This window comes from Phaseolus vulgaris, chromosome 6 (assembly GCF_000499845.2).
Source record: "Phaseolus vulgaris cultivar G19833 chromosome 6, P. vulgaris v2.0, whole genome shotgun sequence".
NCBI classification, from domain to species: Eukaryota; Viridiplantae; Streptophyta; class Magnoliopsida; order Fabales; family Fabaceae; genus Phaseolus; species Phaseolus vulgaris.
The window spans coordinates 62146-134234 of record NC_023754.2 but is presented as its reverse complement, the minus strand read 5'-3'; the positions used below and the strand labels follow the sequence as shown (position 1 = coordinate 134234).

The 72089-nt window shown below is 35.9% G+C and overlaps 2 protein-coding genes across 5 annotated transcripts; both read right to left on the bottom strand.

The window, feature by feature from the left end:
* Positions 1-41976: 41976 nt before the first annotated feature.
* Positions 41977-42936, bottom strand: LOC137830898 (early nodulin-like protein 8). Its single transcript, XM_068638296.1, has 2 exons — positions 42591-42936; positions 41977-42522 (listed from the first exon to the last, which is right to left on the bottom strand). Exons 1-2 carry the CDS (start codon positions 42793-42795, stop codon positions 42134-42136), a joined length of 594 nt encoding a protein of 197 aa, XP_068494397.1. The 5' UTR covers positions 42796-42936; the 3' UTR covers positions 41977-42133.
* An 894-nt stretch (positions 42937-43830) lies between these two features.
* LOC137830897 (serine/threonine-protein kinase BLUS1-like) lies at positions 43831-69340 on the bottom strand. Of its 4 annotated transcripts, XM_068638292.1 has the most exons (20): positions 68931-69305; positions 68478-68857; positions 68353-68397; positions 67389-67470; positions 67210-67278; positions 66860-67030; positions 66712-66777; positions 63317-63385; positions 63163-63234; positions 62709-63064; positions 50808-50843; positions 46521-46657; positions 46316-46410; positions 46071-46130; positions 45748-45849; positions 45617-45668; positions 45472-45527; positions 45219-45283; positions 45076-45127; positions 43831-44241 (listed from the first exon to the last, which is right to left on the bottom strand). In XM_068638292.1, the coding sequence occupies exons 1-20, from the start codon at positions 69102-69104 to the stop codon at positions 44167-44169; spliced, it is 2214 nt and encodes a 737-aa protein (XP_068494393.1). In that variant the 5' UTR covers positions 69105-69305; the 3' UTR covers positions 43831-44166. The 4 variants fall into 4 exon arrangements, with proteins under 4 accessions (XP_068494393.1, XP_068494394.1, XP_068494395.1 ...); XM_068638293.1 differs by lacking the exon at positions 50808-50843 and having other exon boundaries at positions 68931-69340; XM_068638294.1 differs by lacking the exon at positions 46071-46130.
* Between the last annotated feature and the right edge of the window lie 2749 nt (positions 69341-72089).

Genomic DNA, 72089 nt, shown 5'->3' with positions numbered 1-72089 from the left:
TTATTATATATAAATTTGTATTATATAATTTGTATTTTCTTAAATTTATATTATATATATATATTTAGTTAGTTGTTAATTACATTTTAATAAAAGTTTTATGTTATGTTAGTTATTGTTACTTTTAGAATAGAATTATCGTGTTTGGATTGAGTCCGGGGTGTTCGACCCTCAGCAAATGTGTGAGATAGAATAGAATACTAATTATTAGAAAATCCTAACTATTCCAGAATATATAATGGATCGAGGTTGGATTAATGCTTTTCGTATAAGTGAAGAGTACGAAAGGGGAGTAGAGGAATTTATACAATTTGCGCAGCGTAACGCGATTATTAGTGGTCATGATGGAGCAAAGATCAGGTGTCCGTGCGTTAACTGTTTGAATGGAAGGATACTGGATGTGAATATCATGAGGGAACACCTGCTATGTGATGGGTTTCTTCGATCTTATACAACTTGGACATGGCATGGTGAATTATTAAATTTACCATGTGTTTCCGTAACTGAAGAATATGTGGGTTCTACCATGGATGAAGCAGTACACAATGATGGAGATGATGATCGATTGGAGGACATGATTCGTGATGTGGGAGCTGAGTGTTTTGCAAAAGCGCATGGATATGAAAGTATGTCAAAAGATGCAGAGACTCCTTTGTATCCTGGATCAACTAACTTCACACGGTTGTCGGCGGTGTTAAGATTGATGAATTTGAAGGCAATAAACGGATGGACTGATAAAAGCTTCACAGAATTGCTCCAGCTATTGAAGGATATGCTTCCAGATGGAAATAGTCTACCTAATCGTAATTACGAGGCCAAAAAGATTCTTTGTCCAATGGGTATGGAGTACAAAAAGATACATGCATGTCCTAATGATTGTATATTATACCGGAAAGATTTTGAATTGTTGAAAAGTTGTCCGAGGTGTGGGTTATCACGTTATAAGTTGAAACAAAAAGATGATGATTCTATTGATGACATGGAAAAGCATGGACCCCCAATGAAGGTTATGTGGTATCTTCCCATCATTCCAAGGATGAAGCGTTTGTTTGCAAACCCAGACGATGCTAAGAATCTTAGATGGCATGCAGATGAGAGGAAATGCGATGGCATGTACCGACATCCAGCTGATTCTATTCAATGGAAGAAATTTGATGATGACTTTCCAGAATTTGGTAAAGAATAAAGAAATATCCTACTTGGTTTAGCTACAGACGGAATGAATCCGTTTGGTAATATGAGTACAAATCACAGTTCATGGCCTGTATTACTAGTTATTTACAACTTACATCCTGGATTGTGCATGAAGCAAAAATACATGATGTTGTCTATGATGATATCCGGTCCGAAACAACCAGGGAATGATATTGATGTTTATCTAAGTCCCCTAATTGAAGATTTGAAGTTAATGTGGCACCAGGGTGTCGAAGTATTTGACGGATTTGCTAATGAAACTTTCAAGCTTCATGCCATGTTATTTTGCACCATCAATGACTTTCCGGCATATGGTAACTTATTAGGTTATAGTGTTAAGGGTCACAAAGCGTGTCCAATATGCGAAGAAGACACTGCTTCTCAACAATTGAAACATGGAAGGAAAACAGTATATCTTCGGCATCGGAGGTTTCTTAGAAGTCATCATCCTTACCGGAGGTTGAAAAAAGCCTTTAATGGACACCAAGAGGGTAGTGGTCCACCAACTCCATTAACTGGTGTTGAGGTTTACGAAAAGGTAAATAACATAGACCACACCTTCGGTAAGTAAAAAAAAAAGTCATCTGTGACAAATATTTGGAAGAAGAAATCAATCTTCTTTGATCTTCCGTACTAGTCGAGGTTAGAAGTCAGACATTGTATAGATGTAATGCATGTTGAGAAGAATGTGTGTGATAGCTTAATTGGTACACTTCTTAACATTAACGGGAAGACGAAGGATGGTCTAAATGCTCGTTTAAATTTGATTGAGATGAACATACGCGACGAGTTGGCACCCATAGAAATGGGTAAGCGTACATATTTGCCCCCATCCTGTTACACAATGTCAAAAGATGAAAAAAATTAGTTTTTGTCAATGTCTAAAAGGTGTGAAAGTGCCACAAGGACATTCCTCAAATGTGAAGAGCCTAGTGTCAATGCAAGATTTGAAGTTAATTGGGTTGAAGTCTAATGATTGTCACATCTTGATGCAACAGTTGTTGCCGGTAGCTATCCGTGAGATCTTACCAAAAAATGTTAGACATACCATAACCCGTTTGTGCTCATTCTTCTCTTCCATCTGTTGTAAAGTCATTGATCCCTCAAAACTAGATGAACTTCAAAATGAAATTGTTGTTATCTTGTGTGAATTGGAGATGTTTTTTCCTCTGTCTTTTTTTGACATCATGGTTCATCTAGTTGTGCATCTGGTAAGAGAGGTTAGATTGTGTGGACTAGTGTACTTAAGATGGATGTATCCTGTTGAGCGGTATATGAAAATTTTGAAAGGTTATGTGAAAAATCATTATCGTCCAGAGGCTTCAATGAAAGGTACATAGCTGAAGAAAGTATTGAATTTTGTTCAGAGTACATGACAAAAGCAAATCCAATAGGTGTTCCAGCTAATTCATGGCACCACAGGCGTTCTACAAGTAAATGTTTACGTGGTGTGAATATTGTAAGCAAATCTCGATTAGAAGTCTTGCAAGCACATTTGTACATATTGAATAACACAGATGAAGTTGTACCATACATAGAAGCTCATAAAGCCATTGTGAAGGCAAATAACCCAAGACAAGCAGAGAAATGGTTCTTGATGGAACATAATAGAACTTTCATGCCTTGGTTTAAAGACGAGGTGTTCAAGGATTCAACGGCATCAGAGACCTTGACCTGGTTGGCTGCTGGATTGAAGTTTGATGTCATCTCATGTACAGCGTACGAAGTGAATAATTGTATATTTTACACGAAGTCCATGGATGAAAAGAGTACAGTTCAAAATTCTGGTGTTACTCTTGAAGCCGAGTCAATGCAGTTTTCGACTTCGAAAGATACAAATCCAGTACTTGGATCAATGGCATACTATGGGTTTATAGAAGAGATATGGGAGATTGACTAACTAAGTTTTCCGTTCCAGTTTTCAAGTGTAAATGGGTTGACAATAAAAGTGGGGTTAAAATTGATGATTCAGGATTCACACTAGTGGACTTTCGAAAGATAAGGTATCGAGATGAACCATTTATAATGGTTCAACAAGCATCTCAAGTTTTCTACGTGAAAGATCCTACGTCAGAACATTGGTATGTCGTTTTACACGGCAAAAAACAAGGGGAGACCATAGATGATATTGAAAATGGTGACCCCTGTTCATTCACACCAAAGATAATTAATAAAGATGACGATGTAGTTGATGATGTACATGCAACCCGTAAAGACCACAGTGAAGGAATTTACATATGAACTTTCAACCTCCATGCAACCTGTAAATAAGCATTTTTTATTTACATTTTTATGTATTATTTTTATAAGATTTTAATTCGATGCAGATTAACTAATGTTTGTTACCTAATTTTTTTAACAAAGACATGGATGACGACCAGACCCCAAACAAACCTCGATCCGGACGAGGCAGTAGAGGACCTACTAGATTGAAGCGTCTCGCATTGAGACGTGCTGCTGGTGAGAAGACACGTGTTGACATTGACGTCAACACTGGAGTGGCTTTTGGTCCTAAGGCAGATGAGTTTATGAGCTATCTTGGAGTTGTTTCTCGTGAGAGGCTCTCCATTCTGATTAATTCATGGGATGAGGTGTCAGAGGCCGACCGGAACATGATCTGGGAGGATGTTCTGGTAAGCTTTACATTTTGATATAATGCCTTTTAATATTCATTGATTAATTTTAATTTGCTGATGTTATTTTCCAGGCAAACTTTGAAATTCCTGATGTGGAACCGCTTTGATCAAAGATTATATCCAATATCAGACTCAAATTTCGTACCTTTAAGTCAAGACTGACTTCGAGATACATTTTTAGCGACCTTAAAGACAAAAATCCACGTTTAAAGTACCAACATATTGATGAAGAGACATGGCGTCTTTTTAGAGAAAGCCGTGAAAATGAGGCTTGGATGGTAAGTGAAGTAACTTTTTTGTTTATATAACATTAATAAGTTTATCTTATTTACTTCAGTTTGTTTATTTCAATTATGACAGGATCGTCGGAAGAAAGCTCAAGAGATAGCTTTGAAGAATCTTACCCCGCACGTTATGTCTCGTTCGGGGTATCGAAAACTTGAGCAAACACTGATGGTGGAAAAGGAGAAATCTCAACAGGGGACGTTGTCTGAGAATGTGGAAACAGGGGTCACTTCTCCTCCATCACCACCTTTTCGCCATGTAAAATGGAAGAGGGCCCGAATTAAAAAAGTCGGGTGCACCAAGTTCTGAGCAATCCGGGGTTATAATCGAAAAAATTGTAAGTTATTTTTGTTATTTTCATTTTTTTAAAGCATTAATTATATTAATGATTGAAAATATGATTTTTGTGTACTCTTGCAGGATTCCTTGGAATCCGACGGTAAATTTGTTGCTGAAGGTCGTCACGATATCCTGGTTGAAGCAATTGGACGACCTGAACACTCTGGTCGTGTTCGTGCAGCTGGACAAGGGGTCGGAATTAAACTTTATTTTGGAGTTTCAGAACGACAGCCATCCTCCTCCTCCAAGAACGAAAATCAACTGAAGACTAAGTTACTTGAAGAAATAATGGAGGAGATGAGAAAGGAGACTGATTTGATGTGGCTGGAGATGAAAAAGGAGAATGATCGAATGCGACAAGAGTTTCTATCGCAACAAGTTTGTGCTGAGCCGATTGAACCCCTTGTTAGTCCCACTCCCAAGAGCACAAAGGGGAGTTGTGCGGCTCCTCCAACATCAGGGGATGATATCAATGGGCAGACAGAGGATTGTAAGCTACTGGTAGTGGGCGGCAAACTTCCTCGGGTGGTGGCACTTGGAAAAGTCTATAAAAACCCCACCACCGTACATAACGTTCCTCTCTCCCCTGATGTGGCGAAGGTAACAGTTGAAAAAGTACGATTTCCTGATGCTCGTGTTCCACTACCTTCAGATGAGGTAACCACTGTGGCCGATGCATTTCAGACATTCGTTGCCTGGCCCAGAGAGCTCATTCGATCTATGCCCGAACCTCATGTAATAATTTCGTTTCATTAAATTATTTTTTATTTATATTTATATATTACACATAATTTAATACAAATATGTTGTTTATCTTGTAGAAACCTTTTCAGCCACCAAGTCCGGAAAAGAAGCGTGAGGTTCCAGTTGACGATCCTATAGCTTCCCTACGTCTCATTGCTAGTCAGATTGGCAATGATCCTTTTCCAGTTCCGTGGGATAATACATTTTTTCAAATAAACACTGAACTGCCACTGATGATTTACAACACAGATTTATCAGAATTTATATATGGGAAACAGGAGCTCAATATAAGTATAATTCAATTTTTTATGATGTAAGTATCTTTACCTATTATTCAATTTACTTTATGTTAAATTATTATTGGTTATGCTTTAACTAAAAACTTGTAGGTTTTTGCATAGAGTCTGTATCACTGAGGGGAAGGAAAATATGTATGGATTCTTAGATCCTGCATATACTAATCCCGTTGGACCAAACTCAACTGAGACTCAAGCATACATCACTAACACCCTGGAAAAAGAGGGAAAACAAATTTATTTATGCCCTTATATTAATGAGTAAGTTTAATTATATGTGATCAACTATTATTATTTCATGTTTTAAATATTTACTAACTCTTTTCATTGATCATATAGGCATCATTGGCAGTTACTTGTCTTATCAATGGTTGATAAGACTGCTGTGTGGTTCTGTTCCCTACACAAGAAGATTCCCACAAAATTTAAGGATATCATTGATACGTAAGTATAGTATAAACTTAACTTTGTATGTTACTAATTAACCATCTACTAACGAGGTTTTTTGTATTAACCAGTTCATGGGGTGGATATAACATCCTAAAAGGTCGATCCAGTTCAAATAATTTGAACTACATAAGAGTAAAGGTTTGTAATTTTTTTCTTTCTCTATTATCATTGTTTATCAATATACTAACATATTACTTTTTATTGAATTATAGTGTAATAAACAACCAGGAAGCTATGAGTGTGGCTATTACATTATGCAATGGATGATTACCATTATAAGACTAGGTATTAAAACTGGTTGGAAAGATGTACTATATATGTTAAATCATTTTTATAATTCTTGAACATATATATATCTAAAAACTAATTTATGTCAACTTTGCAATGCAGTTATTCACAGAAGAAACACCAATGAATGAGGAAGGCATTTCATATGTTAGAGATTCTTGGTCCACATATTTAATTAATTTTTATAACTCTAGCATAGGTAAACAATAGTGGTTTTATTATATGTAATTTGATCACTTGTAAATGTACATTTTGATGATTTCAATTGATTACTATATTTCTGTATTTGTCTGGCTGGGTTTGATCATTATGCAGGTTATTAAAATATATGGTTTCTGCACAAAACAAACTGCACTTTAAAAAAAAAACACTATTTACAAATGCGGTCATTTACCAAGACCGCATTTGTAAATAGTGATTTATGAATGCGGTTTTTACCAAGACCGCATTCATAAATCCTAAACCCAAACCCACATCCCTCATTCAGAATAATATACAAATGCGGTTACTTAAAATAACCGCATTTGTAAATGTGATTTATGAATGCGGTCCTATGACCGCATTTGTAAATGCCAGATTTACGAATGCGTGTTGATCAAATGCGGTTCTATGACCGCATTTGTAAATTTAAAATAGCCGCATTTGTTTTACATTTCTGCACTATCTCTTTCTTTTATCAACATCAGTCATCATTCTTGCAGTTTTCAAGAAAAGTCTTCCAAGGATCAAAGAGACTTCTCTACTTTCTTCAATCCATGATCACAAAATCAGTTGGAAATATAAATTTATCAATTCTTACCAACACATCTTCAATTATACCATATTGCTATTCTTGGTTGGTTTCATGTTCACTTTATCTATCTTTTTTAACAAGGAAAAGAGAATAAGGTTTATATTGACCCTTAAATCTAATAATGCATTATGTACAAAAAGGTTTCCATTAGATACTGGAATTGTGAAACTTCAAGATCCTTTGACTTTCTCAGTACAGGTTGATGTATTCTCTCATTGCATTAACTGCTTATTCTTCCATTTTCTTGCATAACAATATTTTTTCTTCATTCTTTATTTTTCAAAAACCATTTTTTTTCTCTTCCTTGTTTACATTTTTTTCTTTTTTCCTCTCTTCCTTTTTTTTTTTCAACTTCTTCTACATTTTCATCTTCCTTAAATTTCTCTATATTTTCTATACATTTTTTTTTTCATTTTTTATACCCATCCTTTATAAAATCAAATTGCTATAATTTTGAAATTCAATCTCCATACATTTTGGTGCTAGGACATTGCAATCCTTTAGGTTGTTTTGAGTGTTTGTTGTAAACCTTCCTTCTTATTGGTCTTCCAATTACTTAGCCAAGTGCCCCACTTGTGTTTCTAATTTTTTTATTGTAGCTTCAATGTTCTTCTGATTTTTCAAGGAGGTATACAAAAATTTATCCATAGTATCCTCCAATTTTGATGTTCTTTCATATAATGAAGGATAATGATGTTGTTTTTTTTGGTAGGGTTGTTGTTTATTGGATGAAATATTGTCTTGTTTCCATCCAAAATGATGTTTGTATTGCTTCTTCAGCCTTCTCTTCCTTGATTGTTCATTGACTGGACTTCTTTTGCAATCAAGGGGTCATAGGAACATTGACCACTAGAATTATTCTCTCCACAAGCTTCACATGTCCTTGGTTGATTTTATAATTGAAGAGAATTTATGGCATGTATAGTTGACCAAACAATTTGGACATTTGCTTTGTTAAGGCTTCAATTCGCTAACTTAGGATTTTGTTCCGAGCTAGGAGTGCTTTGGTGTTAAGTTATAGAACTCCTTTCTTTTGACCAACTTTGTTTGTCATGTTGTACTTGATAATACGTTGAAACCAAAGCATCAATGGATCTGGTTGCTTGTTCTGCATCTACTGTCATCATAATTCCTCCAACTGCTACATCTATATCATTTTAGTGTCAGGCTTAGAACATTGTGGAATATACTTAGTTATCTTCAAATCCGTGATTTGGACATAAAGTGCTCCTAGGCTTCACGTAAGGGTACATCTGGTACTTGCCTGAATGTAGAAATATTAGATTTAGCTTTTATAAAGCGAGAGAGTGGGAAAAACTTATTTAAGAATTTTTCTTCTACTTCTTTCTAGTTGTTCAAGTTGTGGTTGGGGTAAGATTTAAGCCACTCATTTGATTTTCCAGAAAGTAAAAAAAGGGAATAAATGTAAATAAACTAATTCCATATCTCTCTCTTTAAATCCCATGGTACAACTAAGTCATAAAAAATAGATAGATGAGTGTAGGGATCCTCATCATCCAAACTTGTGAATTGATGGTTGCTAATAGTTAAAAAATGTTGTTTTCATTTTCCAAGGATTTGGTTGCAACTAACATTATGCCATGCTTAAAAAATATATTGGTTCTTGTTGCATAACATAGTCTTCTAATGTTCTTCTTTGAGGATTTATAGTTTTTCCTCCTTCATTGTTTTTGTTTCCCAACTGATCAACTATGTTACCAGGTTGAGGTGTTTAAGATTGTGACTTGGATGAGTTTGGATTTGGTCTTTCCTCCTGATCTCCTTGGTTTTGTTTGAACCTTTTTTTCTCTCAAAAGTTTCTCAATATCCTACTTAAACAACAAATTTTCTATAGAGGCTTTATCTCTTGTTAGCATAAAAATAAAATAATATTAAGGAAAAAAAAATAAAACAAAACAAACTCAAATAGTAAAGAAAAAAAGAGGTTAGACTATTCTCTATAAAACTAAATCTCTAGTTAGAAACTTAGTTGTACACAAAGATTACAATATGTATTTCTTCAAAACGAAAGATATGACTATTGGTATATTAATTAGTCATCGACAACAATGTCAAAAACTTGATAGTGGAATTATTTAAATTTATTCCGACAAGTGGACCGAGTCAATTGTAGTATAGTTGATAAATGGGTTGTGGTATCCACAGGACTAAAGAATACCAAAATAGTAATTTCTTTCAAAATGAAGTAAAAACACAATAAAAGTCGAGTGCATATGTGGTATAGAATAGATATGAAAATTTAAAAATAACTAGTATATTTAGTGAGATTGAAACTTGATTTAACAAAGTAGAAGATTGACAATTTAGAATAAGTGTTGGGATTGAAGTTACTTTGTAACTCTCTTTTTGCTATTGTTATCTATAAAAGCATGTTATTCAAGTTGGTTCCTTATGGTTAAACCAAGTCAATCCCCCTTGATCATGGTTATCTAGAACAACAAACTATCATAATCAATTAATTTTGTTCCTAGACATTGATGTACTTGGTTGATTTGAAAGAGTTCAGAACATAAACATGTCTCCCAACATCATTCAAGTTCCAAAGGAATGAATGGTGATTCCTCACATATCAAGCATTAAGAATTCAATCAAATAAAAAGAAATTGAATTTTTAATACAATCATTCATAAATAGCAACAACTTATGAAATATTACATTGCTTCTCCAATCCCAACAAGATAGATTTAACTACTTGTCCTGATCAGTTCCCGAGGCTAACCTCAAACATTGCACACCGGTGCCTAATAGTGGAAGTGGGCCACGTAAAGGGCCCCCCAGACGCATCTATAAGGAGATTGGTCAGTCTTTAGACATCAGTACCATAGACCCCGATGTTAGAGATCGACATCGGACCTCGCCAACAGAGGGAGAGATCGAACATCGACAGTCTGAACGTCGTAGTGGTCCACGTAAGGTGGACCACAAAATTATACTAAGATTAACAGTTAAGACATCAAATATGTGGGAAGCCTAAGTAACGAAGGATCCATGCACGTGGTATGTATAACACATACAGGCGCGACACGAGTAAATAACACTGGGAGGCGCTAAGGCCCATTACGGTTAGGGCTTCCAGGAAAAGCTGCATGCATGACACATGAATACTTTGGGCACCCACAAAGTAGATGGCGCCAGAGACTAGGTGCTCAAGTTGGTACCCAGGCGACCACTCTGTTATTCGTTACACTCCAGTTAAGGGAAGTTCCATGTGCCAGATACACTAAGATTATGTAAATAGCGGCACAAGGACGCTCCCCAAGGAACCCTAGACAAGGGTAACAACACAAAGGTAAACCCTAGTTTCAACCTATATAAAGGATGCCAAGAACCCTAGCAAGGTACACAATTTCTAAGACTAAAACTACTTTATACACTTTATGTTTCTTTGCCCTTATACTGACTTGAGCGTCGGAGTGCAAACGGTCGTCAAGGCGCCCCTTTGTCTTTGCAGGTGAGAGATTTCTTGATCAAGGAAGTACGATTCTCAGGCGGAGATAGAAGGGCCAAAGGCTGCCGTTAGAGTCAACCGGCGAAGCAGTCAACCGGCAGGAACACTACTCATGATAAATCTTACAAAGAAATTCAAAGATGAGTGGCTAACAATAACAAACACGGATCCCTGAATGTTGTAGGCCAGTTGAGGTTGTTGTTCTTTTGCCTTTGAGTTCCTCTCATTTTAACATCCCTTGGAAGTACCAAGACCTATCTGTTTATTGATAAGTGTCAAATTTCATTAATATTTCATATTAAAATATAGACACTTATGAGTATTAATTGATAAAATAAACATAAAATAACTCCTAATTTGTGAATTTATACCTTTTTACATATTTTATAATTTTATTTTGAATAAGAACGATTTATTCCCAAATTTGTGTTAATATCAAGATTCTAGGCAATAATGGAGATGGTTGGGAAAAAGGATAATATACAAAGCTAAAAAGGGAAATCTAGAACACACCAAGCATTCACCAAAGCTCACCCAAACTCGCCTAAGCTAGACGCCATCAGAGAATCTCGCTCAACCTCGCCCAAGCGAGATTACTTCAGTGACGTTGGGCCTTTTGACGTGAACTCGCCCAGGCGAGCCCATTAATGCCCAAGCGAGAAGTCACTTAAGCCCAAGCAAATTAGGTTAAATATGAGGCTTGAGGCACAACCCTAACAGTCAGTGATTGAGAGGAAAACATCATTTACTGAATTGTAATCCAATTGGAAGAATATAAGGTGTTAGAAAACCCTAGAGGAGGTAGCCTTCAAGAAGAAACATCCAAAATCTTATTTTCTTGTTCTCCCTGCTTGTAACAACCATCATGTGTGGCTAATTCTATCCTTTGGGATTGGAATTAATCTTTTCAAACTCTTATGTATTGAGGTGATATCTAAACATAATATTCTGTTCTTGATTGATGATTGGTATTATTGTTTTGTTTGTAATACTTGGTTTTCCATGATCTCAAAACTTAAAATTTGATTGGAATGTACTTCTAAGGTTCTGACCCAAACAATAATGCTTAACATATTTGAATGCTAGGAATAGATTTGAAATGTTAATTGCTATCAACGTCTAATCTTAATGATAAGTTGTTTTTATAAATATGCGAGGAATCAATATTTAGGAAGCATGTTAATAATTTTATATGCGAAAAATTGATACAAATGATTTTTATACGGGCATCAATATCAATCAAAGGACACAATATTTTCATGCTAATCAAAATACAAAAGAGTGAGAAAGATGAACCCCGATCCCTATTTTTCCAATTGAAGCAACAAACTCTTTGACTTGTTTTCTTATTAATCATTGTCATCATAACAACTCTCAACAAACTTTTATTATTTTTGTTTTATATTTAGTGAATCTTTTACTTGATTATTCAATTATTCCTTGTGGGTTCAATATTCGTCTTAGGGACAAATAATTACTTCTGAAAACGTGGTGCACTTGTTGTAGAAAAGTCATCATTTATACAGTTTAGTGAGGAGCTCCATCGAATTTTCCAATCACTTCGTGTAGAGCCAATCCATTCAGAAGATTGGCTTTCTTCACCATGAAGGAATCCTTTTTCTTAAAGCCTTTCTTAAGCTTCAACTAAATTTGAGGTTTTTGGCTTGGCAGAGATTTGCTTCAAGCTTGACCAAGCGAAGTCGTTTCTTAAACATGAAGCAATTGATGACTTTTTACGGCAAGTGCACCGCGTTTGTCAGAAGTAATAATTGTCCCTAAGGACGGATATCGATCCCACAAGGAACAGTAAATTATCAAGTACAATATTCGCTAAATATAACAACATAACAATAAAAAGAGTTTAGAAGTGATTGTGTTGGCATTGATCAACAAGAAAACAAACAAAGAATTAGTTGCTTCAATTGGAGAAATAGGGATTAGGTTTCATCTCTTTCACTCTCATGTATTTTGATTAGCATGTTAATATTAAGTTCTTTGATTGAAATTGATGCCCGTAGAAAATTCATTTATATCGATCTCTCGCATATAAAAATCTTAAGAATGTTTCCTAAATATCGATCTCTTGCATACTTATAAAAACAACTTAGAAATCACACTCAGACGTTAATGGCAATTAACATTTCAAGTCTATCTCTAGCACTCAAATATGTTAAGTATTGATGTTTAGGTCTGAACCCTAAAAATACCTCTCGGTCAGATTTAAGATTCTCAATTTGTCACGGAAATTTAAAAGTAAAACAACAATACCAATAATCAATCAAGAACCGAATATTAATATATAAAATATCACCTCAATACATAAGAGTTTGAGTAGATTACTTCCAATCCCAAAGGGTAGAATTAGCCACGCATACTTCTAGCACCTTCCATTCTCCCAATTGGGTTACAATTCACTCTATGGTGTTTTCCTCTCAATCTGGCACACTAGAGGTTGAGCCTCTCTAGCTCTCTATTTATCCCTAGTTTTATAGGGTTAGGTAGCTTCTTGTGTCGCGCTAATGGGCTAAATGATAAAACATAAAAAAAAGCCCAATCTTTCTTTGAATCTTTTTCCAGTCTGGGACCTTCCATATTTATCTTTTTAGCTCAACTCATTCATCATTCATCTTTAATCCAAATCTCCAATCTTCCTTAGAAATCTGCAATTAACACCAAATTTGGGAATAAAATACTCTTATTCAAATAAAGATCATAAAAAATATAAAAAAGTATAAATTCATAAATTAGGGATTATTTTATATGTAAATTAGCAATAAATCATCATAAGTGCCTATATTTTAATATGAAATATTACTGAAATTAGACATTTATCACTCTCCCCAACTTAGAATCTTGCTTTCCTCAAGCAAAGTAAATGAATATATTTTGAATTTAAATATCAAACAGCTTAATTCAGTAAACAACATATCAAATTATAAACTTATGATGCTTCTAAATTCAAATATAGAAAAATGTAAACACAATCAACTTCCAGGATCAAATCAAAACAAATAAATGACAATTCATCAAGGAATATCTTCTCATATGCCTCACAGGTAAGTGTTTCTCTCTATTTTCACTGAATCATAACAAATCACGGTTTTTTCATTTCATCTTCAAATCACAAACATATTAGAAACATGAATCTTGAGGTCTTTTCTAGGGTTGTAATGAGGCTAGGCTTTCAAAAAATATTGGTTTTTCTTAGATAACAAAATGCACATCTTAAAGAAGAAGAACATACCTACAATTCATTGATAGAGAATATATATGTTATCTAATTACCACTTTCTTTCGATGCACCTTTTTCCTCACTTTCTTTCTGTCTTTTCATGATTTTCATGATTTTTTTTCTTTCTTTTCTATTTATTTTTCTTCTTTTGTTTCTCTTTCTTCTTCTTTTTTTCTTTTTTTTCAATAATAGGAAAAATTCTTCCTATTTTCAACTTTTTGAACTTTCATAATAAGAACCAACCATTCCCTTTTTTATATGTATTGCATCTATGTTCTCCTTCCTTAGACATGCTAAAGGATAGCAAATTATATCAATAAAGGTTAAGGTGCAATATTAACAAAAAAATTCTTGGCCCAAAGGGGGTATATATATATATATATATATATATATATATATATATATATATATATATATATAAATGGAATTCTAACAATATATAGGTTGGCTATTTTGCCTTGCCTCCTAATTAACACAAACAAATGCCTCAATCATCTTCATGCTCTTTTATGTTGTAAAAAAAATAAAAATTAAACAACCACAATTGTCAATTCATCAGTAAAATTCTCAAAACTGTTTAAGGTTCACACACTTACTTGGTTTAATTGGCCTCATTCCTTTTTGTCTTGTCATTATCTGTCCTAATCAATCATCCTGATAAATTTTCATGTATCATAATTTTAACTACATTTGAATAGGGATTCAATCATATTTTCTTTTCTAACCCGTGTCTAATTCATCTCACTATTTAATATTTAAACACAAATTCTTTTTTCCACAATTCAAAATTAATATTCTAGTTCTTTTTTATTTGAAAAAAAATAAACAAGAAAACAAACAAATTAAAAATGAAATTTATTCAAGAAAGATAATTCAAGACTTAAAACTAACAAACTAACAAAACATGAAATTTATTCAAAATAAGCAATAAAAACAAACTAAACAAATAAGCAAATAAACAGAAAAGAAAATAACCAAAAAATTAAATAAAAGAAATAAGACAAAATTCAAATAACTGAAAAGAAAAGAGAATTCTCAATCCTCTCTTCTTAAGAAGTCATCCAGCTTTTTGTTAAAATCTTTATCTACAATCTTGCTTCATTTGCTAGATTTGCCCCCTGAATAATAGAACCTGTCCCCAGGTCAAAAATACATAACCTGCAAAATGATTAGGAGGCATATAGAATTTTTTTTATATCATTTACTTTTTTATTTTTTATTTTAAATAAAATCAGCAAAGGTAATAAAACAACATAAAACTAAAATGTGGACTGGGTTGCCTCCCAGTAAGCGCTCGTTTAACGTCATCTAGCTTGACGCCCATTTATTTCAAGATGGACAACTCTCTTTGTTGCATCATGTTGTATGCATTCTTCCTCGTTACAAGAACATCTTCAACCACACCAAAAGGATCTTTGATGGATCTGTCTACCAACTGCATCTTGGTGGGTTGAACCTCCAAATCACCTAAATACAGTGCAACCTTGTCCACAAATAAAGCACCTATAGACACGGGAAGATTAAAACCTCTTAAGTTCTTGGAATTTTGAAACAAGTCCTTTTGAGTCATGACACTGCATCTAGCCTCCAGCTCTTTATTTCTCTCTTCAATATAGCTCCTATTCTTCAGAAATCTCTCAAATGTTGAATCTTGCTTCAGATTTCCTGCAAAATAATTCCTAGGGAGCAATTTATCAAAGAATTTTCTTTCCTTCTCTTTTTTTGAAGGAGGATGAGAATATGATAAATCTTTTTCAAGAACACTTCTCTCCTTATTTTTAATTTTTTCTTTCTCACTTTTCATTTCTCTCTCTAATTCCCCAGTCTCATCTTCTTTTTCAGCTATTACATTATTGCAATGCTCTTTTGGGTTGGTTTGGTTGTCGATTGAAAACTGACCACTTTGTATTTCTTTAAATTGTTTGGCCACTTTTCCCATTTGGATCTCTATATTCTTGATCGTTGTCATGCTATTTTCTTCCATTATCACAAGCTTTGTTAGGGCTTCTTCAACTTTACTCATTCTTTCAAGCATGGATGGATCCTCAACTTCAGGTGAATTGTTCAGATAAGAATAGTGACCATTAGGATGATCACCTCCACAAAAATCACACATGATTGATTGACTCTGGCATTGAGATGAATGCACAACATATAACTGTTGGGGTAATTTAGCCATTTGTGCGGTTAGTTGCCCAATCTGCTGTGTCAGAATTTTATTTTGAGCCAAGAGTGCATCTTCTAACGACCCTTTCTTCTGAGTATTTTGTCTATCATGTTGGGCTTGATAATCAGTTGACACCAATGCAACAATAATCCTTGTTGCTTGTTCTACATCAAGAGCCATCATTGTGCCGCCAGCTGCAGCATCTAGGAGCATCTTGTGACAGATCTGACACCGGTGAGAAATATGCTCAGTTGAGCAATATCTTCAAACCCATGATTTGGACATTTTCTAAGCATCATTTTAAATCTTTCCCATGTCTCACAGAATGATTCATCTGCTCCTTATCTGAACACAAAAATTTCAGACTTTGCTTTGATGTAGCGAGAAATTGGAAAAAATCTTTGCAAAATTTTTTTTCCTCTACATCCTTCCAACTAGTGAGACTCTGATTTGGAAGTGATCTGAGCCAATCCTTAGCCTTTCCTGCTAATGACAAAGAAAACAAGCGCATATAAACATTTTCAAGATCACTTGATTGAAGGCCCATTGTTCCCACCAATTCATAGAATGTAGACAAATGTGAACATGGATCCTCATGATCCATTGCTTTGAATTGATGGGTAATGATGAGAGTGAGAAAATTGAGATTTATTTTCAAGGCCTTAACAGTAGCAGGTATTGCGATACTAGAATAATGCATTGGTCCTTGGTACATGACATAATCTCCAAGTGTCCTCCTAGGAGGTGGTGCTTGTTCTTGTGCCATGTTGCTTTCTTCCTAAAACATATTAGTGGAGAAAAAAAAAACAGAGTACTTTTTTTTCTTTAAAAATAACAAAATAAAATAAATTTGAAGATAAAAATAAAAACAAAATATGCAAAATAAAATAAAAATAAAACAAAACAAAAATAAAAACACTAAAATGACATTAAGAGAAAAATAACAAAAATATAAATAAAATAAAAAACTAAAAACAGAATAAAAGAAAACACTAAAACCAAGAAATAACGTAATTAAATATAATAAATAAATACTAAGAATAAAATAAAGCTAAAACAAAATAAAACAAAAAATTATAATTATAATCGTAAAAAAGTAACCAACTTACTTAAAATACTACCTAATGTAAAAATAAAAACTAAAACTAGTAATGATAAATAAATAAAACAACTAAATAAAAACTACCTAAACCTAAATAAAACTACGTAACTAAACCTAAAAAGAACTAAAATAAAATATAATAAAATCAAAACAAAATCAAAAGAAATATCAAAATAAATCTGAAAATAAATAGAAACAAATAAAATCAAAATAAGAATTAAAATAATAGCAACAAATCAGCAAATTAAAATAAAATAAAATAAAAATAAATCTGTTTAAAATAAAATAAAAAGAGTAAATAATATAAACACAAAATTAAAACAAACCAAAACAATTAAAATATTCACAATATTTAGGAAAATATACTCAACAAATCAAACTTGTTTTTCGGCAACGACGTCAAAAACTTGATGACTTTTTACGGCAAGTGCACCGCGTTTGTCAGAAGTAATAATTGTCCCTAAGGACGGATATCAATCCCACAAGGAACAACAAATTATCAAGTACAATATTCGCTAAATATAGCATCATAACAATAAAAAGAGTTTAGAAGTGATTGTGTTTGTTAGAATGGATAACTTTAAACTAGAGGAGCTCAGTCAAAGATAAAATAGTTTTTCTGCTATGGTCCCAAAACAAATAATCGGTTGTTTCTTCGAATCAATCGGTTGTTTTGGTTCTTAACAGTTCAACCATTTTAAAAACAATTTTCAATCTTTTTCTCAAAACATCTAAGTACAAACAATCGGTTGTTTCGACAAAAGAATTGGTTGTTTTAACTTAGTTTGAAAACATTTTACTTTCACAAAGATTGAGATGCTTATGCTTTAGATTCGATCAAGGGGTGGATTACAATACTCAAACTACCCTAGAACTATACTAAACCAGCACAGCAACACCAAGCACAGCCAAGGCTTCAACATCCTTAAAAGGGTTTGGATTCTTCAAAGCTTGAACACCACTTGGTTCAACAATGTCTCCCTATTTGATGAAGACAAATCCCTGATGCTTGTGTTGTACCTGATTGAATATGAAGCAGTTCCTGCAAGATACAGTTCTTCAACAAAGCATAGAACTTATGATATTTGGTTAGTACAGATAAACAATAATAAACTTCAGAGCTAAATAAATATCAGAAAAATATTACTCATCCAAACTGTTTTAACAACTAAAAAAAAATAGAAACTTAAACACAACATATATCTCCCCCTATTTGTCTTCACAAATAGACAAAGAAAAGAGATCAAACAAGATATTGTTTTGATTACATCAGAATTAAAACAACAACAACAGAAAGAAAGAAAATTTTAAAAACCAGATATAAGCACAAAAAACAATCGATTGTTTCGATACACCAATCGGTTGTTTTTCCTTCATTCTTCATCATCAACAAACTGAAGATCAAACATTTGGTTCTGGATAGCTTCAATTTGTTCATCTAGAGTCATGAATCTTGCATCCATGTTGTCAAACCTGGTGTCAATCCTCTGGAAATTACTAACACAGAGATCATGAAGGCTCCTTTGATTTTCAGCGAAGCTATCAAGCCTATTCATCATTAATCTTTCAAAAGGAGACATGGTTTGCATCCTTTCTTCTTGATTTCCAGCACCAGCACTTGGTCCAGCATCTTGATAATCTTCAGGTGGATCTTCATGTTGAACATCCATATCAGCAGGTTCATCTTGTTCAAGATCAGCAACACCTCTAGATGAGGCACCAAGGTCACCATCCTTACTTATCCATTTTCCACCTACTTTGGTAAAACCCATCTTGCTGAGTGATCCATTGTTCAACTCTTGAGTTGACTTGACCAACTCAGAAGTTTCATCTTCAAGGTTCACTTCAAAATAGAGTAGAAATTTAGATACTAAAACAGCATATGGATAGTGATAGTCACTTAACCTCATGGCTTTTTGCATGTGCTCTTTGATGATGTGAATCCAATTGATTTTGATCTTCTTCAGTAAGAACAGAATGATTACTCCCCCTTGGAGTTATAATCCAACTCACAATGAGAGCAAGCAATCTTTCATCAAGCTTTAGACCTCCAACCGAGCATGTTCTTACTTAAGCATGTTGATTCTTCAAGCAACTCTTGTAGTATTGGATTTTGTTAAAATCCTCCACTACTCCAAGATTTCCTTTGTTGATTCTAAGGCCAGAGAACTTTAGACCAGCAACAACAGTCCATACTTCATGAGTTATTTCCATTTCTACACCTTTCACATGAGAAACTAGATTGTTTCCCTCAAACTTTTGGTTTGTGTAGAATACCCTCACTAAATCTGGATATATGTTTCCCTTCATCTCCAGGAACTTTCTAAGAGATTGATCCTTGAGCAGCCTTCTCACATTATCAAGCTTTTGACTTTTCAGCCAATCAAAGCATACAACCTTGGGGTTGTTTATCTTCTTGATACTTGTTTCATACCTATACTTCTCAATAAGATCATTGTCTCCAGAAAACCAGCCTTCTAGCCTTCCTCCAGACCTTATAGCTCTGGTTTTGACTCTCTTTGAGGTGGGAGGAGTTGATTCCATGATGGCAGAGAATAAAACAGAGAAGAGCTCTCTTCACAAATTTTTGCAAGAGATGTTGCAATTGGTTGTTCTTGTGGAAGAGATCAGCTGCACCAGATTTTATAGCAGAAAAAGAATCAATTAGCATTCAATTTTATTTAGTGGGTACCTGATTTTCAGAGAGAGAGGACTTGACTTTGCTGTGCACAGAAAATGTCAGAAAAAGCTGAGAATCACATGGTCTTCACATGTGATCTTTGACTAGTCATTAAGGCTCTTGAATTTCCAAGATTTTGGAATATTTTCCTTTATGACAGTTGTAACTCCTTTCTGAACGTGATCAGCTTTCAACACAGATTCTTTGACCAAGATTCTCTCTTTGAATTGATCTACAACTGATAGAAATTCAAAATAGCAATTAAAACAATTTCTTCATAGTGTTGTCAGACCCAAAACAATCGATTGTTTCGAATAAACAATTGGTTGTTTTTCTGCAGCAGTTAAAATTGTTTTTGAATTTTAACCATGAGCAGAAAGAGTTCAAAGCAGATGATACTAAGCGTATTAAAAAGATTTTGAACCATGTGAGAGGACTTTTACAACACAAATTAAGAACAAATAAAGGAAAGTCTTATCCTTATGTTAATTCTTCCATGAGCCATGTGCTTTATGATCAAGAAGCCTCTTTTCACTAATGAGGTCTTTTGCATATCATTGATTTAGCTCCAATGACTGTCTTTTTCTTCAAGAACTTGATCAGATGACTCAGTCCCTCCTTTTTCTTTAGTTTTCCTGCATGAAAAGATTTCAAACAACAAGATTTGGTCCCCTTACAAATTTGGGTCCTTTTGGCTTTTCTTTGCAGTTAGAAACTTCACATCCTTTAGGAATCCACTTCATAAAACCTCTTGGAACTGAATATTTCCTTATTTTGCAGAACCTAACAGAGTGGCCTTTCTTCATGCAGTAAAAGCATGTAACAACCGGTTGTTTCGTCTTAACAATCGGTTGTTTTTCTGGCTTTCTTGAAAAACTTTTTGAAAACTTATCTTGTTTGTTTTGTGGATTAAAGCCTAAACCAGCCCTTCCAAAAACACAGTTTTGAGATGCCAAGACATTCTCAAAGTTGGATTTTCCTTTCGAAAGCTTATCCACAGTACTTACAAGATAATGCACTTTCTTTTCAAGGTTTTCACAATTTTCACAAATAAGAGTATCACACTTGCAAGAAGAGTTTTTGAAATGTATTTCTAATTTTTCAAAATCACTTTTTGCTTTTTCCAGATCTTCTTCAAGTGATTTAACTCTCTTTTCAAGCCAATTGTTAAGATATTTCAATCGGTTGTTTGAAAGAACCAATCTATTAGCTTCATCATGTGTTTCTTGAAAAGATTCAAGTAATTCACTTTAATTTTGTTCATTTAAGGAAGCACATGAACTTACCTCACTTGAGCTGCAAGATTCATCATCATTTTCAGCAACCAAGCAGATGTTTGCTTTCTCATCTTCACTTGATGAAGAACTTGATGATGATATCTCATTTTCATCCCAAGCTATGTAAGCCCTTTTTGTCTTGCCTTTCTTTTCCTTATAACTGGGCTTTTTCTCCTTGCTTTTGTTTGGACAATATGCCTTTATATGACCTTGCTCACCACAACCAAAACAAGTATAGTTATTGGAATTAAAATCATTGGATTTCTTGTTTCCATACCTATCTTTGTTGTTGTCTTTGTTGCGGTTTCTCTTTAGCAATTTGCTGAACTTTCTTGACAGCAAGCTAAGGTTTTCCTCATCACTTTCATCATTGGAATCTTGTTTCCCTTTGTGCTTGGATGCTTTTCAGGCTAGGCTCCTTATGTGCTTATCTTCACTCTCTTGAACATTGAGTCTATTCATCTCTAACTCATGTTCCCTAAGCTTTCCAAACAAAGAAGCAACACTTAATGATGTTAGATCTTTAGATTCAGAAATAGCAGTTACCTTTGGTTGCCATGCTCTATCAAGACATTTCAAGATCTTGATGTTCAGCTCTTCTTTATCAAAGGTCTTGTCAAGGCTCATAAGGTGATTGATGATGTGCGTGAATCTTTTCTGCACCTCAGCAATTGTTTCTCCTTTAAGCATTCTAAACATCTCATACTTTTGGATTAGAGCATGCTTTCTAGCTCTTTTCACCTCATTTGTTCCTTCATGAGTGACTTCCAAGGTGTCCCACATTTCTTTTGATGATTTGCATTGCGAGACCCTGAAAAACTCATCAGAATTTAAAGCATAGGTTATAATATTTTTGGCAATGCAATTGAATTTGGCCTTTTTGCTTTCTGCATCAGTCCATTGAGACCATGGTTTCTCAATGACAGATCCATCTTTTTCAAACTTTGGGACAAAAGGACCATTTTCAATTGCACCCCAAATTCCTTTGTCAAGAGATTCCATAAATATTTTCATTCTTACTTTCCAAAATTGGTAGTTCAAACCACAAAACAAAGGTGGTCTGTTAATTGAAGCACCTTCCCCAAAAAGTAGTCTATCAGCCATTAAAAAAGGTTTTTAGGATCAACTTGAATAACTTTCAAGAACCAAGCTCTTGATTCCAATTGTTAGAATGGATGACTTTAAACTAGAGGGGGGTGAATTGTTTAAAGAGGATTTTCGCAAACTTTTAAAACAAGAATGAATTTATCTCAGGAAACAATTGATAAGAAATTCAGTTTACCAAAAACAACAAACAAAACAGCACAACCAGAAAAACAATCGGTTGTTTCACAGAAACAATCGGTTGTTTCACATAAACAATTGGTTGTTTATACCAGCAAACAACAAATAAAATTGAATTTAAAGAGTTAAGGATAGAGAGATTGCACACAGATGTTTATACTGGTTCACTCCAAACCCAGAGCTACATCCAGTCTTCTCAGAAACCCTGAGGAAATCCACTAAGCAATCATAACTTGATCACTTACACAATAACCAAGAGAATGACCTTGAACACCTCAAGACACATACTTTTCTTGGCCAACACACCAACACCAAGATTGCTGATCTTTATCCCCTCAAGAACACACAGCCAATCTCAGCAAACTCAAAAACGAAACTTGTTTCAAAAGGTACAAGGATTAAACTTGTTACAGAAGATACTCTGAATTCAATACAAGCAGAATCCTATTCCACAAACTTTGATCAATCACAAACTTTCAGCAATCTCAGCTCTTTGAAAAACTCAAAAACTCTTAAAAACTTGTCAAAGATTGATTCTCAAATCTGTTTTTCTGAATTTATTCAAAGATGTAGTTTATTATCAAATCTTAACAAACTCTTAAATTGCATTAAAAGATTGGTCAAAGCATTTAATGACTGGAGCGTAAACAGTTAAATCATTTAAAGCTCAGTCAAAGATAAAATAGTTTTTCTGTTATGGTCCCAAAACAAACAATCGGTTGTTTCTTTGAATCAATCGGTTGTTTTGGTTCTTAAAAGTTCAACCATTTTAAAAACAGTTTTCAATCTTTTTCTCAAAACATCTAAGTACAAACAATCGGTTGTTTCGACAAAAGAATCGGTTGTTTTAACTTAGTTTGAAAACATTTTACTTTCACAAAGATTGAGATGCTTATGCTTTAGATTCGATCAAGGGGTGCATTACAATACTCAAACTACCCTAGAACTATACTAAACCAGCACAACAACACCAAGCACAGCCAAGGCTTCAACATCCTTAAAAGGGTTTGGATTCTTCAAAGCTTGAACACCACTTGGTTCAACAGTGTTGGCATTGATCAATAAGAAAACGAACAAAGAATTAGTTGCTTCAATTGGAAAAATAGGGATTAGGTTTCATCTCTTACACTCTCATGTATTTTGATTAGTATGTTAATATTAAGTTCTTTGATTGAAATTGATGCCCGTAGAAAATTCATTTATATCGATCTCTCGCATATAAAATTCTTAAGAATGTTTCATAAATATCGATCTCTCGCATACTTATAAAAACAACTTAGAAATCACACTCAGACGTTAATGGCAATTAACATTTCAAGTCTATCTCTAGCACTCAAATATGTTAAGTATTGATGTTTAGGTCTGAACCCTAAAAATACCTCTCGGTCTGATTTAAGATTCTCAATTTGTCACGGAAAGTTAAAAGTAAAACAACAATACCAATAATCAATCAAGAACCGAATATTAATATATAAAATATCACCTCAATACATAAGAGTTTGAGTATATTACTTCCAATCCCAAAGGGTAGAATTAGTCACGCATACTTCTAGCACCTTCCATTCTCCCAATTGGGTTACAATTCACTCTATGGTGTTTTCCTCTCAATCGGGCACACTAGGGTTGAGCCTCTCTAGCCCTCTATTTATCCCTAGTTTTCTAGGGTTAGGTAGCTTCCTGTGTTGCGCTAATGGGCTAAATGATAAAACATAAAAAAAGCTCAATCTTTCTTTGAATCTTTTTCCAGTCTGGGACCTTCCATTTTTATCTTTTTAGCTCAAATCATTCATCTTTAATCCAAATCTCCAATCTTCCTTAGAAATCTGCAATTAACACCAAATTTGAGAATAAAATACTCTTATTCAAATAAAGATCATAAAAAATATAAAAAAGTATAAATTCATAAATTAGGGATTATTTTATATGTAAATTAGTAATAAATCCTCATAAGTGCCTATATTTTAATATGAAATATTACTGAAATTAGACACTTATCAACAATCTTGGGTTTTGGATTCGCTCTAAGCCAAGCTTAGGCAAATGAGCTTTTCCTTTTCCTTGAAGAAACCTTTTGGTTTTAGTTAGCTCCAAGCCTCTCTCGAACGAATTTGGATTCTTTTTCTTCATGAAGGACTTTTTTTTCTCAACGTCTCACAAATTCATTAAGCCTTCTAAAATCTATAAATATGATTCATCTTTGGCCTTAGTCCTTTCATCACATGTTTTTGTTATCAATGTTCTTGAGCTATTCGTTTTTTTGCTCTTTGATGCTAATCTGCATAGCTTAGGATACATGTGTTGAGAAAATTGGTCAATTGTCTGATCCTTTGTTTTGTTTATTGTTTTCATCCTTTTTCTACAAGTTTACTTCAATTTTCGCTTATCTTCATATTCTTTTGGGTCAAGCACATTCTTTTTGTGATATTTTCATGTAAAACATTTATTATGCATGCCATATTTGATATGAAATTTAGGAACATTTGACACTTATCAACCATCCAACCCAACTAGATTTGTGGTTAAACAACTACAAACCAATATGATTAAAACAAAACAAGTAAAGGCCAATAAAGAGGCATGGCTTCATTTCTCAAGATTTAGTCTAATCACGACCTTATCACCCTTAGGCCGAAGTGAGAAAAACCAAGAAATGGATTTTACGGGATTTCTAGAAATTTATTATGTTACCAAAAGTATGAAGAGTTGAAGATTCTTGTCATTACTGTTGAAGAAGAGCTTTGATGACTCCAAATCTCCATGGATTGCTTGAAGGTTGATTGTAGCTTAGTTGGGTGTGTTCTGGGGTAGTTTGAATTTGTTAATTCACTCTTAGTTTGAATCCAAAAGCTGGTTTAATTCAAATCTTTTTAAAATAGTGTTTTATGAAGAAGCAGAAAAACAACCATCTATTTTACGTTTCAATCGGTTGTTTCATACTTAAGGTTTTTGAAACTGGTTTTGGCATATTTGAATTTGGTTGACTTTGTTGTCAAACCAATTCAATCGGTTGTTTCGACAAAACAACCGACTGTTTTTTTAACTGCCTTAACAAAATTCTATTAAGTTTGTCTTTAAATGTTTTCAAACTGATTTGTCTTTAATAATAAATGCTTTTAACTGCTAATTGGAGTATAAATGTTCTGTTATACGCTCATAGCAAAAAGGTTACAAGATCAGTTTTTGAAATCAAGTTTTCTCCAAGATTGCTTAAGGCTTTGGATATTTTCTCTAAGAGTGAAGTAGGACTTGCTGTGTACTTTGATTTGATTTGTACCTGGTGTGATCAATCCTATTTCTTCCTTCAATTGTATTTCTGCAAGAACTTGTGTTCACAGAGTCAGAGGGTGTTCTGATCTATGGTGTGATTGTGTGTGCCAAAGGAAGTGTGTATTCTTGAGGGGATCAAGATCACTTCTTTGGTGGTTGTGTGTTTGTAATCTGGTTTTTGATTACTTAGCAGATACCCAGAGGTTTTTGGAACTGGATGTAGCTCTTGGTATAAGAGTGAATCAGTATAAAATTGCCTATGTGATTCTTTCTCTCCCTTAACTCTTGTATATATGTTTTTAGTTGTTTTTATACACTGTTGATAAAAACAACCAGTTGAATCGCAAAAACAACCGGTTGAACCGCAAAAACAACCGGTTGAATTTCTGAAATTCAACTAAAATTGTTTTCTATCTTGCATTCTTTGATTCCTTTAGCTGTGATTCTTCTTTGACTCTCTTCATACCTTCAAAACTAAAACATTTGAATACAAAATTCACCCCCCTCTTGTTTAAGGCCTACAATGTTGGGTTCAATAGTGTCAAAGTTCAAGAGGGGGGTGAATTGACCTTTTAAAAGTTTCGCGCAGAATCAGATTTTATCACGGTACACAGAAAATAAATCGATTTATTTGGCAATGAACAGATTTATTTTGACACTGTTTATGTTTAAAAAACATTTATATCAGCCAAGTAATTCTTGAGGTTATGCAGATTAATTTGCAAACCACACACACACTGATTTTAAAGAGAAAATTGTGAACAACTAAAAATAGTGACCTTCAATTTTTAAGCAAGTGATAAATGTTCAATTATTAGCTTGTCAATCAATTGGGTAACCTATCACAGTTTATTTTTTATGCAGTAAGGGTGTTTTTGCAAAACATGTGAAAAACAGTTTCAAAAAATTTGTGCTTGCTCTTATCACATGGTCAGGGGTTAAGAGGTGAGTTATCCAGCAAAAAGCCTACTCTTAAACAACCTCTAAACTATACCTAAGACATTCTTAAAGCAAATGTGCATACACATGAAATTTACAAAAAAGGCTTCATCAAACACATGTCTTGAAGAGGCAGCAACCATCTTCAACAATCTCCCCCTGTTTGATGGAGACAAATCCCTATAGCTCTGTTGCTTTAAGAACCTGTACTGCACCAAATACCAAACCAGAAAATTGAAACATTGCATAACATGTGAATCAGTTTCAAGGTGCAAAATGTAACTTCCTGTTTTACCTAGCTTCACTTAGCATGGTGAGCTATTTTTCTCCCCTTTTGGATTCATCAAACATCATTTAAGCATAGAGAAAGATAAAACAGAAGCACAACCATAACAGTCCAGAAAACAAAGACAAATTGTTCAACAATACAGAATTAAAAACTGATAAAAGAAAGCATGGAAAGCAAGATACTTCTAATCTTTGTAATATAACTCTACAAGCTGCAACTGAACTCCTTCAATTTGATCATCAAGGTGTTGAAACCTTGCTTGAGTTGTCTCAAAATATGCTCTTTGTTCTGCTGTCATGGCATCAAGGCGATACATAACTTGCCTTTCAAACATAGATAATGGTTCACCTCTGTACTCTGGGGTTTGATAGGCAACAATAGCATTCTAATGAGTTGCAACAACTTCTTCATGCACTGATTGGGGAGCAGGTGAATCTCCTCTGATTTCTACAGATGCAGCTTGAACCGTGTCATCTTCCATGGGAACAACCTCATCTCCATCTTCATTGTTGAGGTTTGAGGCTCCATGTTCTTCTTGAGGATTCTTACCTTTGAGAATCATCCCGTTGTCCTCCACTTTATGAAACCCCATTTTTGTGAGAGTTGAGTTATCAATCTCACTCACAGATTTGATGGTTTCATTTCGCTCATTGGAAGTGTCAATGCCAAAGTAGTTAATCAATTTTGAAACAAGTATAGCATAAGGAAAGCGATAATCAGCTAATCTTTTGGATTTCAACATATGCTCATTGATGATATACACCCAGTTAACCTTGATCAGATTCATGATGCAGTATAAAAGGATTAAATCCTCTTCATGTAAAACATCATGATTTGTACATCTAGGGATGAGCTACCATGTTATGATGTAGGCAACAAGTCGTGGTGTTTGGTTCAGATTACCTGCATGGAATCTGCTTATGCTCTAGGCAGGGTTCCTCATACAATTTCTGTAATGCTGAAGTTTGTTGAACTCTTGAATCCCACTTGTGTTCCCTTTTCCAACTTTTAGACCAGAATATTTGATTCCAGCCACTGAATTCCAGACTTCACTAGTGACCTTCATTTTGATTCCTTTCACATAGGATACAATGTTCTTTCCATCCAAGGTTAGATTTGTGTAAAGCACTTTAACTAAATCAGGGTACACATTACCAGTTAATTCCAGCAGCTTTTTCAGTTTCTGGTGCTTCAGTGCAGACCTTGTTTCAACCAATTTCTCAGATTTCAGCCAGTTGAAATCCAACACCTTGGGTATGTTAATCTGTTTTCTGCTCATCTCGTGAATGTAGGTATTGATACCCTCTTCATCTCCAGCGAACCAACCTTCTAGCACCCCTTGAAATGTGTTTTGCCTGTGCTAGTTTTTCTTTTTCTGTCTTGAAGAGGAAGCCATGGTTGAACCAGAATTTTCTTGTGTTTCAAATGGTGAGAGCCGAAAATGGGCAACCAATGTGGGTAGCAGATTTTTACACAGATTTATATTGTAAAATGAATGAGATGATGAAGCAGTTATGAATGGATATGCACGAAGATTTTATGCTCTGAAATTGTGCAGAGAATCTTTGAAAAATGCAGCAAATATTTGGGGTCACGATGCACACATATCACACCTTCATTGAGCAGCCAATGCATCAAATCGGTTACATAACCATGACCAGAACCGTCAAAGGTACAATGGTTAATGCCCACTAAGTCAGTCAATCAGTCAAAGATCAAAATTTCTCTTTCCTAGTCATCAAAGCATATCAGCACAAAAAATAAACACATTTAATTGCGAATAAACAGATTTATTTTTTCACTGCGAGGTACAATTGACATTTATAATTCCCAATTCATTAAGCAGAAAATTAAACCTATCTTTAGCCAATGGTTTTGTGAACAAAACTACAAGCTGTAAATCTGTACCAATGAACTTAATCTCACATGTTCCATTTGATATGTGTTCCCTTAGGAAGTGATGCCTAATTTCAATGTGTTTGGTTCTTGAATGCATGACAGGATTTTTGGTTAAGTTGATTGCACTTGTGTTATCACACAACAGAGGTATATGGTTAAGTAAGATACCAAAGTCATTCAATTGTTGTCTTAGCCTTATGGTTTGAGCACAACAACTCCCTGCTGCAATGTACTCTGCTTCAGCAGTGGAGAGAGCAACACATGCCTGGATACCACAAGCCAACTTCTTTAGTTCCTTGCAAATATTTCAGAATCCGTTTGGCACCATTGAAGTGTGATTCTTTAGGATCAGATTGAAACTAAGCACACATGCATACTGCAAACATTATGTCAGGCCTGTTGGCAGTGAGATACAATAGAGATCCTATGAGTCCTCTGTATTTGGTTTCATCAACAGGAATTTCAGCTTCATCATGATCCAAGTGACAGCTAGTTGAGAAGGGTGTGCTGATTGGTTTGCACTTGTCCATTTCAAATTTTCTCAGCAGATCCTTGCAATACTTGGCTTGATTCAAGAAAATGCCATCCTTGAGTTGTTTGACCTGCAAGCCTACAAAATAGTTTAACTCACCCATCATTGACATTTCAAACTCACTCTTCATATTTTCACAAAAGTTTCACACAATTCTCCATTGTTTGATCCAAAAATGATGTCATCCACATATACTTGTACTAGAATTGTGTCATGCCCTTTCTTCTTGATGAACAAGGTCTTATCTGATTTGCCTCTGTCATAGCCTTGTGAGGTAAGGAAACTTAGCCTCTCATACCATTGCCTAGGAGCTTGCTTGAGCCCATAGAGAGCCTTTTTAAGTTTGAACATGTGTCCTAGATGCTGATGGTCTTCAAAACCTGGTGGCTGTGAAACAAATACCTCTTCATTTATATAATCATTCAAGAAGGCACTCTTCACATCCATTTGGATTAGCTTGAACCCTTTGATGCAGGAGAAGGCAAGTAGCAATCTAACAGCTTCTAGCCGAGCCACTGGTGCATATGTCTCATCATAGTCTATTCCTTCTTCTTGATTATACCCTTTAGCCACTAGCCTAGCCTTATTTCTGGTAATCACCCCATGCTCATCCATCTTGTTTCTGAATACCCATTTTGTTCCAATGATATTCATCTCAGGTATTCTAGGAACAAGAGTTCAGACCTCATTCAGAGCAAATTGATTAAGTTCCTCTTGCATGGCCAGAATCTAGTTATTGTCCTTGAGGGCTTCATTCAGATTTTTGGATTCTACTTGAGATACAAAGGCCATTGTTTCACAGAAGTTATTCAAGGATTTCCTAGTTGATACTCCCTTCTCAATGTTCCCAATGACATTATCAAGGGTTAGGTCTCTTGGAGTTTTCCATTCTTTTGGCAAACTTGCAGACACAGTAGGTTCTTCCATAGCATGTGAGTCAGCAGTATAAATATGAATCGATTCATTTTGATTTAAAACAAATTTAAATTCATCACAGTCAAGGTCATCAGCAGCAGTTTTAGATATGCTATGATCCGCTTCATCAAATACAACATGCATTGATTCTTCTACTATGAGCAATCTTTTATTGAAGACTCTATATGCATGACCATTCAAAGCATAACCAATGTGCACACCTTCATCAGATTTAGCATCAAACTTACCTAAATTCTCTTTGCCATTATTCAATATAAAGCATTTACACCCAAATACTCTAAGGTAACTCACACTAGGTTTTCCTGCCCTTATACAATTCATATGGAGTTTTCTTAAGAATGGGTCTAATTAAGGTTCTGTTTAACACATAAGCTGCAGTATAACATCTGCCCAAAAATACTTAGGAAGCTTAGATTCATTTAACATGGTTCTAGCTAGTTCCTCTAATGATCTGTTTTTCCTTTCAACTACACCATTTTGTTGGGAAGTCCTAGGGGCTGAAAAGGTATGTGATATCCCATGTTTCTCACAAAACCTCTCAAATCTAGCATTCTGAAACTCTACCCCTTGATCACTTCGAATTGATTTTATACAACAACCATTTTCATTCTGCAAAACCTTTGCTAATTTCTTAAAGGCATTGTAAGCATCATTTTTATGTGCAAGAAACAAAGTCCATGTAAAGCTAGAGTAGTCATCCACAACAACTAAAGCATACAAATTTCCAGCCAAGCTAGCAACTCTAGAGGGTCCAAACAAGACCATATGCAATACATCCAATGGATTTTTTTGTAGAAACAATGTCTTTTGAATTGAAAGTGGATCTGATTTCTTTACCTTTCACACAAGCATCACATAGCCTGTTATCCTGAAATTTAATGTTAGGTAAACCAGAAACAAGATCTTTAGATTTCAATTTATTTAAGTGATTAGTGTGTATGTGAGCTAACCTCCTGTGCCACAGCCAAGACTTATCACTTCTAGACAGTAAACACTCATTTGAAGAGTTAGTTTCCATGATATCCAAGAGATATATGTTATTCACTCTCTTACCAATAAACAACACCTTACCATAGGAATCACTTGAGATTGTGCAGCCCTTTGACTTGAAATTCACCTTGTATCCTTTGTCACAAAGTTGACTGATGCTGAGAAGGCTATGCTTGAGTCCTTCTACATAAAACACATTCTCAATAGTGGTTGAATTCCCTGTTCCAACAGTGCCTCTGCCCAAAAATTTTCCTAGGTTATTATCACCATAGATTACATGTCCCTCTGCTTTGAACTTCAAGCTAGTGAGTTTTGTAAGATCTCCAGTCATATGTTTGGAACAGCCACTGTCCAAGTACCATTGATTTCTCTTGCTGCCTTTCTGCAAAACAGAACAAAGATGATACAAATGGTACCCTTTTCAATATAGGGTCCAGCACAGATTAAAACCTTCCCTTTGGTAGCCATTTTTGTAAGTTCTTAGGAACAAGATGCTTTCTAGCAATGCATGACCTAGAGGTATGACCAGATTTCATGTAGTAAAAACAGGTTACATGAGATGCCATTTTGCCACTGTTAAAAGCTGAAAACCTGATTTTCCTGGAACAAAAAAGCTTGAAAGTTTTTTTACATTGGTTACATTTTCAGGGTTATAACCAATACCATTCTTGTTGAAAACAACATTCTGTGAGCCAAGGAGAGACTCAAGATTCTCTCTTCCCTTGGTGAAATTGGAAAGGGTTTTTAGCAAATACTCCACTTGTTTTTCCAATTTTTTGCAGTTTTCACAAGTTTTAATAGAGGCATGCAAGCATGTTAGTTCAAGGCTTACCAAATCTGTTTTGGCCTTATGCAGTTCTTCCTCAAGTGTTTTTACTTTAGGTGCAAGCACATTATTTACCTTTTGCAACTTACTGCATATTACAGCTAGCCTATTTGCTTCATCATGTGTTTCTTTGAAAGCAGCAAGCAATTGATCATAGTTATCAGATTCCATAGATAATTCACTTACTGAATCAGAGATTGACCCTTCATCTTTCACCATGAAGCACAGATTGTTTTCCTCACTCTTAGTTGCAGAGCTGCTGGTTGAAGATACTTCATTCTCTTCCCATGAAATGTAAGCTCTTTTCGCCTTGCTCCTTTCAACCTTCTTGCTGGCAGATTTGTCCTTTGATTGATTGTTTGGACAATCCATTTTGAGGTGCCCTGTTTTACCATAACCAAAGCAAGTATAGTTACAGGAATTTGAGTCATTAGGTTTAGGATACCTTCTTTTCTGCTGGTTCCTATCTATGCTTTTCTTTTTCAGGAATCTGCTGAACCTCTTTATAAGTAGGCTGATTGTTTCATCATGTTCAGCATCTTTTTCCTCATTGATCTCATTCTGTTCACTTGCTTTTAGTGCAAGTCCTTTGGGTTTTCTTTCCACTGTTTCCTGCTCTTTGATTCTCTTGAGCTCCAGCTCATACTCCATTAATTTCCCAAAGAGTGCAGCAGTTGACAACTTTGACAAATCACAACTTTCTGATATGGCAGTCACCTTGGGTTGCCAGCTTCTGTCGAGGCACTTCAGCACTTTTATGTTGAGTTCCTCTCTGTCAAATTCCTTTCCCAAACCAGTAAGGTGATTCACAATATAAGTGAACCGTTTCTGCACATTAGCAATGCTCTCCTTGGGTTGCATTCTAAACAATTCATATTCTTGAATGAGAGAATGTTTTCTTGATCTCTTCACATCTTCAATACCCTCATGAGTGACTTCCAAGACCTCCCACCATCTCCTTAGCTGAATTGCATTGGGATATCCTGAAGAACTCATCCATTGTTAATGAGGAGGTTATGATGTTCTTGGCCACAAGATCATATTGAGCCATCTTCCTTTTGGTCTCATTCCATTCAGATCTTGGCTTTACCACTTCTTCATCCTTGACAACCTGCATTGGCACATAGGGTCCATGGACCACAGCTTCCCAAATTAATGCATCAATAGATTCCATGAAAACTTTCATTCTAATTTTCCAAAAGGCATAATTCATTCCATTGAACATAGGGGGTCTACTAACAGAAGATCCCTCAGCAAAAAGCACTTTAAACTCATACATTATTGCAAACAAACTTGATTAAAATACAAGTTCTAGCTCTTGATACCAATTGTTGGGTTCAATAGTGTCAAAGTTCAAGAGGGGGGGGGGGTGAATTGACCTTTTAAAAGTTTCGCGCAGAATCAGATTTTATCACAGTAAACAGAAAATAAATCGATTTATTTGGCAATGAACATATTTATTTTGACACTGTTTATGTTTAAAAAACGTTTATATCAGCCAAGTAATTCTTGAGGTAATGCAGATTAATTTGCAAGCCACACACACATTGATTTTAAAGAGAAAACTGTGAACAGCTAAAAATAGTGACCTTCAATTTTTAAGCAAGTGATAAAGGTTCAATTATTAGCTTGTCAATCAATTGGGTAACCTATCACAATCAAATTGTTCCAGTTGTAATTAACAGTTCATATATCTTCTTAACAGAACCAAACTGATTTTTCAGAAAATAAGAACAGTATGAACAAGCCCAAAAAGAACTGATTTATTTTTTATTGAACATATTCAATTTTAGTCAGATTGACAGATAACCAAGAAACTGAGTGTATGGATGAGGAGAAATGAACACACAACAATTATACTGGTTCACTCAAATGAGCTACATCCAGTCTCACCTAATCCAAGGTGAAATCCACTAAACAAAACGTACCAAACACACTTACACAACCACTGTTCTTGAACCCTACAAGAAACTTGGCACACTTGCTGAAAAACACTATTTCAGCACACACACTCTTCGAGAAACCCTATCAAGAAGAGTTTACAATCACACTTTTACAAGAATTTGAAATATGAAACGAATACACCTGATAAAGGATGCAGAAATTTGCCTTAGACCAGTAGAAAAGATTGCTCACACAGTAGCAGCACCTCTAACCAAGCCTTAGAGCCAACCAAGAACAAGCACACTTTTGATTTGTAAAAACATTCAAGAACACATGTTAATTCTATGTAAATCCTTAATTCTCTATTGTAAAACTTGTTTTCTCAATTGTATGATTCACTTTTAAACGCAGGAACAAACTTTCTTTTTATAGAGAAACAACTTATAACAGATTTTTAGAAAACAGTTAAAGTTGTTATAAAAAGAACAAATTGAAAATAAAATGAACAGATTTATTTTCAAAAGCAGTTAGAGAATTTATTATGTGAAGGAGACTCAGTCAAACAGTCTGGTGCAAGGACAAAACAAAAAAAAACTTTTAAGGTAAACATGGCACCAGACTAAAAAGGAACCATTCATTTACAGATGAACAGATTTATTTTTCAAAACGATAACAGAAAAAACTTAACTATTGAAACACAGTCGTTTTGAGAGAGTGAAGACTTAGTCAAAATACTTGATGCACAAAACCTAATTTTCAAAAGCCTTAGTCAATGCATCATTTTAAAAAAAGAATCTATTCATTTAAAAAAGAACAGATTTATTTTTTATGGAGTAAGGATGTTTTTGCAAAACACGTGAAAAACAGTTTCAGAAAATTTGTGCTTGCTCTTATCACATGGTCAGGGGTTAAGAGGTGAGTTACCCAGCAAAAAGCCTACTCTTAAACAACCTCTAAACTATACCTAAGACATTCTTAAAGCAAATGTACATACACATGAAATTTACAAAAAAGGCTTCATCAAACACATGTCTTGAAGGGGCAACAACCATCTTCAACATACAATTCTAACAATTACATGGAAGAAGCCCTAAGAGCGTATGATGAGTTGGAAAAAGCAAATGAAAAATTGTAGCAAAAAATATATATGCAAAGGCAAATGACTCGACAAAGGAGGTTAGACTCTGAACCAATCCTCATACAACTAGATACTCAACCATTCTCTTAGGAAATCATGGAGGAACCCATGCCACCACATTAAAGAGTTCAAAAATTACCCTTTTTTTAAGACCAAGTAACCTCGATAACCATCTCAATGCTTTTCGAGCCCAAATGTTGATCTCAAAGTAATTGATTAATTTCTTATTGAACCTCAACAAGTTGTTTGGATTTTCTGTCCTTGGCCATGCAGATTCCTTGGTTCTCGATCGAGTAGGCCATTACTTTGCTTTATTTAGCATCCATTGAATGCCTTCGTAAAGAGAAGCCAAGCTATGCTTTTCCAAGACCAAGACATTTGTACCTAACAAATTATGAGAACGATTATTAGTACAATGGTTGAATTGGAGATCCTAGAAACTCCTCTTCTACCTGGCAATGACCCTTTTGGGGTTCCAGTTCTTCCCAATAATCATTTTCACTTCTGGACCGTGGCCTTAGAAAGGTACATGATGAGACATAACCTTTAAAGGGGTTTTCATTCGAAACAACATGACATTTGAGATCCTAATGGAAGCTTTCAAAAGTAACCAATTAAGCCTTTTTGTCTTGATGGGCTCAAGGTTAGGGGGTTGTGTACTTTTGTGACTAGGGTTAGGACAAAAAAACTAAACAATAGCACATCTAACTCGACTCGATTTGTGGTGGAACAACTAAGTATCAAAGTGATTGAAACATAATGGGTAAAGGTCAATCAATAAGCATGACCTTGTTCCTCAAGCTTTGGCCTAATCAAGGCCCAATCGCCCCTAGGCTGAACTAACCATGCCCAAGAAATGGATATAGTGGGAATTCATGAAGTTTCTTTGTTACCAAAAGTAACAAAATAAAACAAAACAATTAGGCATTCATACCCATGTTTCTCGCTTCATACAAAAAAGTTGTTTTGTAGTACCTAGGGGCCTTTCCCAAGGGCTCTCAATTTTCAGAATTCATCTTGGAAGATACTTTATTCCCATATCATGTAGTTGTAGAATTTGTGATGTAGGAGTTAAAGAAGGAAATAGATAATCAAGAAAGAACATGACACCTTCTCGTTTTGCTTGTTTAATTTGCTACTAGGAGGAACAATTTGGTTGGATTGTTGTTAGTTTGTAAGAGGTAATTTTAATCTTTTATTCTGAGAGGGACATCTAACCCTTTTGTCACCATTTGGTTTTAAGTTTTATGATTGTTGCAAGGTCTCAAGTATGTTTTTTCTCTTCTTTCTCTATGGTCTTCTCCTTCTCTTCTTCTTTTACAATAACAATAGTGTAGCAGTAGCAACTGTGATGGTGGGGTCTAGTGAGGAAGAAGCCTTTTTTATCATTTTACCCAACTGTGAGGGTGCAAGTTGAAAAATGGGAAGAGGTATAGGAAGCAAAATCCTACATAATGTAAAGGAGTCCAAAAAGAAGAAAAAAGGACAGCATTATCATTGAAGTCCAATCGGATCCCTAATCCTCGTATCATGAATCACACGTAGCCATTATAAGGAAACAGAGAAAATATTATTTATGTATTAAGCACTACACTGTCTACAAAAAATAAAAGGATATATAAACATATCCATGTAGGAAGCAGTAATGCAGTTACATAACTGCTTCCTAACACCCCATATAAACTCATGGTTGGATTGAGGGCAACCTTGAATTTATGTCTGACACGAAGAAAAGTAGGACCAGAGACAAGCTTTGTGAGAGGAACAACAACTTGAAAATTATTAGGAATATGAACAAGTTGAACCATATGATTTTGTACATTATCTCTAACAAAATGTAGGTCAAGCTTAAAATGCTTAGATTTGGAGTGCATGACTGGGTTTGCACTTAAGAGCACAACACCAAGATTGTTAGAAAATATATGAGGAGGTGGAGTTTGTATACGAAGCTCATGAAGAAAAGATTTAAGCTAGAGAATCTCGATCATGACAGCTGCAACTGCTCTATACTTTGCCTCTGTACTACTCCGTGAAACAGTTTTTTGTTTGTGTGTTGACCAAGAGATGAGATTGGAGCCTAAATAGATGCAAAAACCAGTGGTGGACTTTCGGTCATTAGGGTCTACACCCCAATCAACATCATAAAAGGTTTTAATGAAAAAAGAAGATTGTTGGTGTAAAAGGAGACCATGATCAATAGTTCTTGCTAGGTACTGAAGAATATGCTTAACAAATTACTAGTGATGCAGTTGAGGAGAATGCATATATTGAGCAACCTTAGACAGAGTAAGAAAGCTTAGGACGAGTTATAAGAAGATATTGAAGAGTGCCCACGATGGAGCGATACAAAGTTGGATCATTGAACGTTTATGATGAATTCTGATGTAGCCGAGTGTTGGAAACCATAGAAGTGTGGTAAGGTTTGGAAGCCAACATGTTAGTATATTGTAGAAGATCACGCATGTATTAGGACTGTGACAAATGCATGTTCTCACTTGATGTGCGAGAAACTTGAATGCCCAAAAAGTGATGAAGATGCCCTAGATCCTTCAAAGGAAAATAAGAATGAAGTTTAGTAATAAGAGAGGAAATTTTAGTGTCAGATGAACTAGTGATTAGAATGTCATCAACATAAACTATTACAAAAAGAGAAAAAGTAGGAGTCTATTTAACAAAGAGAGATGTATCACTCTTGGTGGAGTTAAAACCGAGATGAAGGAGAATAGTACTTAACTTAAGAAACCAAGATCAAGGCACTTGTTTCAAACCATAAATGGCTTTGTTAAGTTGACAGACAAGTTGAGGTGTAGTAGTTTTGAAACCTAGTGGTTGTTGCATGAAGACACATTCTTGTAGTCCACCATTTAGAAAAGCATTATTGATGTCAATCTGGCGTATAGACCAACGAGAGGACACGACATGCGCTAGAACAAGCTGAATTATGGTGATGAATAATTGGGTTGAATGTTTCTGCATAATCAACACCAACTGTTTAATTGAATCCCTTGGCAACTATTTAAGCTTTACACCGCTAGAGCAAGCCATCTACATTAAGCCTTGTTTTAAAAATTCATTTACATCCAACAAGAGGTGCTTCTGATGGTAGATGGATTAAGGTCCATATCTTGTTTAAAAGAACAACATTGTATTCTTCATGCATGGCTTTTAGCCAGTCAGGAGATGCAAAAACATCTTTAACAGGAGTGGGAATGAGGGGAATGGAGTCAACTTAAGCGTTATACACTTTTTGTTTATGGGTACGTACTTTGGCTTGGGTGACCATGAGATGTGAATTAGTTGTAGGAGGAATCACAGGGATAGAAAGGTCAGGTGTAGTAATAGTGGTGGGTTCAAATGTTCCAGGAAAAAGCTTAATGGAGGGTTCAGAGGACAAAAGAGAAGAAGTAGTGGAGGAAACATGAGTGATAGAAATCATAAAGAGATAAAATATTATCAGTATTTTGGGAATGAATAATAGTAATAGTGGGAGCAATATTGGTGTGCCTGAGCATTGCTTGATGGAACGAAAAATTTATTAGCATGATTTTTGTATGAAAACGATTTTTCATTAAACACTACATGTCATGAGACAATTGTCTTTCCTTCTTGAGTAAGACAAATGTAATCTACATGACGAATACTATATCCAAGAAACAAACAACAAATAGAGTGAAAAGCAAATTTACACTAATTGTATGGACGCAAGTTAGGATAACATGCGCAACCAAAAACCTTGAATTTTTTGTAATCTGGTTTTCCTTTAAACAACATTTTATATGGGTTTTCTCCTTTAAGAACATCTATAGGAAGAACATTGATGGTATGAACAACAACAATGAAGGCTTCAGCCCAAAACTTAAGCGGAAGAAAGGTTGTGGTGAGCAAGGTGATCCCATATCAACGATATGAGGATGTTTCCTTTCTACAAATCTATTTTTATCATGTGTATATGGACATGAGAGACAGTGTTGAATACCACATGCTTGAAGATAGAAGGTTAAAGAGATTTTTTTTTTCATTGTCAAATTGTAAAGCATGAATCTTATATCCAGTTTGATTTTCAACAAGAATTTTAAAAAATTTAAAACATTTTTAACCTGTGACTTATGATGTATAAGATATATCCAAGTAAACTTGGTATAAGCATCAACAAAGGAGACATAATATTGAGCTCTATTGGATGCCAAAACAGAAGCAGATCCCCACACATCAGAGTAAATTAATTCTAAGGGAAGTTGGTGGCACTTACCACTCACACAGGCAGAGCAAAACACAATATTATTTGAAACAGGTATATCACAACATGCAAGAATCTTTTTGAGAACTTTTAAACTACAATGTCCAAATCGTTCATGTCATTGATTTACAGTGACATGTTCAACAGTAAACGACATTGAATGAACAGAACAAGGAGACAAGGAATGAAGATCAGGAAAGATATACAAGCCATCTTTAAGGTAACTTTGTAGAAGAAAACGTTTTGTTTCCTTATTAGAACATAACAATTGTTAAAGTGAAATTCAAAAATAACATTGTTATCACGACAAAACTTTGAAATGCTAAGAAGATTCTTTGTGATTGCTGGAACATGAAGAAGATCAGTTAAAAATAGAGATTTATTGGAAGTAGAAGAAACAAAATTCCCATAACCTATGTGAGATATTAACAAACCTTTGTCATTACCCATTTTTACAAGATTAGTGCCATCACAGGGTTGCTTTTCAGAATAAACGAATGAATTGTTGGTTATGTGGTGTGTAGCACCACTGTTGGGATACAATGGAGGGTCATCAACAGATGAAGGAGCACCCAAAATAGAGGAAGTGTTGGATGTGTTGTCATGAAGGCACAATTGAGAGAAGTTGGCATGAGGAGTTTGAGAAGCAGTTTGATCATACATGTGCCAGCAATGTTTGGCAGAATGACCATGCTTTTTGCATATTTGACAAGGAGGACGAGTAGTGGTCCAAGTATTCTAAGGTTGGGTTTGAATGGTATTCAATTAAAAAGATGGAGAAGAACGCGAACCTGTGGAGTAAGAAGGACGAGAATGACCACGACCACCACGAGAGGAAGGAAATCGGTGATTCAATCTTTCGTTTCTTGCATGCGATGGATGCCAAGTAGCAACAACAACAACAAGGGAATAAGTAACCAGATCCATAGGGTGATGCTTTGCTAGTCTTTCTTCTTGAGCTAGCAACAATGTCTTTATTTCATTTATGGTATAGGGTTCCGATCTTGACATAATGGAGGCGACAAAAGGATCGTAGTCCTCTAAAAAACCATTGAGAATGGCTTCAACCTGGTCGTCGATGGACACAGATGCACCAATTGTTGCAAAAGAATCAACGATCTTCATTATCTCTAGAAGATAGTTGTTGACAAAGTGATCTTGTTTGGGAGTCTTAAGACGTAAACATAATTTCTTGATCTAAGTACAAGTGTTAGAGGCAAAATGTGTACGAAGGGTTTGCCAGATTTGAGACGACGATTGGAGGCCAACCATTTTGGTCAAGAATGGATTGGTCATGGATGCCAACATCCAAGCAACTACCAAATTATCTCGTTGCTGGTAAAGAAGAAAATTTGGGTTGGTTTGAGGAGAGCTACCATCGGTTGTTGGGAGGAAATTGTATAGAACCTGAGAATCATTCAAAAATGTTAACAACATAAGACCATCAATAGTGGCAAGAACTTGTTGTTTCCATAGTAGAAAATTTTCCTCCGCAAGCTTTAAGAAGATGGGAGTGGAGAACTGATGCAGGAAAGTGGTGGTTGTTTGTGACAGAAGAGACACTCGTAATGGACGTGTTAGATGACTTGAGTGTCAACGAAAAAGGAAAGTTCGTAATACTATATCATGAATCACATGTAGCCATTATAAAGGAACACATAAAATATTATTTATGATTCAGCACTACACTGTCTATAGAAAAGCAAGGATATATGAATATATCCATGTAAGAAGAGGTAATATAGTTACATAACTGTTTGCCTAACACCTTGAGAAAGAAGAAGACTTACAATATAAGCATGGAATACACTCTCATGAGAATGAAAAAATGAAGCAAGCATTTCAAATCTTGCAAACTTAAAGATTTTTTTTCCATATTTTAAAAAAAAATCAAACTTTTACTCCTTTTCCGTTTATTTTGGACTACTTAAGGTTACAGATATAATATTTTTAGATTTCATTCTAGGCTCATTTTACTATATTTTAGGTTAAGGATTTGGGAATAACTATCTCCGTCATCACTTGTAACTTTGAATTTTTTAATATACAAATCCTTAATGTGAGATAGTTGTGAAAATGATAATTTATTAAGTCTTATCTTAATGAAATGCATCTTCAACTTAAATAACACATCTAATCTTATTTCGCCTCCTAAGTCCCTCCCCATCTTTTCTTATTTCCTTTCTGCTTTTTTAATTCCTGTTCTATCGTTTAATGTCTTTCTGTTTCCCTCAATCTCTTCTATTCTATTATGTCATCTTCATTTGATATGTTCATGACCTATTTTGAATAAAATCTTTGTTTGAAATTCGAATTTCTTTTGACTAATATGTGTTGAATGATAATAATTAGGGTTTAGGAATATATTGATTGAAGAATCAATGTGAAAAGTTTTTATTGAAGATATTGATAATGTATTTTGATGAATTTTTAATAAAAAGTTTCTAATATTGTCTTCTAGTAAAGGTAAAAGAAGGAGAGGCACGTATGAGTTGGATTCATGTTCGATGTCGTCTTTTGAAATACAAAGCAACACAAGAAGCATTAAAAAAATGAAAACCCTTCAAAATTGTATTATGGATGATTACTTAACATTACACATGCTAAATCTATACTTCCCTTATTCTTTTTTATATATTGTATATTCTATATCATTACCAATGATTTGGTTATGAACAAAATCAGAAATTGAATCTCCAGCTCTTTATGATTGGCGATCGAAATAGCATTATAATAATGAAACAATAACAATAAATATTAAAAATGAGTAATCCTCGAGTGTAGCTTTTAAAAATGTGAAATCTAATACAAATTGTATATGAATTTATTAATTTGAAGGACCCATTGGATCCACTATTACAATGCTAAAGAGTAATAAATTAAAATAAAAAAGTTATACATATGAATGGTTGCATGGCATAGGGAAATAGAAAAAGAAGCCAAAAACAGTATATTTAAGATCATCTTACTAGGCTAGAGAGCAGTGCACAGAGGAAGAATCCAAAAACTATGAGTGAAAATTTTGAAGTTGGGTGAGGTGAGGAAGAAGCACTAGAAGGAGACATGGGAATGTCGCCAAAAGCAGTTGGGTAAGAAGGTGCGGATTGAGGCAGTGAAGTTGGAGAAAGTGTGTCGGTGTTTCCTCCAACTCCCACAGTTATGTGAAGCTTTTGATGCTTTTGGCAATGACCAGACTCTGCACTGGTGAAGTAAAACTCCCCTTCTGATGTGATGTTGAACAACGAGTTCCCATTGTTCATGTACAAGATTGGATCTTTAAGGTTGCAGCTCTTGTAGGATTCCTCTGTTACTTGAATCAATGAATCTTGGCTTGGTGGGTACAGAAACACTGCACATATTCGATGTGTTAGTGTTGAAAATTGGCAAACCTTTTGCAAAGATGAAGGAAGAACTTACGGAGCGAATCACCGATCTTGAGGTTGTGATATTTGGACCATTTGTCATAGACTTGTGAATTTGATGAAATGGGGATCCCCCAGGAATCTAGATCTCCAACTTTGTATTGGTAACATTGCACCTTGGGTTGGATTTGAACCCAAGTAGCAAAAAGAGACACCAGAAAGAGGTTAATTTTAAAACTTCTAAGGAAGGGCATTTTCATTCTGATGAGAAACTGGAATTTTCTTAGATTTAAGAACCGAGTAAGCAGAGGGGGAGAGAGACATGTACTTGAGCTGTGTGCCCACTGCAAGCTTTTGAAGATGACATCAAAATGACCCCTTATTGTCAATTTACCTTGAAGCCCTCTTCCTCCTAACCCTGAGATTCAGTATGCTAATTCAGTTGCCAATTATTTCTTCTTCTCAAGAGTAAAAACCACTCAAGTATATGGGCAAATAACCAAGCAGTGTATGAAAGAGGTGCAAGATGACATGAGTAACAGTAAATGTTTGTTGATTTTAGAGGGTGAGAGTGGAAAAGGGACAAATTATTCCAAGGGTTATAATTGGCAAGTGGCAGCTGGCAGTGTGACTGTGTTTGAAAGGTTTTGGAGTTTCATAATTGTATTGTGTAGTGCGTGTAAGAGACAGTGTTACATGATCATGTGGTGCATAGATATGGAGCAAGCTGTGAAATGCATATAAAACAAACAATTCTGGTCCTGTTAATTTTTATGAAATATTACTTAAAATGTAATCATTAATATTTTTGCTTTAAGATGATACAATTTTTTTATTAAACTAAATATAAAAAGTAATGTTATTTATATAATTTATTAAATAGCTTAATTAAAAGTGATTATGTAAAAAAATATCTCTATTAGGATGCATCAATATGTTTGAACTAAGGATGATAATACATTTCTTTATAAAAAAAATGTAGAACAAGTAGAAATTTTTGTTCAGTTATATTTGTCTCATAATCCATAATCCACACAAGTTAATAATGATATTGCCAACCTGTTTAATTAATTAATTTATATTTTAATGCAAAATTAGAATATAACAGGAACATTTAAATTGCGACATGCACAGGCTAAATACTAGTTTCAGGAAATAATAAATGTTTAATATTAAATACTAGTTTAACGAAATAATAAATGTTTAAATTAATATTAATCATGCCTTATTTTCTTTATACTTGATCAGTCCTTACGTTTTAAGCTCTATACTTAATCAAAGTAGAGCCTTGAGAATTAGTACAACACAATAATAACATACAAGCTTTAGCTGCTACGAAATACAGTTCAGGATATATTAAATCCCGTATAAATTTCTTTACAAAAATGCGTAAAGGATCTGCAAACTTAGCAGGTTGCAGAAGATACAGCAGAGAAGAATGAAATAAATAATGTGATATTATGTTCGTAACTCAGTGTTATATCTTCATATAAACATTTTGCTGGCATGTCAAATTGGATCGGGGAAGATATCCAGCTCTATTTTCAATACCAAAACACCTTCTCCTTTAGAAGAGGTTAATCTATCACTTATCTCACACATCACTAACAGGTGGATGTGCATGCACTTCATTAAAGAAGATCAGGATTAATCAGCTTGTCCCTATTTTGTTCCTTAGTTTGGAGTGCCGTTAGCTGTTGTTGCAACTGTTCCATAACAAAATCATTAGTTTGATCTTAATTTTAAAGCTTAAAACATATATTCCAAACAACACCCACATACTTGCTAATGATTATTTGTTTTTTTAGACATACTTCTCCCACACAAACATTTTTAGAAGATAATGAAATAAATTTCTGCAAAAAGTTAAAATTAGTTCATGCATAAACTAATTTTAATTTCTGAAGATGTTTCTTTTTTTTCTCCTACAAGTACCTATAGAAAAGTTTGTTGAAATGAAACCTATGTAATGCATGCATGGTTAAAACTACAAACTACCAATGCATCATGCTTGACGGTGACTCCTCTTTGGTTTGCAATGCTTTGCAAAATTTTGGTATTGTTCTTTGAAGGTTGAAAGCTTGTTGGCAAAAAACTTTTAACATTTGCAAAGATATATATTTTAAAGTCTTTCATGTCTTTTGTGAAGATAATAAATGTGTTGATGGTTTTGCTAACATTGATCTTGTTAATAGATTGAATTTTCTATGATTTGATTTTTTACCTTCCAGTGTTTATTTAATTTTTTTATAAATCGTTTAAGCCTCCTGAAGTTTAGATTTTGTTAGTCTTTTGAGGTTGTTTATTCTTTGCATGGGTTTTTGTTTGATCCTGTTGGGGCTCTTTGTATCTTTTTTTCTTGTTTTTATAGTGTTTTCATGTTGTGGTGGGTGATTGATGAACCTTAAAGGTGTCAATCTAGTTGGAATGATAAAATTTAATAATGATGCTTAACATGATCTTAATTAAAAAAAACATGAATGAATTTTCTTTAAGAATAAAACAGAGAAAGCGAGCTAACAGTTTCTACAGAAAATTACCTGCATGTATTTTAACTTCTCAGCGGTCAATTCATCAGTCAAAGTGGTCATCCTGTAATATGATACAACTAATAGTAAATAAGCTATTTGAAGTCAAAGTAAAAGGAATAGTGAGAAATAATATTTAAATTGATACAACTAACCGAGTATGTAGCTCTATAATTTTGAGAAGCAGAAGACGTTCCCTCTCTGCAGCTGCTGTGTCAACCTGTCAATGACACAAACGTCTGAGGAGAACATCAAGCTGATGAATAATTATTACCTTATTGGATTTAGTAGAGGTTTATGTAATGAGAGAGTGAATGAATAATTCTTCCAAGAAAATGGAACCGTACAAAAGTTGAAAATTAATTAAGCACACTAGTTTAAAGGATAAATTGGGCAAAAATTACTCACACTCCCATTAATTTCTGAACTGCGAGGTATTGGTGGCAACTTTCCATTCTGTGAAACTGACAATAATAATTGGATCATTATATCATTCAAAACCGTCTACAACAATTGCTTCAAGTATAATCAAGGGAAAATCCTTCATTCTTACCTTCAATCCCTTCAGCAGATTGCAAGCTATTCAACAGATTCATTATAAGATCCTGGTTAAAATAGAACTTTCAATGAGATCATAAATTTGCAAAGTCAGTTTCGTGATTAACTTTCTGACATTTTCCTCACCTGTTGCATTGATGTTTGCTGGAGAAGATTTTGAAGGTGAGTCAAAAGAAGTGATGCAGAGATATTGTTGGTGGCAGAATCCTTGGTGCCCTGACTAATTGGCTGAACAAAAACAGATTCAGTAGAAGATAAATGAGCCTTACATAACAAGCAAGTAATAAATTATACATCATATATACTCGGAAACCAACTCAAGATGCAAAAGTTTCCCAAATTTGAAAATGAACTCTATCCATTTAACTTTATAAATTGTTGAGAGCATAAACCAAATATGTGACGTGCTAAACATGTTAGATACATAAGAATATGGCTTATGCACAAACCATTTGTTTGGAATCCAACATCCAATAACTAACACTGGCAGATTTCCGCAGTGATGAGCCCTATATCAAATGTTATGGGAACATAAACATCAGTTTAGGGAATTTATGACATAAATACATAAATAGTAATTAATTAGAACAATGTGATCGGCGTGAAACTGAACTTACAGGAATATCCTATGTTCCAATGTGAAGTCAGTTAATGCTAAATGATAAGACAATTCAGTTGTAAGAATAGAGCACACCTTTACAAGATCTAAATTTTCTGATGTCACAGAAAATCGCCCTTTAATTTGTACTTGATTAGCCTTAGACTTGTCATCCAAGGAATCCCTGAATCCTACCAAGAGTGATGGAAACCAAATTAAACTTAGAATTAAGATGGTTTGGTTAAAAAACTAGTTGAAATTCTGCACATAGCCTGCTGGTGCATACGTATAGCTTAAGTACCTCCCGAAGACTTTATTGGAGCTGATAAACTATTTGCTGAGGCTCGTGGTGGAAGCATCAATGGACCGCTAAAATTTGGAGGTCGTCGCACTTCACGATTATTTTTCTTATCCAGTACCTGATTTCCATTCTCAATCCTAAGAGTAACAGAGCATTAAATGTCTTATAAAGCAAAATACGATGATATTGAGAAGAAGTATAGAACAATAGCAGTGGAGCATCCGTAAGGAATGGAAAGAGCCACATGTGAAACAATGGATCCATTAATATAAACTTACAATTACACACTTCCAAGTTACAACATTTTACAACCATATTAGACAACTCTAAAGGTACAAGAGATGAGTAAAACTTCCATGCCTACATATTCTTCATTGTTGACTTTTGTTAAGAACCAAGAACTAGAAATGGGAAATGGGAAATAGAAAACAGATTTTGTTAATAAGATGAAAAGAACAAAAAATAGGACAACACTCTTCCCTCCTAGGGTTTCCCCTTTTACAACAGCTACTGCTCTATACCCTAAGCGCTTAAATTTGAATGCCTCTCCCTTAACCTAGTATCTGATAGTAACAAAGCCCAAACCAACACTCACGACCCAAGAAGACAACAAAGAGGCGCATTAGCTTGATAGACTTTGTTAGATAATTTACTGATTATTGAAAATAGAAAATTCCAAATGATGAACGGGTATGACTTATTGTTATTAGATTTCTTTTTTGTTTCTGAAAAATATATATTTTTGTTTTGGACTCGAGCCCAGAAAAGAATTAGCTGCCACATTACTGAAACTCTAACAGAAATTTAAATCATCAATAAGTGCCACAGTGACACCTATCCCACTCTTAAATGACTCCTATTTTAATGTTCGACTCTGTTGAATCACTAGGGTCAACCACCAACTAGGCCTTTCTTAAGGCTTTTCAAGTCTTGTGCCATCATTTAAAAATCAAACCGACCACCAACACGTTCATGTATTTTGACCAGCTAAAACACGGGAACCGGGTTGGTTGGGTCTCATTAAATGGGGACCATTTTGGTCCTCTTTTTACCATCTATGCCTCTTCTTTCAAAAACTTCAAAGATAAATTCTTCATGCTGAGCACTGCTAAGGACAAGCAAAAAAGACTTCTTTTACCTGGACGTTTGTCTTTGCTTTCCATTGTACTGGCAATGTCTGGATAAGTTTAAATCAAGGGTCAAGTACCTTCTCTCCCCCGAAGAGAAGAAAAATGTGGAGCTAATCAAGGGGTTGTCGAGGCCTATAAACTGTAAAGTCCTTGTCAACGTTCCACTTGCCAAAGATCCTGAAGCATTCTTTATAGGGTATATAATTTCTAAAGCTTATTTGATTTTGTATTAGTATTTTTCTAACCTGCATTGTGTTATATTGTTCGTGCAAACATCATGGAAAAGGCTTTGACTTGTAGAAGTTGATGAACATGCCTGGCTCGTCCCTGAAGGACTCCAGCTTGGCTAACTTGAAACAGACCAAGGTACAACCAAAAATGTAGCCTGCAGTTACCTTATAACTCGACTTGATTGTGAAAGTACCGCATATATAGGTCACACATTGTGCAACATGGCCTAGAAGTTACAAGTATGTAACCACCTTATTGGACACTTCATTAGGCCCAAAAGCCTATAACTATAGCATTATTCTTCAGGAAGTATAATCTAATCTCATAACTCACTTAAATCTCTTTATATTTATCTAAGCTCTTACTGACTTGAGCGTCGAAGAATCTTCTATAGGTGTTCCACCACTCAGTCCAGCAACTCGGACTGATCATCTTGCTCGCCCCAAACACCTTGGGAGATCCCAAGCTCATCCTCAGTAAGAACAGCCATGTATAATGGAGAGGGATTGATTTGTAGGTGTGATGGAGAAGGAAAACAATGGTGCCATGCCAAAGGGATAGAATGAGAAGCGTGAAATAGGAAAAAATGTGAGAATTTGGGAAGAGAAGTGAGGGGTGTTGTGTGTCAATGGTTGGATGAGTTCACCGAACTAAGATCTTACCTTGTCGGAGATGGTGAAGACAAAGGAAGGTAGAATCGGATGGTGTTTCTAATGAGAGTGAACTAGAGAAAGTGAATAAGTATGTTACTAATAGATGTGCGGTGGAGGAGGAGGAAGTGGAAGAGGAAGCGAAGAAGATTGAGATGATTTGTCTGGTGTGCTGAGATTTCAATGCGGCAATGCTAAAAATGCTCAAAGGGAGGGGTTAAAAGAAGACTTCACAGCAACATCTCAAGTAAACAAGTAAATAATGTAACAATAGTTGATCTGAACAAAAAAGAATGTCTTATTATTGTCAGAATGATAAATAGTACACCACAGTACAATGTGAGCAACTGTTATATGTATTTTTAAATTTACAATTATTAATTCATACATAATAAAACTTAAAATTGAAATGATATGAAATAAGCTAACACATGTAAATAGGATAGTTGGAGTCATTTGTGAGAGCTAGTTAATATTTTTAATAGAAGTTAGATGTAAATGACAAATAGATTGCCCATTGGACATTTTTTTATGGTTCTAATCCAATCTTGTAATGCACCATTAGTATTCAATATACTTCTCAGAACTCTTCTTCTTTTGGGTTCCATGTTTCTGTTAGTGTAATAGATTCCTAGAACTAACAATTATCATAACATGAAACCAATTTGTTGCTCGGTAACCTAACAAGCAAAGAGTACGTCCTGAACTACTTTGAACCTCTAAATCTGCAAAATCCAGCAATACAAACTATGAGAGCAAGAAAATCATTAAGACATGACAAATGGGCAAGTTATGTTGTAGAATAATAAATGTACAAGCTATACAAACCAGAAGTCTTCAGCGGTGAATGCAGACATCAAAGTTGCTTTTTCTGAGAGGAATGGTGCCAGATGCGGCAGTCAAAGTTGAAGGCACCGAAGAAGCAATCCATCATGGACATTTTCGAGTTGAAGGAGAATGTGGAAAAGGAAAAATGGTCCTCGGATATCAAGATTTCAAAAATCTTGTTCTTAAAGCCTGAATTCATTGCACACTACTACAAATTGATTTATTCAAAAGTTTAGGTCAATTTGGAATGAGAAAGAGTACGAGTGACCTAGGAGTGAGAAAACCTCCCACTATGCCACTTCACTCATGTTTTGTACTTTTGTTAACAATCCCATTTAGTGAAAGTATTAACGTACTAACATAAAACTTTTTCAAGGACCTAAATGCAAAAAAAAAACCATGAACCAATCAATCAACACTAGTAGCTTTTAAAGACCTGAAAGGTACTTTATTTATGAGGGCACAACATTATCAATATACCCTTAACATAGCCAAGCTCAATTATCCTTTGCCTTTTCTATAGAACAATGTTCTATTAATTTGGCTCGACTTACCATGATGAATAATACCCTCAAAACCACCATCAACTGCCTCGAGGACACCACCCTCAATGTCACCTCTTAGAAACTGAATGAGAGGATTTTTTCTTAATTGTTCAACAACAAATGAAATGAATATTACAAGTATTTATAGTGTTTGTGCCATTCAGCAGTTGTGTGCTACCGCCTAACACTATTAGCTATGGACAGTTGTACACTAACATACAAGCAAACAGCTGGATGGTTGTACAAAAAAGGCAAACAGCTGGACAGTTGTACACCAACAATTCTTACTAACACCCAAACATGATCCACCTTTACTACAAAGCACCATAATATCTCTCTTTAGCTTAATCCTATCCTTAAGCATCTATCTGCAATCCCAATCACTTCTACTTCCCCATTGGCACACCCTCCACCCACAACACTCAACATCCTCTCAATTAACTTGAGGTTCCTAAGTTTGATGGGCACAACCTAACTCCTTCGATTCAACGACCATCTGCCTAACAATTTCAATGCCCTCATTAGTCTCAATGCACATTCTAGCATGCCAAAGACATTTTTCAGGTTTCTAGATCGCACATCACCATCCTCATTGATGGAGAAAATACATATAACTTGTTCAAACTAGCTTGGCCATGATTTTGGATTTACAACATGACAATTGTTGAGACCCAAATAGTTTAACCAGTATAGAACCATTAAATCATCCCTATATGGAATATTTTGATGATAACAAATATCATGACTTGTACATATGTATATGTTATTCATTATGAACCTTCTAATGTGTGTTTTGTGCCAGCTATAGCTCATTAGACCCTCTAAAGGTTACCAACACATGTTACATGTTCTATGATTATCTCCGTCTAAAGAATTAAACATACAGTATGATAAGGATCTAACCTCTGATCTATGAATACGGATCGTTTCCAACAATTTCTACAAAATAAGTAAAAGAAATAGAAAATGCGAAATGAGATGAGAAACGAAGAAGACACCACAATTCCATATTGATAATTCAAAGGACACCACAATCTAGATGGATAAGTCAAGGAGGATTCACCACTTTGAATCTTAAATTCAAATATAAGAACCAAAGAACTTTGAGGTTACACAATGCGTCACTTAGAATACTACACACCTAAGATAAGTAAAGAATGGGATGTGGTTTGCCACTTAGGATATTATATTACTCACTTGAGATAACAAACCACAGAAAAAGCTCTCAAGATAATTTAAATCCCTCAAAAGTTATGAAAATAGTACATGGGCTCTCCTTTATAGAAGAATTAATGAGTAGTGATTGCCAAACTAACCCATACTTTTCATCCAAACAATCTAAAGAACCATATTCAAAGGCTGTTTGATACATACTCATATTCAAAGAAAATTTATTAAAAAATCAAATCCAAATTCAAAATTTGTTATTCAGCCCTTTATGCATTCGTTGCACTACATAAACAGTTGTAACCATAAATGCTTTCTAGAATTAAAACAAGATTATATATGGTAAGTTTGTGTTCAAGTTTTCAAAAATGCAAGTGTCCAACATGCTTCATATATAGGAAAAAAAAGATTTCACAACATTCATATTAAGCTGAGAAAGGAAACAAAAGAAACGTGAAGAGATTTAATTGATTTATTCACATTACGTTTTTATTGCATATATTCAAATATTTCCATGTTAAGCTTTGCAACATCTATATGGAAATACAACTTTTTCAGTATCCTCTTTGAACATATCAATTCTTGCAATGCTAATTATAAAGCAATTAGTTGAGATTGCAACATTAAATGAAAAATCATTTTTGGAGCAATGGTCATATTCACAAAGCCTGTATAAAGATCAAAGTCTCTAGTGAATAACACATAGATATAGAAATATACAGTTGAAAAGAGCTAGTTTACAATTTTGTCAAAGTGTTCTAAGTTTTTCAAGAGAGCTAAAGCTTTGTATTCTTCACTTTGAGAAATCACCTAGTCAGTTTAATTGTCGTCTCTGAGAGTTTCCTTATCACAATCTTTTGAGTTCTTAATCTCAGAGAAAGATTGAGATGGGTTAACTAGGAATAGTTTGTGTACTTGTTATAATCAAAAGTGGTTTCTGTGCTTGTTATAACTAGGAATAGTGTGCCAAAAAAGCAAGTGTCCAACATGCTTCATATATAGGAAAAAAAAGATTTCACAACATTCATATTAAGTTGAGAAAGGAAACAAAAAGAAACGTGGAGAGAATTAATTGATTTATTCACATTACGTTTTTATTGCATAAATTCAAATTGTTTTCATGTTAAGCTTTGCAACATCTATATGGAAATACAACTTTTTCAGTATCCTCTTTGAACATATCAATTCTTGCAATGCTAATATAAAGCAATTAGTTGAGATTGCAACATCAAATGAAAAATCATTTTTGGAGCAATGGTCATATTCACGAAGCCTGTATAAAGACCAAAGTCTCTAGTGAATAACACATAGATATAGAAATATACAGTTGAAAAGAGCTAGTTTACAATTTTGTCCAAGTGTTCTAAGTTTTTCAAGAGAGCTAAAGCTTTGCATTCTTAACTTTGAGAAATCACCTAGTCAGTTTAATTGTCCTCTCTGAGAGTTTCCTTATCACAATCTTTTGAGTTCTTAATCTCAGAGAAAGATTGAGATGGGTTAACTAGGAATGGTTTGTGTATTCGCTTTGTACTCTTTGATTATTAGTGGAATCTCTTAAAAAGTTGTCTTAAAGGAGAATTAGACATAGTCCATGACTTTAGTTGAATTAGTATAAAATTGTTGTGTTGCTTTGTTTAGTTGTTATTCAGTCTATTGTTTGTGAGAAAAAGTCAAAGACTTTATTCAACCCCTCCTTCTTCTTGAGCCAACAGTGAGCTCAAGACCCTTGGCCCAATCACCACAGATTATGGGCTCTTATGTTAAGTTTCACTCATTTGGACCGCCCCATTTTTTTTCATTTGGATGTGCCCTTAACTCTCAAATGACCTCAATCCAACAAGGTCACCCAATTGCTCTTGTTAGCAAACTCAATTGTATTGCAAGAAGCCTCTACCTAGGTCCATGACATGAGCTTCATGCTATATTCCTTCATTGTTTACAATAAAAGTCTCAAAGATTTGATGTCCTAAGTCATCCAAACTCCAAATCAACAAATCTACATTTCCAAGTTACAAGGCTATGATTACTCAATTCAATAAAAAAACTAGCTAGCAATGTTTATAACATCAACACTTCAAGTCCAAGAAAAACTTCAAGCAAAAAAAGAAGCATCCATGGAGACAATTAAATTTCATTCAAAATTGTCTAAAAAGATTAGTATACAAAGTAAATATAGAGAGAAGAAGCTTATGGTAGAAGCTTTACTAAATTAGACCTAGTTAAGACAACCTAGGCTTTCTAACTATGGTTGGAGAAACTTCCTCACAAGCTAAGGAGAAGCTTCTCTTACAAGCTTTGTAACCAACTAACTCCTAACTACGTCATGATTGATGCCATCTACCAAGAGAAAAGCTTCTCTTACAAGCTTTGATAGTGAGTAGAATAAACTATCTAATGTGATATTTAAACCTTGAGGCTCTCCCACCTAATAGATAAGTCTTTTTGGGTTGGGCTATCCTTTTGTGATTAAGTCCCAACAATTGGAGTTTTCTTTGAGAGTTGGTGTATGAAAAGGGATGCCTATATATCAAGGTGCAAACATAATACCTGTTAGATATTATTAGATATTATGAGATATTATAGATATTGTTAATGGGCTTGGTCCATATGTTTCTTTTCCTATATAAACATAACCCTATGTGTTCAATATACACAAGGGATTTACCCTATTCTTTCTTTTACTTTAATATGGTATCAGAGCATACAGTTAGGGTTCAATTTTATTGTTGAACCTAGTGTTCATTGGAATTTTCTAACCACCGCTGCTGGACCTTCGCCGGAGACGCTGCCGGAATCTCGTCGGAGACGCCGTCGAAATCTCATAGGAGCCTTCATCTTTACTGTTGCCGCCAATTGTCGGTGACTATATTTGTCCTAATCTTTTATGGCTTCTTTCGTTCCCTCTTCCGCTTCCGCTGCCACTGTGGACCATACTTCAATTGATAGCTCAGGCCAGCCTACTATTTTCAATGAATTTCTTAAATGGTATGAGGATCGTCAGAACCCCAGTTCCACTACTTCTGTTGCGCATTCAGGTACATCTTTTGTTGGCCTCACTCCCTCTAATTCCCTTGGTCCTTGGGTTATAAATTCAGGTGCCACAGATCACATTACTGGTAATCAATCTTTTTTTTCTTCCCTATCTACTACGGGTTATTTACCTTCGGTCACCATGGCCAATGGATCTAGGGTACCATCACATGGTGTTGGTACTATTAATCTTTTTCCCTTTTTATCTATTGATAATGTTCTTTATGTCCCTGGGTCTCCATTTAACTTATTATCCATTAGTCGTCTCACTCGTTCCCTTGATTGTGTTATTTCTTTTACCAAAGATTTTGTTTCTTTATAGGACCGGAGTTCGGGACGGATAATTGGCACCGGATGTGAGTCTCATGGACTTTATCAACTACAAATCTCTGCACATGTTGGCGCGATTATGGATTCTCCATCTCTCATTCATGCTCGGTTGGGTCATCCTAGTCTTGCCAAGATGCGGCAGCTTGTTCCAAGTTTGCCTAATATATCTAGTTTATCGTGTGAGTCATGTCAGGTAGGGAAGCACATTCGTAGTTCTTTTCCTAGTAGTGTCTCACAACGTGCTTCATCTCCTTTTGCCTTAATTCACTATGACATTTGGGGACCAAGTCGTATTAAGTCTAATTTAGGATTTCAGTATTTTGTTACTTTTATTGATGATTATTCAAGAAATACTTGGGTGTTTTTAATGAAAAATCGTTCTGAGTTGTTTTCTATATTTCAAATATTTTACAATGAAATTAAAAATCAATTTGGGATTTCCATTCGAATTTTGCGCAGTGATAATGGACGTGAGTATCTTTCTCATTCTTTTAAAAATTTTATGGCTTCTCATGGTATTCTTCATCAAACTTCATGTGCTTATACACGTCAATAAAATGGGGTAGCTGAGCGCAAGAATAGACATCTTGTTGAAACAACTCGTACTATTTTAATTCATGGTAATGTTCCTCAGCGTTTTTGGGGTGATGCTATTCTTAGTGCATGTTATCTCATTAATCGCATGCCATCTTCAGTTTTAGATTACAAAATTCTTCATTCTATTTTATTTCCACATGACCCTCTCCACTCTTTACCTCCCAAAGTTTTTGGGTCCACATGCTTTGTTCATAATTTTAGTCCTGGTCATGATAAATTATCTTCTAAGTCACACAAATGTGTCTTTTTAGGGTTCACTAGATCACAAAAAGAATATAAATGTTTCTCACATTCTTTAAACCGTTATTTTATTTCAGCAGATGTCACCTTCAGTGAATCTTCCCTTTACTTTAAGTCTTGTCCTTCTCCTTCTATGTCTTCATCTAATCAAGTTAATATTCCTCTTGTTGTGCCTAGTGCACCTAACGATTCACCACCGCCATCAACTCTTCAGGTGTATAGTCGTCGTCAAACGTCTCATCGTCCATCAGTTGACTCTATTCTGGTGCCAACACCTCATCCCCCTCCGGCTCCGAAAGTTGAACCTGATCTTCCTATTGCTATTCTTAAAGGTATACGTTCTACCCGTAATCCCTCTCTACATTATACTGCTTTGAGTTACCATAGACTATCTCAACCCTTTTATACTTGCCTTTCGTCTATTTCTTCTGTATCCATTCCAAAATCTGTAGGTGATGCCTTAGCCCATCCTGGTTGGCGTCAGGCCATGCTTGATGAAATGAATGCGCTTCAGAATAATGGAACTTGGGAACTTGTTCCTTTACCATCTAGGAAATCTCTTGTTGGTTGCAGGTGGATTTTTGCTATCAAAGTTGGTCCTGATGGTACTATTGATTGTCTCAAAGCTCGTCTTGTGGCTAAGGGTTATACCCAAATTTTTGGTTTAGACTATGGTGATACTTTTTCCCCAGTGGCAAAGATGGATACTGTTCGCTTATTCATAGCTATGGCTGCTCTTTAACAATGGCGCCTCTTTATCAACTGGAAGTCAAAAATGTTTTTCTTAATGGGGATTTGCAAGAACAAATTTATATGGAGCAACCTCCCGGTTATGTTGCTCAAGGGGAGTCTTCTGGAATGGTATGTCGTCTTCGCAAATCATTATATGGCTTCAAGCAGTCTCCTAGGGCTTGGTTTGGAAATTTAGCAATGTTGTTCAACAGTTTGGTATGACTCGCAGAGAAGCAGATCATTCAGTTTTTTATCGTCACTCAAGTGTTGGGTGTATCTATCTTGTATGTTGATGACATTGTTCTTACCGGCAATGATCACCATGGCATCTCACAAGTAAAACAACACCTTTGTCAACACTTTCAGACCAAAGATCTTGGCAAACACGGATATTTCTTGGGGATTGAGGTAGCACAATCCAGTACTGGTATTGTTATTGTTGATTTTGGCTTAATCCCAAGTCCCACATTGGTGGGTTCATTGTTTGGGAAGGAGGTTTGAGGGTTATAAATTAAACTCTCCTCCTTCACTGTTATATATCTCAATTTGTAATATCTTCTCCCATAATAATAAAAGCGGGCTGTTTTTGCTGTGCTCAGAGATTAGGCTAAACAGGCCAAACTCCGTTAACAATTTTTGGGTGTGTTTTTTCCTCTTTATCTCTTTTATTATTCCGCTTTATTTATTCAATATTATTTGTCGGGTAGCTCTGTTAGGGTTCTGTTTTAGTGGGAAAATTACCCGTTTTTTCCAACAAGTGGTATCAAAAGCCGAAGGTTCGCCTTGGGTTGTTTGAAATTATTTGTAATATTGAATATTATATTTTGAGTTTGTAATGGCAAATCAAGAAGAAGAAGCAAAGGATGTATCCAGAGTGTCGGGCTCCTCGTCATCATGGTCGAGGTTCCCAGTGTCCACTTTGAAATTGGCGGTGGAAATATTTTATGGCACTGAACATTTTGGCATGTGGAAAGGAGAGGTCTTGGACTCTATTTTTCAGCAGGGTCTTGATATTGCTATTGAAGGAGAGAAACCAAAAGAGGTAGAGGAGAAAGACTGTCCAAAACTGCAGAAGAAAGGGAAGGCTCCACAAGATGCAAATGTTGCAAAATGCAAAAGTGATGTGGAATCAGATATCTCTTTAATTGTCTCGCTTTCAGCATCATATTCAGATGAGTGGATATTGGATTCAGGTTGTACCTATCATATGTGTCCCATTCGGGAATGGTTCTTTGAATTTCAAGAACGTGATGGCAGGGTTGTTTACATGGGTAATGATAATCCATGTAAGACAACTGGGATAGGTTCAATCAAGTTGCGGAATCATGATGGATCCACCAGAATTTTGCGGGATGTACGGTACGTGCCAAAGTTGAAGAAGAATCTCATCTCATTGGGGGCTTTAGAATCTAAAGGCCTAGTTGTGACGATGCGAGATGGAATTCTTAAAGCAACTTCAGGAGCACTGGTGATATTGAAAGGCGTGAGGAAGAACAATTTGTATTACTATCAAGGTACTACAGTGGTGGGGACAGTAGCGACAACAACTTCTAGCTCTAAGAAGGATGCTGAGGCAACTAAGTTGTGGCATATGAGGTTGGGACATGCTGGAGAGAAATCCTTGCAAATTCTTACCAAGGAGGGATTGTTGAAAGGTACGAAGGCTTGCAAACTTGAATTTTGTGAGCATTGTGTTCTGGGAAAACAACGAAGAGTGAAGTTTGGCACTGCAATTCACAATACTAAGGGTATTCTGGATTATGTGCATTCAGATGTGTGGGGACCTGCCAAGACTCCGTCAATCGGAGGTAGGCATTATTTTGTCACTTTTGTGGATGATTTTTCCAGGAGAGTTTGGGTGTTTACTATGAAGAACAAAAATGATGTGCTTGAAATTTTCCTTAAGTGGAAAGCTCAAGTTGAAAACTAGACAGGAAGGAAGATTAAGGTTCTCCGAACAGACAATGGAGGAGAATACAAGAGTGATCCGTTCCTGAATGTATGCCAAGATTGTGGCATAGTTCGGCACTTCACTATTAGAAAAACACCACATCAGAATGGGGTGTCAGAGCGTATGAACAAGACACTTGTGGAGAAAGTTTGTTGTATGCTGTCTAATGCTAAGTTAGGCAGAGAGTTTGGGCTGAGGCTGTGACATACGCTCAACATCTCGTCAATCGTTTGCCATCATCTGCTATAGATGGCAAAACCCCATTAGAGGTATGGTCTGGAAAACCTGCAACTAATTATGATTCTTTGCATGTTTTTGGTTCTATTGCATATTATCATGTGATTGAATCAAAGTTGGATCCACGGACAAAGAAGGCTCTTTTCATGGGTTTTAGTCCTGGAGTGAGGGGATACCGTTTGTGGTGTCTAGAGGCAAAGAAGACGATTATCAGCAGGGATGTTAGCTTTGATGAATCTTCCATGTTAAAGGTAAATCCAGGAGGAGCTGATAGTACTCCACAACAGGTGGAGTGTGCCCGGAAGCAGGTGGAGTTTGAGCCGACAGTGGTGATCAAGGTTGTCAAACTCGCGAGTCTACGTAGACTCGTGGAAGCTCCGTAGACTCGACTCGCAGACTCGACTCGTAAGAGTCTACTTTTCTATTAAAAAAAATTAATAAAAAAAATTTATAGTTTTTTAGAACATTTTTACTTCTATTAGAAGATGCAGTTCTATTGACCTCACTTGAATTTGATCCACACCCTCCCAGACCTTCCTTAAAAAATATATTGCTCCTCCAAATTTAACTTCTGCCCAAAAAAAAACTAATGTGCAGCAAGCCCACTTCATTCTGCAGCAAGCCCACTTCATTCTGTAGCAGCCCAATAAAAAAAAATAGAACCCTAATCCCTTCCCTACCCTAATTTCACACCACCCATCTCAAGCAGCAACCTGCGACCACCGCGACGCCACCACCTGCAACCCGCGACCACCGTGACGCCACCACCTGTAACCCGCGACCATCGCACGCACCGCTCGATCTACTGCCGCACTCCACAGAAGAACACGAAGAAGACGCAGTCCACATGCAAACACAAACGACACCGTTTTGGGTTTAAAAAAAACCCAGTTGGACTCGCCAACTCGGACTAGAGTCGCGAGTTCACTGCGATTTCACCGAGTTCACCCCAAAAACGAGTTTACTACCGAGTTAACTCGGTAAGGCAAAGTGGGCACGTAAACTCAGACGAGTCAACGAGTTGACTCGCGAGTTTGATAACCATGGTGGTGATCCCAACACGAAATACCACAAGTGACTCTCATATGGCAGAAGAAGAGTTGATGAGGAAGAGGTTCCTACCCAAGAATCTCAACAGCAATCAGCGCCAATTGCAGTTAGAAGACAAAGACGAGATATTCAGAAGCCTGCTCGTTTCATGGATATGGTTGCCTATGCACTTCCAGTTGTTGATGACATTCCATCCACTTACCCAGAAGCCATTCTGAGTTCAGAGAGTGGTAATTGGGCAGGTGCGATGGAAGAGGAGATGCAGTCTTTAAAGAAGAACAAGACGTGGAAGCTGACACAATTACCAAAAGGTAAGAAGGCAATTGGGTGCAAATGGGTATTTGCAAAGAAAGAAGGATTTCCTAATAAAGAAGATGTTCGCTACAAGGCAAGGTTGGTTGCTAAAGGCTTTGTTCAGAGGGAGGGAATTGATTATAATGAGGTATTTTCTCCAGTTGTTAAACATTCCTCTATTCGAATTTTGTTGGCCTTGGTAGCACAGTTGAATTTGGAGCTTGCTCAACTTGATGTAAAGACCGCATTCCTACACGGTGATTTGAAGGAGGAAATCTATATGACTCAACCAGAAGGATACAAGGTTGATGGTAAAGAAGATTGGGTTTGTAAACTTAGCAAATCGTTGTACGGACTGAAACAATCTTCGAGACAGTGGTACAAACGATTTGATAAGTTCATGAAGGATCAGAAGTACAAGAGAAGCAAATATGATCACTGTGTGTATTTGCGCAGACTTGAAGATGGTTCCTACATTTACTTACTCTTATATGTTGATGATATGTTGATTGCAGCAAAGAGCCAAGTTGAGATTGACAGGTTAAAGGCTCAATTGAGTAAAGAGTTCGAGATGAAGGATTTGGGGGAAGCCAAGAAGATTCTCGGCATGGAGATAAACAGGGACAGGGAGAGGGGAAAACTTTGGCTGTTACAGAAGCAGTATTTGCAGAAGGTACTACAACGTTTTGGTATACACGAAGATACAAAACCTGTAAGTACCCCACTTGCTCCTCATTTGAAATTGAGTAGCCGTTTATCTCCGACGACTGATGAAGAACGAGAATACATGGCGAAAGTCCCATATGCAAATGCAGTTGGAAGCTTGATGTATGCAATGGTGTGTACAAGACCAGATATTTCACAAGCTGTGAGTGTTGTTAACAGGTACATGCATAATCCGGGCAAGGGACATTGGCAAGATGTGAGATGGATTCTACGGTACCTCCAAAATACCTTAGATGTTGGATTGACATTTGAGCAAGATGAATCACTTGGTCAATGCATAGTTGGATATTGTGATTCTGATTATGCAGGTGATTTGGATAATCGACCTTCTACAACTGGCTATTTGTTCACTTTAGCAAAAGCGCCAGTTAGTTGGAAGTCTACCTTGCAGTCTACGGTGGCTTTGTCTACGACAGAGGCAGAGTATATGGCGATTACAGAGGCTGTGAAGGAAGCAATTTGGCTTTATGGGTTGCTTAAAGACTTGGGAGTTGGTCAGAAACAACTTGAGTTATATTCTGACAGTCAGAGTGCTATTCATTTAGCAAAGAATCAAGTCTTTCATGCACGGACGAAGCACATTGATGTTCGTTATCACTTTGTGCATGAGATTCTCGAAGAAGAGAAGATTGTTCTCCAGAAGATTCACACTACGGAGAATCCTGCAGATATGCTCACCAAAGTGGTTACAAGGACCAAGTTTGAACACTGTTTAGACTTGGTTAATATCTTGCACATTTGAAGTTGGCGCCCGGAGGCACAAATTTGAAGCACTGCAAAGTTTGTTTTTGTTATGTTTTGAGAAGATTTGTTTTAGGTGGGACTTGAAATTAAGCCAAGGTGGAGATTTGTTGATTTTGGCTTAATCCCAAGTCCCACATTGGTGGATTCATTGTTTGGGAAGGAGGTTTGAGGGTTATAAATTAAACTCTCCTCCTTCACTGTTATATATCCCAATTTGTAATATCTTCTCCCATAATAATAAAAGCGGGCTATTTCAGCTGTGCTCGGAGATTAGGCTAAACAGGCCGAACTCTGTTAACAATTTTCCAGTGTGTTTTTTCCTCTTTATCTCTTTTATTATTTCGCTTTATTTATTCAATATTATTTGTCGGGTAGCTCTGTTAGGGTTTTGTTTTAGTGGGAAAATTACCCTTTTTCCCAACAGTTATCTCTCAAAGAAAATACGCATTGGATATTTTGAAGGAAATTGGGTTGATGAATTCAAAATTTGTTGATACTCCCATGGATCCCAATGTCAAGCTTCTACCCAATCAGGGGGAGCCTCTTTCAGATCTTGAGAAGTACAGAAGATTAGTTGGAAAATTGAACTATCTCACTGTTACTCGTCCTGATATTTCCTTTGCAGTCAGTGTGGTGAGTCAATTTCTTAATTCTCCATGTGAAGATCATTGGAATGCAATCATTCGTACTGTGAAGTACATTAAAGGCTCTCCTGGAAAAAGTTTTGTTATATGGTCATAATAACCATACTAAAGTTGTTTGTTATTCAGATGCTGATTGGGCAGGATCTCCATCTGATAGAAGATCAACTTCCGGTTATTGTGTCTCCATTGGTGATAACTTGATCTCTTGGAAGAGGCAAGAAACAGAGTGTTGTGCCAAGATCTAGTGCAGAAGCAGAAAAGATTATATCGGGAGATATCAAGACTGAGTTTGTTAATTCAAATAATCAATTAGCAGATATTTTTACTAAACCCTTACGAGGGCCTAGGATTGATTACATTTGTAACAAGCTGGGTACATATGATCTATATGCACCAGCTTGAGGGGGAGTGTTAGATATTATTGGATATTATTAGATATAATTAGATATAGTTAGATATTATGAGATATTATAGATATTGTTACATATTTCATATTTATGTAATGGGCTTAGTCCATATGTTTCTTTTCCTATATAAACATAACTCTATGTGTTCAATATACACAAGGGATTTACCTAATTCTTTCTTTTACTTTAATAATACCGATTGGTAAATGAAGTTGTAAAAGAGGAACTGACTACTATAAGGCCAGTGTCAATTGAGTGAAAGTCATTGTGGATGTAAGTCATAAGGGGCGACAATGTAAGGAGTCCCATATTAAGTAGAATAATATTATTAAAAAAAAAAAAGAAATCTAATCTAGAACATTTCCCTTACAACAGAGCCACAACCACGACATGTTTTATCAATGCTACAACTCTAAATGTCACCCTTGTTTCTAACTTTCCTCCTACTTAAGTTGAACTCGTCTCCTTCCAACCTCTGTAGCTAACAACCAAGATGTTTTAACTAGCTACAAATCCTCTATTGTCACTGACTTGTAACTAATTGTCATATTTAGGAAACTATAGGAGGAACTAACTTCATTTCATCAAAAAGTTTGTTAAACTCTAATTAGAGTCTAAAATAAAACAAGATATGATACAAAAAAATATAAAGTACCTTGTTGATATTCGTTCCCTTTCTAATTTCGAATGATTGAGAATTGTGACTGGCAACAGTGGTCCACTATGGGTTTGACGGCTTTTTACCATTTGGCCTTTAGTTTTGGTCATAATTATATCTTTCTCTACATTAGATGTTGTTGCTTTCGAAGTTGACACATTTCTTTCCCAAAAAATATTTTTGGGAAATCCAAGTTCTTGGATTTCGCTTTCTGGAATCTTCTTGTTTTTGTTTAAGTATTCACTCTGCTCAGTCTCTTTTATGTCAATAGCCCCTACCTGTGATGTGATCTTATTCAGTTTTGATTTCTCTGAATTCATTTTTCCATTACCAGACTGGGAATCAACTGCACCCTATCTTGACAAACAACAGAAGAAAATGATCCTTTAACAGTATAGAATGTTTAGAACAATTGAACAATATCAAAAATTCAGTGGCAATGTCTTCTTACAGCCTTGTAATTGGTGAAAAAATTGTTTTCATCTTCTTCCCTCATCTCAGCAATATCATCATCATTCCTCACCTAGAAAAATTAAAGATATATTAGTTCAGATCTAATAAGGGACAAACTAGTTAAGCGAATAGATATGAACATGAATACATACCAATGAAGCTTGAGCTTTCAAATCATCAATATCAAAGTTCCATGCGCTAACTCCTCGTTGGTATTGACTCTAAAGCAAAATATATAAGTCTATTATCTATGGAGCCAAAGATAAAGGTGATAATGTTTTGTTTTCTACAAGAAACATATATATGTTGCATTATATTTTAACTGAAGCTTTAAATGTCCAGTTACCAAAAAGTGTAGTTAGGTTAGTCATACATAAAACACTTTTATAGGAATTAGGGACAAAGTTCCCTAAAACCCCTTCCATTTTAAATAATGCTAACTGTTTAGAATATATAAATCATTGTTACAGTTTGAATACGAGAAAATCTTAGCAGAGAGCATGATAGCATGATTTTCAGTCTGGTGAAAAGGAGGAGAGCGACACTAAAAAGGATGTTGAAGGAAGTTTTCAAGAGAGATCTCAAGCTAATTAATATTTTTGAAGTTTTGTTTTTTAATTGTAATGAATGGCACTGTGTAGTTCAAGTAATCAACCTCATCTAGTTGGAAAAGGCTTTGTGATTGTTGTTATATTATCCTCTAGATTAGTCTCCCTATTTCTTACTATCTCTTGGGATGTGTTTTCATATTTCCTTATCATGATTTAATTCCCTAATTAGTTAGAATTATATTAGTATAAATATGATTTTGTTTTCTTGTTTTATGACTATATCAAATACATTAATACATTGTGAATCTGTGATTATTAAGAGTAAAGAAAATAAATATAGGATTAATATTCCTTGTGTAAAATACACACATAGGATTGTTTATTTATAGATGAAAATAATAACAGAATAACATAAACTATGGGTTAAACCCGTTACGTTCAACACTCCCCTCAAACTGGTGCATATAAATTGTATGTACCAAGCTTGTTACAAATATAATCAATTCTAGATTCACGTAAAGATTTTGTGAAAATATTTGTTAACTAATCATTCGAATCAACAAAGTTAGTCGTGATGTCTCCAACCATAATCCTTTCTTGAATGAAATGACAATCAATCTTAATATGTTTGGTTCTTTCATGAAAGATAAGATTTAAACTAATATGAATAGCAGTTTGATTATCACATGAGTGTCATTTGAGTGACATTTCCAAATTGCTATTCCTTAAATAACTGTTTAAGTCAAATAAACTCACAAGTAAATAAGGTCATAGCTCTACATTCTGCTTTAGCACTAGATCTTACCACAACATTTTGTTTCTTGCTCTTCCATGAAATCAAATAATCACCAATTGAAACACAATATTCAAAAGTGGGTCTTCTATCAAATGGAGATTGTACCCAATTGGCATCTGAATAACATACAACTCTAGTATGATTATTTTGATCATATATAACAAGCATTTTTCTAGGAGAACCTTTAATGTACTTCAATATACAAATGACTGCATTCCAATGATCAACACAAGGGAAATTAAGGAATTGACTCACCATACTAACTGCAAATGAAATATCAGGACGAGTAACAGTAATATAGTTCAACAAATTTTCCAACTAATCTTCTTTACTTCTCAGAATTTGAGAAAGGTTCCCCCCGATTAGGTAGGAGTTTGACATTAAGATCCATAGGTGTGTCAACAAATTTTGAATTCATTAAACCAATTTTCCTCCAAAATATCCAATGCATACTTCTTTTGAGAGATAACAATATCATTGTTGAATTGTGCTACCTCAATCCCCAATAAATATGAGTTTCCAAGATCTTTGATTTGAAAGTGGTGACAAATATGTTGATTTACTGGAGAGATGTTATGGTGGTCACTACCTCTAAGAACAATGTCATCAACATATGAGAGTCATACCAAATTGTTGAACAAGACTACTAAATTTTCCAAACCAGGCCCTAGGAGACTCCTTGAAGCCATGTAAAGATTTGCAAAGATGACATACCAATCCAGAAGACTCCCCCTGACTCCGTGAGCAACAAAATCAGGAGGTTGTTCCATATAAAATTCTTCATGCAAATCTCCATTAAGAAAAGCAATTTTGACATCGAGTTGATAAAAAGGCCATCTTTGAAGAGTTTCCATGACTATGAATAAGCGAACAAAAGTCATATTTGCCACTAGAGAAAACATATCACCATAGTTCAAACCAAAAATTTGTGTATAACCTTTAGCCACAAGACGGGTTTTGAGATGATCAATAGTACCATCAGGACCAACTTCTTTGATGGCAAAAACCCACTTGCAACCAACAACAGATTTCCCAGAAGGTAAGAAACAAGTTTCCAAGCTCCACTGGTCTGAAGAACACTTATTTCATCAAGAATTTCCTGATGCCAACCAAGAGGAGCTAAGGCATCCCCTATGGAATTGACACAGAAAAAGTAGACGAAAGGAAGGTATAAAAAGGTTGATAATAGTCGATGGTAGCTTAAAGTAGTATAATAATATGGAAAAGGATTACGAGTAGAATGTATACCTATACAGAGGGCAATGGGAAGATTAGGTTCAACCATCGAACCCAAAAGGGGGGAGGATTTGGCACTAGAAGAGAGTCATCCGATGTACGATGGGAAGGTTGACGATGAATGCAAACTTGAAAAGGTGGTGGAGGAGGGGAATATTTAGAACTCAAGGGCCAAGGGAAGTAGAGTGAGTAAGGCCAACAAAAGATGTACCTATGAGTGAAATTGAAGGAAGGAGTAGAACTAGATATCTGACGATCCTCGTACGATTTGAGAAATTCATTAAAAATAGTAGGTTGTCTTGAGATATCAGATGAAACAGAGCCCACACTAGATGTTTGTGAGGGAGCAACAAAAGAGGCCATAGATGAAGATTAGAGACAACAAAAAATTAAAAATCAAACGGGCTATGATGAACAACAGAAGGCTAGATCCATTACAAGGATGAAAACAGTGGCAGAAGCCGCGCAGCGGCATACGAGCGGCAACACCAGTTAACAGTGGGTTCACCAAAAAAAAATGAATTTTAACCCTATGCTTTGATACCATATTAAGAAATATAGGATTAATATTCTTGTATAAAATACACACATAAAGTTGTTTATTTACAGATAGAAATAATAACAGAATAATAGAATAGAATAACACAAACTTTGAGATAAGTTTGTTACATTCAACAGTGCTACATCTCAGTTAATATTGAATAGTGTTTCATTTTATTTTGCATCCCTTCCTTTATCTATTCCAAAATTTTCAACATAGTATTAGAGTGGTTCCATCTTCCATGACCTATCCCCACACTAGTTTGCTGTCATGTTCTCTCCACTCCCTAACTCACTCTCATTTTAACAGATACTATAAACATGGCTTGAAACAATAAGGCTTCCTTCATTCAAATAATGCTCCAAAGAATCACTAAATTAATCACAGTATGTGGCAAATAAGAATTTGAATATCAGCTTTAACCTGAGATATTGCCTCTTCTTCTGCAGAAGGCATTTTCTTCACTGCTAGTTGAGCTGCATCTTTGAGCTGCAAGAATTAGTGAACTTAGGTAAAGCTAGCAGGAAGAAAGAAATTTAAAAACTGCACCAAGGCCTGCATGAAAACCAACCTGGAGGGCTTTTACACGATTCCAAAGAGGTGGTAAGTCAGCAAACAGTTTTTTTAAAGAGAGTTGGGGAGGCTTAACATGTTTGAAGAAGGAATGTTTCAGTAACTTCTCTGCTGATGGCCTTTTTGTTTGATCTTTCACTAGGCACATAGCAACCATTTCCTTAAAAGACTGATCACAACTGGAAATACTTTAATTAGACAACGATTAAACAAGGAACACATTATGAATAACAACCATATCAGAACCAAAATTCAATCTTATGTGCCATGAGTAATGAACTAAATAAAACTACATGTATCATAATGATGACTCATGTGTAACAGTCCATCCAGAAAGAACAGCAATACCTTAGAGAACTTCTTATCACGGTCATAATCAAGTCCAGGAGGGGCATTCTGTATAGTCATTAGAAGAACCTATACATGAAACAAAAAGTTAAGTCATCTTATATTATAAATTATATCACACAGTTCAATGTGAACATCTTTTTAGACACTGTCTCTTAGCAACCACTGGATGTAAATACCTTCATTGGAGGGTATTTTGAAAACGGGGCATGACCATGAGCCAACTCTAGTGCCGTAATCCCAAAAGACCAAATATCAGCCCTATTCAACATTTATGAACCTCAGCAATAACAATAAACTTGGCCCATTATTCAATCCCAATAAAAACAAAAAAAGAGTCCATTGAACAAACAAACAAACTGGAAAGAATTGTAGTCAACGGAAACCACAACCTTTCATAAGCAATTCTGCATGAACAAGAGGGCATTTGGAAGAGCTAATACAAAGCTAATTTAGGCTTTTGAAAATAGCTTATGACCTTTTCATAAGCCCTTCTGAACTTATTTCAATAAACTTCATGGAAAAGCCTATATAAGAATAAGCTTTTTACAGCTTATGTCAACCAGCTTCACAGTCAAGAATTTGAGAAACTCTCATCCAAAATCATAATCCATAGCTTATTAGACTAAGAACTTATTAAATCAATGCTTAATTAAACTATTTACCCAAAAGCATTAAACCATTACAGTACACTAGTCATGCCCTTAATAACAGTTACTTCCATTGTCCCTAATGGGAAAGACTCTTTCAACTAATTCACACCCAAAAAGAAAATTAGTTCAATTCGTTAAAACAATAGCTATGTATTGTTGTTCCAAAATTATCCTTAGATATTTAGAGTTAAAGTAGTTGAGAGAGAGACTTTGGTACCGTGAGTCCGTGTACTCTCAAACCCGATTAAGAGAGAAACACTTTTTTTGTGAGTTATTACAAATATCTAATTAGGATATTATAGAAAGAAAAAAAACAATTCACCATTCGATTACAAAGTACTTATAAAAAAGGGATAAACAATTTTCTGAAAAGGGTGTTATTAACACATTGGCAAAATCAAATGTTTTGAGTTAGCAGTAACAGAATGTACAATGTTATGGTAATAGGCAGAGACAGCTAATAAGAAGATTAATTGGATGAATGACTGACTTGGAATTATAGCCACTTGAAGGTTGCAGCACCTCAGGAGCCATCCTGCAGAAGAAAGGTGGCAAGAACATATAATGTTACGCTGTACAGAGAGTGAATGAGAAACAAATGCTGTGATGTGATACCAGCAAGGGGTCCCGACAAAAGTGTTTCTGCCGCGCTGCCTGTCGCCGGCGTCGAACAAGCAAGTGGCAACACCGAAGTCGGCGAGCTTGACCGCGCCGCTGCTGCCGAGTAAAATGTTGCCGGCCTTGACGTCCCGATGAATGTGGCCGTGGTGGTGGAGGTACTGCAGGGCCTTCAGAGTTTCTTTGAGGATGGATCTGATTGCCTCCTCCTCGAACCCTTCCATATACGCAGTCTTCATGAGATGGAAACAGGAGCCCTCGTCCATGAACTGCATCACCACCCACAGACTCCGCTCCACCGCGAAGGAGCAGTATGCCTTCACCACATTCGGATGATCGACCAGACTCATCGTCTGCGCCTCCCTTCGCAAATCATCCTGTTGCAATATCAAACATCGATTAAGATGATAACCGATATGAGAGAGCAGCGAGGAGGAAGAAGATTCTAACGAGATTGATGTCACAGCGATCGAGATCCAAGCACTTGACGGCAACCAGTTGGTTGAAGGGAAGATAGATGGCTCTGTAGACGGTGGCGGTGGCGCCATAACCAACTTCTTCTAGAAGCTTGTAGTCGGAAGGGTTGGTGGAGAAGTTTTGGCTTTGTTCATGAGTCCCTCCCATGTGGCTTCACTCAATGAATGTGGTGATCTTCATAATGGATGATGATGATGTTCCAACACAATCCACCACTGCTTCGTCGCAATCACAAGCCATTTTCATTTTCATTTTCAGTGCACTGCTGCACACTTCTCACTCACAAACCCGTCATTGTTAAGCGATTGTTGAGTCCTTCTTGTCACCAAACAAAGCGCGAGTAAAGAGGCTAATTCAAGTGTGCGTCTCTAAATTTATATCACATTTTAAATTTAAGAATGTGGAAAATAAAAGAAAGGAAAATGATTGGTTTACCTTACACTTTACTAAATATTAATATTTTAATTAATTTTAATTTTTTTAATTTTAAAAATTATTTTAATATTTTATATTTTGTCTATATTTTTATTAAAAACATTTTTTTATTTTTTTTATTATAAATATTAATATTTTATTGTAAGTGTAAACTGAAGCAGGGTGTCAAAATATCATCACCCAAATTATCACATTTTGAATTCAAGAATGTGGAAAATAAAAGAAAGGAAAATGATTGGTTGACACGCTCCACCTTAAACTTTACACCTTACTAAATGTTCCTGCCGGTTGACCAGGTCGTGTTTCGTGCGTAGCTAAGACTCGCGTGTCAAGGACTCCTTCGTCTTTGTTCCAAATCTCCACCATTCGCCGCCGTGAGTACCTGAAACAGAGAGAACAAAGGGCGTCCTCGCGGTCGTTTGCACTCCGACGCTCAAGTCAGTATGGCAGTAAACACCGTGCACCTCCGTATCGGAACACTGCAACTACTGTGTTCTGAAGGTGCGTAACTGTTTTCTAACTAACTTCTCTCTTGTGCTCAAATCACTCGTGCGTACAGTGTGTAAGCTTGCAAATGATTCAAACGTACCTTACTAAGCTTTCAAAAAAGCTTATATACCTTGGGTTTCAGTGCCTCTGCCACGTGTCACTTAGGACTTAAGCGCAACTCTGGGTGGAGGCCTTACGACGTTGTAACCCAACTTAGGGAAATCCCAGCGCGTAAGTCTCCCTTCTTCGAAGTGCATTCGGCGCAGGGGGTGACTACCTGGGTGCCAACTCATGCGCCCCAGCCTCTAGTCACTCACCCTGGGAGTATCTCTACCTTCCTTTCGTACCATGCATGTAGATTACCCCCTGGGACGTGGCCCTCTCGCGGGTCGTATCTGTCCCAGTGGCTCTCCAAAGGTGGCGTGCACTGCCGCGTCTCTACACCTCATGTAGGGGTACTTCGCGAGTCAGGTCTCTCCCTGCTGGTACTGGGAGTATGGCCTTAAAGCCACCTTTCTCTTCTCTTTATTACTCTTCTGAGGTACCGAGGCCCGAGGCCTCCACGCCCTTACCGTGGCCTCTTACCGTGCCGCCCCCTCCATGGTCTCCCCTACCCGTGGGTATCGGGGGGTGGCCCTTCCTATCTGTGGGTGTGCCCTATGGTGCCGCCTCCTCCACGGTAGTTCTTTCCCGTGGGTATCGGGAGGTGGCGCCCATCGGATGTAAGCACCCCTTGGTTCGGACCCAGTCAACGCCCGAGGCTGGTCAACGCTCGAGGTCGGTCAACGCCCGAGGCCTAACCACCTCCCTTCTCGTCTCCCTGTGCCCTTGATGGGTCCCACCAAGTGTTGACTTTGGTCAACGCCCGTGGACGGGTCGGTACACAAGCCCCCCAGTCTTGAGCTGACAACACCATTTTTAGCGAAAAGACTAAGGCCTCGCCCTACCGTCCTACGTGGCATTCTAGTGATGGGACGTTTTTGCACTATGACGTGATACCTTAAGTCACGCAATAATCTTCCGACACGTGGCCCAATCGCATGGTCACGACTTAACGTCGTTTGCGCTTCTCAGGTTTGTGTTATAGCTTTCGAAAACGTGCACTCCAATCACTGTTCCATCAATTGCATTCTCATTCACACTTCATCTTCCTACTCGAAGCTTTCTCTGATCCCTCTTCTCATACCCAAAATCTTTATCATTCTGATCATTCAAAGGTATGGTTTTTCTTCATTGATAGCTCTTTCTCTTGACTTTTTGTACTGATATTACTGCTTGGGACTGTTTACATTCTCGCATTGCTTGTTTTCTTCTCCTTCCTCGTTCCCCTGTTTCTGAAATTTCTCGCGTGGGTAGGGTTTTTCTGGGGTTTCTTTCGCCCTTTTTACGCCATAACCCTTGTTTATTGAACTTGTGCTTCTTCTTCTTCTCAGCTTTCCTCGCTAAACCATGGCGCGCACAAAAACCACAGCCAACCCTCCTCCCCCTAGAGTTAACTATAAAGAGCTATACCTCTGGGCTTGTGACGAGTTGCTCGCAGAAACATCCACCCTGACCTCCATTTCTAATTGGAGGGACCACCTGAACAGCGAACCAGGGTGCAAGGGTAGTGCCTTCGGAAGGAGGCACGACACCTACATATCCGTACGCCCCTGCACCGTGGGTGAACCAGTTTGCGTGGATGATTGTTTGAATGGTGGGGAACCATTCTTTTTCTTCTACCAAACGGTCTTCCAGCGCGTGGACATGCGTCTCCCTTTCACAAACTTTGAAAGGGAACTTCTCACCGAGGTGAACGTGGCACCAGCCTAGCTACACCCCAATAGCTGGGCTTTCGTCAAAGCCTTCGAGATCCTCTTTAGCTACTTCGGTTGCTACCCCCTAGTGGACGTCTTCCTCCACTTCTTCGAGGCCAAGAGCCCTGGGAAAAATCTGTGGGTGAGCTTCAACGGAATTACTGGGAGGATCATCTTATCCCTGTAACAGCAATCATACAAGGGCTTCCGAGGGAAGTTTTTCAGGGTATGCAGCTCCCAAGCTGATCTTACCTCCCTTGACGGATTTCCCCTGTATTGGGTGAAGGAACCCACACTAACAAAACCCAAGACTCTGGATGAGTTGACTTCGACTGATCGTGAGATATGCCAAGTCTTAGCGAGCTTTGGGGTGGTATTCAATACAGTTGAATTGATCAAGCATGAGTACAAC

What these genes read in the sequence shown, in the direction of transcription:
- LOC137830897 (XM_068638292.1), bottom strand. Translation starts at nt 69,104, where the DNA reads ATGGGAGGGACTCATGAACAAAGCCAAAACTTCTCCACCAACCCTTCC. An exon ending in ATCGCTGTGACATCAATCTC is followed by an intron (nt 68,858 to 68,930) that starts GTTAGAATCTTC and finishes ATATTGCAACAG; the next exon opens with GATGATTTGCGAAGGGAGGC. An exon ending in TCCAATAAAGTCTTCGGGAG is followed by an intron (nt 46,411 to 46,520) that starts GTACTTAAGCTA and finishes CACTCTTGGTAG; the next exon opens with GATTCAGGGATTCCTTGGAT.
- LOC137830898 (XM_068638296.1), bottom strand. Translation starts at nt 42,795, where the DNA reads ATGAAAATGCCCTTCCTTAGAAGTTTTAAAATTAACCTCTTTCTGGTG. An exon ending in CAAGATCGGTGATTCGCTCC is followed by an intron (nt 42,523 to 42,590) that starts GTAAGTTCTTCC and finishes GAATATGTGCAG; the next exon opens with TGTTTCTGTACCCACCAAGC.